Source organism: Myxocyprinus asiaticus, chromosome 8 (genome assembly GCF_019703515.2).
Source record: "Myxocyprinus asiaticus isolate MX2 ecotype Aquarium Trade chromosome 8, UBuf_Myxa_2, whole genome shotgun sequence".
Classification (NCBI taxonomy): Eukaryota; Metazoa; Chordata; class Actinopteri; order Cypriniformes; family Catostomidae; genus Myxocyprinus; species Myxocyprinus asiaticus.
The window spans coordinates 24386126-24458214 of NC_059351.1; positions in this window are offsets into that span (position 1 = coordinate 24386126).

The following is a 72089-nucleotide window of genomic DNA, read 5'->3' on the forward strand; positions in this document are numbered from 1 at the left end:
AGTAATTAATAATTATTTCTGTAGTTATTAATTAATATTTAGATTAATCCATTGAATCTAACTCATTAAAACCTCATATGGGGCTCCAGTAAATGTAGTGTGCTACGTTTAGGAGCAAGTTTGGTTATTAGCAATAATTAATAATTATCAAAGATGATTATTAATTTTTAAAATCAATAGAACATTAATTAAAATTAACACTAGCTTATTGATCATTCAAATTCAATCATCAAAGATAATTATCAATTATCAAAAATCAATAGAATATTAGTAAGGATTAACATTGACGGGGCACCACCCTGAAATCAGGGACTAATAACCAAATAGTAAAACAGTCTCAATATTAGATTGTTTTCTTAGGAAAATCGACATCCGAAGAATATCGATTTTCCGGAAAAAAACAAAACAATGAATGAAGGTTTGCATCCGAGCACTGACATCCCGTCAGCATGACACAGGCATATGCAAAACAAACCAAAACACTTCTCTTTGTAATATAAACAAAGTTTATTTATGCAGTAATATCAATTAATAATTAATACAATGCAGTCAATAAACCTCCGACTTACAACTACAAACTAAACGGTGATATGATTAGATATGGAAATAAAAATAATTCTATAACACGTAAGGTGTGTGTGTGACTGTGTGTGTGGTTAGTACGAGAGAGAGAACTGACGGCCCTAAAGCCGATTTTGCGATCGTGGGAGAGAAAACAGCTGTTAGTTCATCACTCAGAGACGCGGTGGACGGCTCGTAAACAGTCCCGTGTTATTTGACTCTTTAATGGATGAACTCAGTTGCTGTCTCACCCGCGATGGTGAAATTGCACAATAATCCAATTTGGTTTGACCACAATACAGCAAAACAAATTTGTGATAATTAATACCCTGAGTATTAATAATGAGCGGACATGGCGGTCCATAAACTGTACAAGCAAAAACCTTGAAACACAAGAATAACACACTATAATATTCTATCTCAGCCCAGACGTAAACCTCTTACTTGAATCGCATGAGGACACAGGTAGAATGTGTTTTCCTCCGTCCTTTAACTCTGACTCGTTTCCTTGAGGCTCGGGTGATGACGGGAGGTCGTTTCCTCGCTCTGTCGGTGGGCGGTACGGCTGTTGATTCTCGGCGGGCTGGCGGAGAACTCAGAAATGTCGACTTGACTGAAGATGGAAGAGAAATCTTTAATCTCTTCACTTCTGTAGGCAAACGGATGAAGATGCGGATTGCTCTGCGGTCTCCTTCGGATCCGTTAGAGTGTTCGGTTGAATTAACTCGTCCAGCGAGATGGAGATTGTATGGCTACAGTTTCAAGTTGGACGTTACTTCCTTGTGCCACGAGGTTGCACATGAGAGCAGCGTTGAACTGCGTCCACACACTGCAAGTAAAGTCACTGGAAGCAAATCCCGAAAGCATTTCAAAGGTATTTCAACTCCTGATGATGTCAAGTTTGAGGGACGTTCTGTTGTGTGCCTCATCCAATAGGAGTTGAGAGTTCATTCCTTTAGTGAGCAAGGCTTCATGGGATTTGTAGTCTTTTTTGGACTACCTTTGTTTGATTTTGGCGCGATTTTTATCAGTATAATTTACGATTTGGAATATGGGGGCTTGAGTTAGGTTTTTACAACTGTGTTAGGTCTGCCTTTGTCTTCTATCTGAATACATGAGGCCCAACACCAAGAAAGATTTCAGCCACAACTGCCAGAAGAATTGTTTGGGATACAAAGAAAAACCCACAGTAACCTCAGGAGAAATACAGGCTGCTCTGGAAAAAGACGGTGTGGTTGTTTCAAGGAGCACAATACGACGATACTTGATCAAAAATGAGCTGCATGGTTGAGTTGCAAATGCCACAAAAAAGCCCGGTTCCAATATGCCCGACAACCCCATGACACGCCTCAAAGCTTCTGGCACACTGTTATTTGGAGTGACAAGACCAAAATAGAGCTTTATGGTCACAACCATAAGTGCTATGTTTGGAGAGGGGTCAACAAGCCCTATAGTGAAAAGAATACCATCCCCACTGTGAAGCATGGTGGTGGGTCACTGATGTTTTGGGGGTGTGTGAGCTCTAAAGGCATGGGGAATCTTGTGAAAATTTATAGCAAGATGAATGCAGCATGTTATCAGAAAATACTGGCAGACAATTTCCTTTCTTCTGCACAAAAGCTGCGCATGGGATGCTCTTGGACTTTCCAGCATGACAACGACCCTCAGCACAAGGCCAAGTTGACCCTCCAGTGGTTACAGCAGAAAAAGTTGAAGGTTATGGAGTGGCCATCACAGTCTCCTGACCTTAATATCATCGAGCCACTCTGGGGAGATCTCAAACGTGCAGTTCATGCAAGACGACCAAAGACTTTGCATGACCTGGAGGCATTTTGCCAAGACGAATGGGCGGCTATACCACCTGCAAGAATTTGGGGCCTCATAGACAACTAATACAAAAGACTGCACAATGTAATTGATGCTAAAGGGGGCAATACACAGTATTAAGAACTAAGGGTATGCAGACTTTTTAACATGGGTCATTTTTTTATGATTGTGCCATTCTGCTATAACCTACAGTTGAATATGAATTCCATTAGAAATAAAAGAAATGTGTTTTGCCTGCTCACTCATGTTTTCTTTAAAAATGGTACATATATTACCAATTATCCAAGTGTATGCAAACTTTTGAGCACAACTGTATATTGATATTGATATACAGCAGCAGCCCTTTTGTGAAGCTAAAACATTGTTGGGCCTCATGTATTCAGATAGAAGACAAAGGCAGGTCTAACACAGCGGTAAAACCTAACTCAGGCCCACATACCAAGTCATAAATCTTACTGATAAAAACCACGCCAAAATCAAACAAAGGGAGTCCAAAACAGACTACAAATCCCATGAAGCCTTGCTCACTAAAGGATCGAACTCTCAACTCCTATTGGATGAGGCACACGACAGAACACCACTCAACCATGACATCATCAGGAGTAGAAATACCTCTGAGATGCTTCCGGGATTTGCTTCCAGCAACTTTGCTTGCCGTGCGTAGACGCAGCTCATCGCTGCTCTCAGGTGTAGCCTCGTGGCACAAAGAAGTAACGTCCGACTTGAAACTGTGGCCATACATTCTTCATGTCACTGGACGAGTTGAGATTACTCTGTGTTTCATCGAACACTCTAATGGATCTGAAGGAGACCGCTGAGCAATCCACATCTTCATCCGTTTGCCTGCAGAAGTGAAGAGATTAAATATTTCTCTTCCATCTTCAATCAAGTCGATATCGCTGATTTCTCCACCAGCCCGCCGAGAATCAGCAGCCATATCGCCCGCCGACAGAGTGAGGAAACGGCCTCCCGTCATCACCCGAGCCTCGAGGAACCGAGACGGAGTTAAAGGACGGATGAACACACATTCTACGTCCTCATACGATTCAAGTAAGAGGTTTACGTCTGGGCAGAGATAGAATATTATAGTGTGTTATTCTTGTGTATCAACGTTATTGCTTGTACAGTTTACGGACCACCGAGTCCGCTCATTGCGATTAATACTCAAGGTATTAATTATCACGAATGAGATTTGCTGTGTTGTAGTCCAACCACATTGGACTGTTGTGTATTTCCGCCATCGCGGGTGAGACCAGCACACTGAGTTTATCCATTAAAGAATCAAAGACCGCGGGACGGTTTATGAGCTGTCCACTGTGTCTCTGAGTGATAAACTAACAGCTGCTTTCTTTCCCACGATCACGAAACCGGCTTTTGGACCATCAATTTATTCTCTCTCTCTCTCGTACTAACCACACACACACACACATGCGACCACTCACAAACACGCGACCCCTCACAAACATTCTCGCACAAATTTTTGGCTAGTAGATAGCTTCATGATAAAGCTCAGCTTTGTCCCTAAGCTATCATACAAGCGGATACACACGGTAAACTGGTAGATTCCATTGACTGGTTTCTCTCCACCCACATTCGCGGCCATATTCTCTGGCCGGAAGTCTCGCCTGACATACTCTCCACGAGAGTCACGTCCGCCATTTTGTGCATGTCCCTCCTTACACACACACACACAAACACACACACACACACACACACACACACCCTCATGTGTTATAGGATTATTTTGGTTTCCATATCTAATCATATCACTGTTTAGTTTGTAGTTGTAAGTCGGAAGTTTATTGACTGCATTGTATTAATTATTAATTGATATTACTGCATAAATAAACTTTGTTATATTTCAAAGAGAAGTGTTTTGGTTTGTTTTGCATACACCTGTGTCACATGCTGATGGGATGTCAGTGCTCGGATTCAAGCCTTCATTCATTGTTTTTTTTCCCGAAAATCGATATTCTTCGGATGTCGATTTTTCTAAGAAATCAATCTAATATTGAGACTGATATACTATCTGGTTATTAGTCACTGATTCCAGGGTGGTGCCCCGGCAATATTAATCCTTATTAATATTCTATCGGTTTTTGATAATTGATAATTATCTTTGATGATTGTTGAATTTGAAGGATCAATAAGCTAGTGTTAATTTTAATTAATGTTTCATCGATGTTAATGATTAGTGATTATCTTTGATAATTGTTGATTTAAAGGATTAAAAAAGCTAACATTGATTCTCATCAATGTTCTATTGATTTTAATAATTAATAATTATCTTTGATAATTATTAATTATTGCTAATAAGCTAAACATAGCGCACTACATTTACTGGAGCCCATATGAGGTTTTAATGAGTTAGATTCAATTAATTTATTTAAATATTAATTAATAACTAAAGAAATAATTATTTATTTCTGATAATAACACTGATCTTAACAACCAGTAAAGCACTACAGCATGTTTATTTTAGAACCATGTGTGTGAGTAAATTACAGAATTTCTCTGTTTGGGTGAACTATCCCTTTAAGTTAGTAGTGCCACTACTTTCAGTTAGTAACGCCAGAGCACCATTCAAGATCTAAGAAGACTGCAGTTAATTTTTATAATTCAATTTATGTCTCTTTTTCTTCATCTTCTTTCTATGTTGTCCATAGGGAGGCCTACTCATGTAATGCACTTGAATGGACCAGTAATTATAAAACTAGGACATATAGCAATGGGAGATAATTAATATACGAGGTCCCGGAGAGTATATTTGAAATTTAGGATTTGACAGAGGCTTTCAATTATGTCAGCCCCACTGGGTACTTATATACAGGATGTATTACGTCTATATTAAGTGCCTGCATATGACAAACGTGGTGTTCAGGTAGATGTGCTATCACAAGGGATGCGAACCCTTGATGGTTTGTTAGCTTTAATTCATTACACATGCCAAAAAATAGCTGATTAAGTGTAAAATAAGCCTCCTCACTCACCGTATGGATGAAAAGATGTCAGTTTGTTGGAAAATTCCGTGGAACACTTGCAGATACAGAAAATGACCTTCGAGCCAAGGTTCCTTCCCTTTCTCCGGATGTTGTATGTGAGAGCAAGGCCAGTTGTTACACATTTTGGGGTTTGCTCTTTCATTCAGACAATATTTAGCCTAAGCTTTGTAATTCTTCCTTAAACATCTTTGAAATATTTGCAATCATTTCCCATGTCAATTAGATGTATTGCTTAATTGAGTCGGATACAATGATGTACACAAAAAGATTGAGGTTACATTCATAACACCAATGCTGTTGTAATAGAGGTATACTGAAAAAAAAAGTGTTTGTGGTGAAGTAAATATAGCAGAAAATATTAAGTACTTTCTAAATGTAATAAGTAAATTTAACTGTGAACTTGAACAAATTAAGTAAATTCTACTGTTGTACTTAATTCAAGCACGTTAAAATTAATGTTCTAGCTTATAAGTAAATATTGTTTATGATTGTTTGCTATCTTTACAATGTGTCATCATGTATCAATCTAAAAGTAGAAAAAACGTATTTGCTAATATGAGTAAATTTCACTGGTAAATAAAATATGTACATTTTACTTTACCGGAATTGAATACATAATGAGCTTACATAGTTTCACTGTTTGCAAGTTGATCTACACTGTTTTTTTAGTTGAACTTGATGTTACATTTGGTAACCATGTTTTGTGAAGTCTGAAGTTCATTTCCTACTCAAAATTTACTGTTCACGATCCAAAAAAAAAAAATAAAAAAAAAAATCTGTTGATTGTTATAATCACGTTTTGTGCATCAAGTGTTGAGGTCTGCATGAGCAGCTCTGTATCTTGTTTTAATTTCCTGTAATGCAAGGTGATGATGTCTAACAGACTACATATCATGCGTTAAGCTTCCCTGTGGAAGGCTTTTATATATCATGTAATACATGATTAAACATGTTTATAAGGAAAGTAAAACATTTTAAATGCTCTACTAAAATGTAGAGGTCGACCAATTTTGCAGATACCAATAACTAAGGTGGTGGAAATGCCGACAACCGATTAATAAATCTATATAATAATAAAAAAATATACCTTATTATTTCCTTACTATGAAGGGCACAGACATTGAAGCTGCAAAATGAATTTAATTCCAAAAGCAGCTTATTGTGCATCCAAAATCCTAATAATAACCAGAGAAATTTAGATTTGGTGAATAAAGTGGGACTTTTTACTTTAAACAAGCCCAAAATACACTGGGAACTCTTAGTCTGTTACAATGTGTGGGTATTCTATATGTGGGTATTCAACAAATGAAGCTTTTTATAGCCAATAGATTCACCAGATGAAGAGTTCTGTATGTATATATTTCACAAGATTTCAAAGTTTATTGATAAGAAATAATAATGATAATAATAATAATAATACAGATATTAAAAGAAATAGGGGAAAAATTAAAATAAAATATCGGCAACTATCGACATATATTTTTTTTCTGAAAACCAATAGTTCCAAAAAGCAACTATTGGTACAGATTAATCGGTAAAACCAACATATTGGTCAACCTCTACTAAAATCATATAATTGCACAAAATTAAAGTACAATGTACATCAGGTTTATAAGTAAAATGGCTGCATTAACTAAAATGTTTAGGTTAAATATACTCACTTTAATCAATATTATGTCATGAAGTTAAGTTGATTTTACTTTTTGGTATCAAAATGCATGCAAAAACTTGTAAAATAAAAATTAAGTAAATCTTACTCTTTTTTTTTTTTTCAGTGCAATTATTTTTGATAACTTAACAATAAATGGAAAAAACAAAAATATATATATTGTGTTCTTGCCACACCTCCTCCTTTAGTCCTTGTCATGTTGATTGTATTCACCTGTCCCTCATGTGTCTTCATCTATATATATTGTGCCTTCCTCCTTTTGTGTTTGTCAAATTGTTTTGTTTGTCAGTTTGTCTTTTCCTGTTCCCAGTCAGTCCTTGATATTTTTTATATTCTGGTTTATGTTTAGTTTGTTTTCTCTCCCTTGTGAGTTTTTTGTTTGACTTTTTAGTTTGTTTTCTCTTGTTTAATAAAATATTTATTTTCACTCATTCCTCCATTTGGGTCCTCCTTCCTGCTTATGTACCATGACAATATACATACAGTATATTGTTCTCTATATGGAAAGAAGTCATAACCCTTAGTTTCGAGCCATGTCATACAATATCTTACGATTTCACCATCTTAGACAAATTATTACGGGTATTACCATTGTCAGTTGAAATGAAAAGCTTGAGCCTTTGAAGAATCAAAGTTTGAATGCTTCTTCTTTTTGACCCTTAAATGGGGTATCATCTTTTTTCATGTTGACTTTTCCTAAATCCAGTTTAGAAACAACAGCAGTCCAGAGAGATCATGGCTATAGCTCTTTTTAAGAGCGGTTTCTTACATGGCTCAGACTGAGATGAAACTTGAATGGCTGACCTCTGGAAGCTTGAAAATGTCTTTGTTTTGAGCCTTTGAAGATACTAGCCGTATTAATTCAGGTGGCCTTCCAAAATTCTTGGCCAGAACATGCTGCACTGTGGACCAGGTCTTTTGTCCTTTTGTCAAAAGTCTGGCTATGTGAGACTGAATTTGCTTTTTTGGGTGAACTTCTTTAAAATCCCTTCGATAAATGCAAAGAATATAGTTCTTACAAGCTGTCTCTTAGCCCTAGGTAATTCGCTCTATAAAGCTTATGATTATGGATCTAAAAAAGAAACGTATTGTTCTATATTTGGCTTGTGGAATGGCTAAGTAAACGCATACTGAACGTTTCTCACAAATGAGCAGTAACTTTCCAGTAAACGGCAATAATTAAAGCTCTACTATACAAATGTGGGCCTGCATAGAAAGCTTTGTGAATTTAGTTATATTTCAGCATATGGCAGTTTTAATTTGTCCATGTATCTTACAACACTTAATTATTATGCATGCTCATCTAAGATAAGGCTAATGGTCTAAAAAGGCAGGATTTATCTTCTTTGGCTCTTCCACCACTCTGTACGAACACAGGCAAATGTAAACCTATTTATTCTTCTGACAGAGAATATTAAAGCTGCGATTTGAAGCTGCGGATAAGTAAATAAGTCACAGAAAAAAAGCAATCAACTGCTCAAAATAAAGGCACAGTTATGTAGTATTTTAATGTACTGATAAGTTCTCAACCTAGGTAAACTTTTAAAGTCAAACACTAACAAATATGCTCTAAAAGTCAATATGAAAACAAAACTGACCCTACGTATTTACTTCATATACACATTGCTAGTCTTATTGTGCATGATTCACCAGTGCATGTAATTCCAAAGAAAACAAACGTTTCTCACAGACTATTGGATAATGTTATCCAAAAGCCAAATATTTATTTGAAGGCATTATTTTAGCAAATTCACATGTAGGTCAGGCTCCATTTTCATATGAAACTGCCACTTTTTTACAATAACATTGTTGTATCATGTCACATAATGGAACTAAAATGGGCTGTAAATGGTATTTCATGTTAATAATAATAGTAAAAATAGAACCAAAAAAATGGTGTTTCAGGCAAATCCATAAAATAAAAAAATAGCGTTTAAGTTTTGTAACATCATTGCAGAAATACCTTCCCAAAGTATGCAATAATAGAGAGTGTTTTCAGAGGAAAATAGCATTCTAGTGTGGATTAGAGGTGTAAATGTAGAGAAATCATTTTCAAACAAAAAGCATAATGTTACGAACACTCCCCTCGATAACCACCAGAGAGCGCCATCACCCGAGTATTAACTGTTTCTCACGAACTACGATTCCCATCATCCTCAGCGGGACTGATTACTACACACCTGTACCTTATTTCATGGACTATTTAAGCACTGCAAACACTGAGTTCAGTGTGAAGTCTTGTTTTTTTTTTTTTTTTTTTTTTTGCTCCAGCTAACATTTCTGAGCGTTTTTCCTTATTAGTCTGCCTGCAGTTGAACTTCTGCCTGTTATCGTCATTCTGATTCACTGCTGCCTGCCTTTTGACTTTGATCTCTTCCTGGATATACTCTTTGTGATTGTTTTCTGCCTGCCTCGACCCTCTGCCTGTTTTTTGACCACGATTATTGGATTTGTCTACATTGCTGTATATTTTGAATACTGATCTCTGCCTGTTGTATATTCTCTATGACTTTACAAATAAAGCTGCAAATGGATCTAACTTCTGGTTCTCCTGAGTCTGTTACAGAAGACTTCGCCACCTACTGACCCAGCAGCTATTTTTCAGCTCTCCAACAAGCTCTCCGCTCAGGCTGGTGTATTGGCAGTTCATCAGCAACAATTACAACGGCTTACCTCATTAGCAGAGGAGATGGTGAAGACGCTGCAGAACCTTCACCTGCCCGCGGTAAACCCATCTCCGCCAACACCTCAACCAATTCCCGCTGAGAATCCAACAACACCGAATCCCATCACCGCCAATCCATGACTCGCCTTCCCAGTTAAGTCTGATGGTACACCTCCTAAATGTAAGGGATTTTTGATGCAATGCTTGATGTTCGTGGGCCAACAGCCTACACTTTATCCCACTGAGGAGAGTCGCATTTGCTTTGTATGTTCACTGCTGACTGGGAGGGCATTGGATTGGGCTACTGCCATGTGGTCTAACGAGGGTTCGAGATTCACCTCATTCACCAGCTTCAAACAATGCTTTCGCGAGGTGTTTGGACATCCCGAGGGAGGAAGAAGGCCGGGCGATCAGTTGCTCTGTCTCCAACAAGGAAGAAACACAGCCACCGAATACGCCCTGTCCTTCCGCACTCTCACTGCACAGACTGTATGGGTTGGTGACACGCTCAAGGTGCTGTTTTGAAGAAGATTTAACATTGAATTGCAATCAGAGTCGGCATGTCGTGATGAAGGGAGGACCTTGAACCAATTCATTGATCTTTCCATCCGTATTGACAATCTCATTCACTCGCAGAGACCAGTTAAACCTCCCCTGCAGAATTATCAGCCAGCATGCACCACTGAGTAATGCTGTCATTCTCGGACTACCCTGGCTTCAGCAACATAACCCACAAATCTCTTGGAGTGAGAGACAGATATCACAATGGGGCTCCACATGCTTTTCCAACTGCCTGAGGTCAGTAGTTCCTTTATCTGTTGGAGCTGCATCAGTCACAGAAGATCACAGAGGTACCCAAATTACCAAAGGAATACACAGATCTGGTGGAGGCCTTCAGTAAGACCAAAGCTTCACAACTTCCCCCTCATCATTCCAGCGACTGTGCTATTGAGCCATTACCGGGCATGACACCACCACAAGGCAGGATTTTTCCTTTATCTAAGCCTGAAGCCCAGGCCATGAAAAGTTACATTGAGAAGGAGCTAGCCAAGGGTTTCATATGACCATCCACTTCTCCTGCTACGGCTGGATTCTTCTTCGTGGGTAAGGAGGACTGTGGTCTTCGACCTTGCATCGATTATCGTGCTCTCAATGATATCAATGTGAAATTGTTACCCTTAAACATTAGTTCCGGCAGCACTGGAACAACTACAAACCACCAAGTATTTCACCAAACTGGATCTGCGCAGCGCTTACCAACCTCATTCGCATCAGAGAGGGGGATGAGTGGAAGACAGCATTCTCCACCAGCAGTGGACACTATGAATACTTGGTTATGCCCTACGGCCTTCCTAACAGTTCTTCAGTGTTCCAGACTTCATCAACAATGCCTTCAGAGATATGTTAAACCGATGGGTGACTGTATACATCAACATTCTAATTTATTCTAATACCCTTGAGGAACACATCGGACATGTCAGAGCCGTTCTCCAGTGTCTAATCTCACACCAGCTCTACGCCAAGGCCGAGAAATGTGAGTTTCACCAAACATCTGTATCGTTCCTGGGCTACATCATTAGTTCTGAGGGTGTCGCCATGAATGACAACAAGGTACGGGCAGTCTTAAACTGGCCTCAACCATCGTCTCTGGAGGAACTACAACATTTTCTGGGGTTCGCTAACTTCTACCGACGGTTCATCGGGAATTTCAGCACGATTGCTGCACCCCTTACAACCATGCAGAGAGGAGGGGGCACCAAACGATGTTGGTCTGCATCAGCATTACAAGCCATCAAGGATCTCAAAGCCTGCTTTACCTCCACACCCATTCTGCATCACCTTAATCCAGACTGTCCATTCGTAGTCGAGATGGACTCCTCGAACACCGGGATCGGAGCCATTCTTTCACAATGCCATGGGTCACCTCCGAAACTCTATCCCTGTGCTTTCTATTCCCGAAAACTCTCCACGGCAGAACAAAAGTACGATGTGGGGAACCGAGAATTACTTGCCATGAAAGCAGCCCTGGAGGAATGGCAACATTGGTTGGATGGGGCAAAGCATCCATTTCTCATGATGAAAGATCATCGGAACCTTGAATATCTGCGCTCAGCAAAGAGAATGAATCCACGGCAGGCCAGGTGGGCACTATTTTTTTTTTTTTTACATGTTTTGACTTCAAGATCACATATCGCCCTGGTATTAAGAATGTTAAAACTGATGCCCTCTCGCGTCAATTTGAAGCTCAGAATCAGAACCAGACATCAGAACCCATAATCCCCACACCTCTAATCATTGCACCAGTCCAATGGGACATCATGACAGAGATGAACCAGGCCCAGTCTCAAGATCCGGTTTCTCATGATTGCCCTGAAGGCAAAACCTATGTGCCACAGTCATTACGAGAGGTTTTACGGAGGGTTCATACTGCCACCAGCTCCGGGCACCCAGGCATCACGACTACACTCCATCTGCTCTGGAACCAATTTTGGTGGAGAACCATGCAGACAGACACCATTCCTTATGTCAACCAATGCCCCACTTATGCAGTAACCAAATCTTCCAGACTACTCCCGGCAGGCTTGCTTCAACCACTTCCCATTCCACAGCACCCATGGTCTCACATCGCCAATGACTTTATTAACTTACTTACTACCTAGTACCTTATTTCATGGACTATTTAAGCACTGCAAACACTGGGTTCAGTGCGAAGTATTGTTTTTGCCCCAGCTAACATTTCTGAGTGTTTTTCCTTATTAGTCTGCCTACGTTTGAACTTCTGCCTTTTATCATCATTCTGATTCACTGCTGCCTGCCTTTTGACTTTGATCTGTTCCTGGATATACTCTTTGTGATTGTTTTCTGCCTGCCTCAACCCTCTGCCTGTTTTTTTGACCATGATTATTGGATTTGCCTACATTGCTGTATATTTTGAATACTGACCTCTGCCTGTTGTATATTCTCTGTGACTTTATAAATAAAGCTGCAAATGGATCTAACTTCTAGTTCTCCTGAGTCTGTTACACATAATAGCTTCGATGTGGTCTTAGCCTGATTCCAGAGTGATTTAGGCTCCATAAAGAATGTTTTATTCTTTAATTCTATCAGGAAGACTCGCAGACTTGAGTGAAATTGATGAATATAAAAAAGAAATGTAAAGTTTCTCTTTGGCGTAGGCCCCGTCTGGCAGTCCGAAGAAGTTAGGAGGCAGGAGATTGAGATAGGAGGCAGGGGCGAGGAGCCTACCCCCGTGCAGGACAGGACTCAACTTGTGTTGGTGGGGTGGTGGAGGTTGCCGTGTTGGCACACTGAAACAGCAATGTGATAGATTGTGAGCAGACTTATAAAGCAATGGCCTACATGTGATTGGCTAGGAGTTACCTAGATAATGGTGTGATGATGTACAGTTGTTAGTCTTCCTGCTAGAACTACACTGTGCTTACATTTCTCAAGAAGAAGAAAAAAATATATATAGTAGTTAAAGAACTCAGAAAGCAATGCACTGATCTGAAGAACCTAAAATGAACATCACAAATATTTTTTTACTTCAAAGAACCATATAGCCAACTCAAGAACCCTATACAGATAAAAAATGGGGTCACACTTTATTTTACAGCGTTAATGTGTATTTACAAAGGTAATAACTGACTGAAATTCAACTACATGAATTTGCTGTGTAATTATTTAGAACTGCTTGTACTTATATATTGTTATATAGTAATTAACAGTCTTTTTCAACTTTGAACGAGACAAGTTTTCAAAGAATATATCTTGAGTTAAATTTAGCTTTCTTACCTAATTAGCAAATATGTTTTTTTTTTTTTTTTTTTTTTTTCTTAAATTTGTTAGGAAAAAAAATATTAGAAAATACATACACTGGTGGCCAAAAGTTTGGAATAATGTGCAGATTTTGCTCTTATGGAAAGAAATTGGTACTTTTATTCACCAAAGTGGCATTCAACTGATCACAATGTATAGTCAGGACATTAATAAAGTGAAAAATTACTATTACAATTTGAAAAAAAATTGTTAAACTACTTCAAAGAGTTCTTCATAAAAAAATAAAAAAATCCTCCATGTGCAGCAATGACAGCTTTGCAGATCCTTGGCATTCTAGCTGTCAGTTTGTCCAGATACTCAGGTGACATTTCACCCCACACTTCCTGTAGCACTTGCCATAGATGTGGCTGTCTTGTTGGGCACTTCTCATGCACCTTACAGTCTAGCAGATCCCACAAAAGCTCAATGAGGTTAAGACCAATAACACTCTTTTACAATTATATGTTGTCCAATGTCTGTGTTTCTTTGCCCACTCTAACCTTTTCTTTTTGTTTTTCTGTTTCAAAAGTGTCTTTTTCTTTACATTTCTTCCCATAAGGCCTGCACCCCTGAGTCTTCTCTTTACTGTTGTACATGAAACTAGTGTTGAGCGGGTAGAATTCAATGAAGCTGTCAGCTGAGGACATGTGAGGCATCTATTTCTCAAACTAGAGACTCTGATGTACTTATCCTCTTGGTTAGTTGTACATCTGGCCTTCCACATCTCTTTCTGTCCTTGTTAGACCCAGCTGTCCTTTGACTTTGAAGAATGTAGTGTACACTTGTGTATGAAATCTTCAGTTTTTGGCAATTTCAAGCATTGTATAGCATTCATTCCTCAAAACAATGACTGACTGAAGAGTTTCTTGAGAAAGCTGTTTCTTTTTTTGCCATTTTTGAAAAGCCAGTCTATTGCATACAGTGGCAACTCAAAAACAAATACAATGTTAAGCTTCATTTAACGAACCAAATAGCTTTCAACTGTGTTTGATTATAATGGCAAGTGATTTTCTAGTACCAAATTAGCAATTTAGCATGATTAGGTGTTGGAGTGATGGCTGCTGGAAATGGGGCCTGTCTAGATTTTATAAAAAATGACTTTTTTCAAATAGTGATGGTGCTGTTTTTTTACATCAGTAATGTCCCGACTATACTTTGTGATCAGTTGAATGCCACTTTGGTGAATTAAAGTTCCAATTTCCTTCCGAAACTCCAAAATCTGTACATTATACCAAACTTTTGGCCACCAGTGTATTATAGGAAAAGTCCAGGTATTTAATGCAATTTTCTTCTCTTGTTGTAAGGACGTTTAGATATTTTCGGGTCATTGACCTTTATAGCATTTTTGACAACAAATTTGATTAAATTACTAAAAAATGTTGTGGTATAAGCATCAAATAAAGTTTGTACAGGGTTGCTGCAGAATTTTTAAAATCAAATTTAAGACTTTTTAAGACCTTTTTCAAGACCTGAACAAATAAAATTAATACTGTATCCCCATCCAAAAACAAACCCACACAATCTCAAAATAAGTCATGTATCACAGACTCTTACTTAAACAAGCAGGGGCACACATTCAACATGGCCTTAACATTGCTTATCAGTAAAACAGGGTAGGATATATGCAAGTTTAAATACTCAGTACATGTTTTCCACATTTATACCACATTAAAATTGGTTTATGTACCATTATAGAAATAAATACAAATTAGAGGTCGACAAATATTGGATTCTGCTAATAGGATAATGTGTTGAAAGAAAAGCAATTAATCTGTTTTTTTTAAATTGGTAGCCTATATTAATTGTTCTTAGTATTTCCTTCCTGTGATGGGGAGGGCCAGACAGAGGCTACAAGAGTCCAAATGTAATTACATTTCAGATGCAATTTATGGTGCAACCAAAATACCAATAACTAGAAAAAAAAAAAAAAAAAAAAAATTTGATTCATAGCATGGAACTTTTCACTTTAAAGGCTGAAATACACCGGAGACTCTTATTTTGAAATGTTTGCGCTTCACTGCTTCCAGCTGCTCATTCAAACAGATATAAATAAATAAAACGTGGACTCCTACAATGATCTACACCGTATTACAATATAAACAATTAAAAGTAAACATTGTTATATTTCATCAACACTATATTATCATCATCAACAGGTGATAATTAGTGATCGCTTGTCATAAATTTCTGATATGGCCTAATGATTGTGAACTGCTCTGCAACAGCTGAAAACACTCACAAGCCCCCGCGTGCTTGGAGAAAATACAACAGCGCCGTGTTTTCACTTTGAAGGACGCAGCGCATTTATTTAATTAAATCGTATTGTTTTACATTTGATAATCACATTAGGTCATATCACGTTTCCTGTCTTTCTGCCTTCAAATTTAAGACCTCTATAAATGATAGTTAAGACTTTGCCTTGACAACACATGACAACAAAATGGCAACCTACATGCTGGTTACACCACCTGACTTTATGACTGATTTGGTGGACAAAAGTTTTTCCAAATGTAAATGATATTTTAAAACTAAAATGTTTAATTTTATTTATCTTTACTTTAATTGTATTTTTTTGTAAGAAGTTTTACTATATATATATATATATATATATATATATATATATATATATATATATATATATATATATATAAATTCTGCACTGCTCGTATCAACATTTCTTTTTAAGAAATTCTTTTTATTTATTTATTTTTTTTTTTTACCATCTTTAGATGGTTACACCACATGACATTTTTACTTTAAGCTCCAGAAAACATAAAAATCATTGAAAACATGTTCATCATAGTAGAGATGTATTCAACTTATTGTTTTGTATGAACTGCATTTTTAATGTATTTTTTCAATAACTTCATTGATCTGGAAATAACAAAATGTAATGTCATTGACCCTTTTATTGGATAACATGACAGACACTGGTTCAGAAAATAATTTTTGTAATGTAAGTTGCACAGTCTGACATAAATGACTGTTGATGTTGCACAGATTGCCTTGACAACAACATAAGATCTCAACATGGTCATAACGTACTATCTGACAAGCATGAATTGTAAAGGACTGAAAAAAAGGCACACCCAGCTTGAGAAAAACAAGAGTGCTGATCTGAAGCCACTACTGGCTGCCTGACCGTCAAGTCTACACTTGATCTAAATTCCCTCTTCATCTCTAGTTTCCTCCCATCTCCTCTGAAACATTCTCAAACCTGAGGACAGGGAACAAAAACTAAGGTTCTCTGTAGGAGCATTTCATCACTCTTAGGTCACAGCACCCTCATCTGATACACTTCTGTGCATTTCATAATACAGAAATGATTGACCTCTCTACTGCTAGATAAATAATGTCGCCTCCAGCAAGGTCTCTTCTGCAAATTTTATAAGTTTGTGACCTAAAAATAAGGAGTCTGCAAAACAATAATAACAAGCATTTGCTTACTTAAGGGGAAAAATGTTCTTTTTCAGGATGATCACAGATTCCCCTTCAAATTAAGAGACTTCCCTTTTGCCCTGGCATTTCCTTGTTTCCTTGTCACTGTCTATGTCCACATGGACTCCATTGTACCATATGTCTCAAAGGGATGAAATGCATTCCTGCACATGCCATGCATAATTTTTGATGTACAATTTTCTGCCATTGTATCTTTAAAGAAAATCACGCCCCATGCAGTGACATAACAATCCCATGTGGTCATTCTCTAATCTTTTAATGCCCCCATGCTGTTAATTCTGATATAACAACCTTCAGTGCAGACCTCACATTAACACACGGTTTCTGCAAAAAAGAATGCACACATGAATGTAATCAGGCAACAGCAAGGCTACTATAGTTGTAGAATACCCAACATCATCATTCAGAGAAAATAGATGGTTGACGGCAGAAATGGTTGTTCATTTAGTTAGTATGAATATCTGTGCATGTTTAACCACATCTTAAATAGTTAGTTCATTTGTGGTTGTTTAGTTAATTAGAATGCCTGTGCATGTTCAACCATCTTAAATATTTATATGTACTGTAGTTAATTAGTTAGCTAGTATGAATTTCTGCACATACTCAACTGCATTTTAAAAAGTTAATTATTTTGTTAGTATTAATGCCTGTGTATATTCAACATCTTAAATAGTTATCTACTGTAGTTAGTTGGTTGCTAAATTAGTTAGACAGTATGAATATCTGTACATATTCATCCACATCTTAAATAGTTTGCTAGTTATTTTGTACAAACGACTGTGCATATTCAACCACATCTTTTAGTCAGTCAGTCAGTTAGTATGAATGACTGAGCATATTCAACCACATCTTTTAGTCAGTCAGTCAGTATGAATGTCTGAAAATATTCAACCACATCTTTTAGTTAGTCAGTCAGTCAGTCAGTCAGCCAGTCAGTTAGTATGAATGACTGAGCATATTCAGCCACATATTTTAGTTAGTTAGTTAGTTTGATTGTATTAACAGATTATGTGTTGTTATAAAGCTATACCCTATCTATAGCCTTGAGGGGCCATGAACATCCTTTTTTTTTCTTCTTTTTCTTTATGGCAAGCAACCATTCTCAATATGCAAAACCTGGAAAAAAATATCTGTTTAATAAAAGACAAATGACAGGTATAATTATTGCTGTTGAGACAGAAGATCTACTTTAAACTTGTACTTAAATCTGAATTAACCCTCCACCTAAAATTGTGTGTATTAAAATTCCTTTTTACAATTGCCGTAATCCCCAAAATAACATAAGCACCAGAAATCATAAACTGCTCGTATTAAAAATATGTTGAGATATTTATTATTTTTGTATTGTAATCTTTTTGCAAGAATCAATTATTATTTTCTTCATAGAAAAACCATAGCTCATTACTCCTGACTCATTATAGTCCATATTTGTACTACATTTGCTATTAAAGAGCTGCTGGGACTCAAGCATTACTCTCAATAATGTTTTAGCGTATAATTTCTAACACACATGACTTAGGGTCCCGTAGGTATCACCAGAAACATACTCTCTCCATATGTGCTTTTATAGCTGCTGTTAATGTTATGAGGGCAGTTAAGCAAAATAGAGAAGCCTTGGCCAGCAACCCTACTGCTTCTCCTGGTGCTTTAGCTTAATAAATAAATAAATAAATAAACAACAAAGAGATGGAATTAGATTTGTGTTGCCCTCATGATGAACTGATGAAGCCAGGTTTGAAGAGAAACAGTACTTCATCTCATGCAATATAATGATCTCTCTGTCTCTGAATGAGGCCAGTGTCCGGGATTGTGTGAGAAACATGTTTAAATCCCTTGAAGAGAAATGTTAACCCCTGTGAGCTGGTCAAAGTTCAGTTTTGTGTCCAGAACAGGGTTGTGCACCACTCAGAACTGGACTGAGAAAACACATGGGGTATTTCCAGAAACATTACATGATGATTGAAATGCAACTTATAAAAATGTGGATTTAATTAAATATTTTTTTTTTTTTTTTTTTTCTTCAGAACAAAAATGTAATCAGTTTCCCAACAAGATGGTGTGTTTTGAAAGAATTTAATAGAAGTTACTGGCAGATTTTTCAGATTTAATTGGCACATCATAACTTTTCTCACCATGTTGAATTTATGTTGTCATTAAAAACACAATAGGACAATAATTTAGAGTTATAAGAAAATGTAGGTTCTAAACTTGATTTTATCTATCAATAATTGATTATAAATCAAATAGGAACATAGCTCAGAGGCAAAGCAATTTTTTTTTTTTTTTTTTTTTTTTTTTTTTTTACATTTCGACAAAAGATTACAAACACACTTTTTTGCACTGATGAATCATGCACAATATGAACAGGAACATATATTAAGAAAGTAAATAGGGTAAATGTTTGATTTCATGTTTAACTAGTTGCTAACGCTCCAATAAGGCAAATTTAGCTTGATCTTAAAAAGATTATCCCTTGACTGTGAACTAGTTTGGTGATTTTCCAGTAATTTCTGCATATATGCCCTCCAGTATAAAAATCAGTTCGTGACAACCTCTAAAAATCTAGAAAAAACATGCATACAACCTCATGTACAAAGCTTTGACATAAAATTAACGTTTGTTTACACAAGTGGCTCTCTACTAATGGTAGCATCTATTTTATGCACTTAAATTGGAACATGTAACACATTATTGCACATCTGATTTCTCAAATAGTGTTTCAGTCAGTGACCAATGAAAATGTTGTTTAGAGCATGAAAAAGTGTGTAACATCCAACTATCCATTAAAATAAATAAATACTTAAAATAAAACAGATTCATGGACAAAACAGACGTATTTATAAACAGTGTTCCGAATATAAATTATTTAAAATATTTATGTCAAATAATCTGAACCAGGTTCAACTACGCCAGAACAACATCATCCAGGAAACTTTGTAAACAATTAATTGTAGCACACATGCACTCTATTTTCGAACCATTAGGGGCAGACATCAACACTTCACATTTATTTGCCAAGACTGTGTGGCACTGATATGAACACACATCATTAGTATTCATGATATTCATATTCTATCTAGGGAAAGTATAATAAATGAATTAATTAATTGCTTAATGGATGGAGGCCAAAACCAGCTTAAATGGTTAGCAGAATGTACATACACAATCCACTAAACTGCACTTATGTTCCACATGCAAAGAATAATTATTTCACTTGTAGGTTAATAGATTTTTATTTTACTGTTTGCCTACAATCTCTCTCTCTCTCTCTCTCTCTCTCTCTCTCTCTCTCCTTGCAAAGATCCTTGACATCAGTGCAAGAGTTGGGAATTTTGATGGTGATAGTATCTCACATCTTTATGCAAGCATTTTGTAACTGTTCGAAACCAATCGAAGAGAGATTATGTAAAAAAAAAAAAAATATATATATATATATATATATATATATTTTTTTTTTTTTTTTCTTTTATTAATGTTTTTTTTTTTTTTTTTTTTTTTTTTTACATAATCTCTCTTTGATTGGTTTAGAACGGTTACAAAATCCTATATATGTATATATCTCACTGAATTCTGTCTCGATTAAAGGATTTTCACATTCTTTTAAATGTGGTCCAACAGCAAAAGCATCCATCTAAATGGCTGTGCTATACTCTAACCTAATTGTTTCTGTTTGTCAAGCATTTGAGAATTTGTCTTCTGCAATGTTCCACTCCTGCAGGACACAGGTGAGTGCTGTTTGAGCACTCCACAATCACAGATCACCACACCACGCTCTCAAAGACTCCCCAGGGAGCTGTTTGTGTTTTATTTTATGTGCTGCTGTCAAACCTCCACACTGACCCTGAATCAGTTTCACTGTTATCATTTCATAAAGCTGTTTGACCTTGATGCAAAAACACTCCATGTTTATACTGAAGAGCCAACGGCATGCTTTCACTTTTTTAAGTTTTACCCAGACCTTATATTTATACTATAGAACACAGTTGATTGACCAGCCTAATATAATAACTGCTGTAAACATTCTAGAGTTGGGTGCTAGTCCCTAACATTCTGTCTAACCTACTGTGCAATCTACAGTATTTCCTAATGTGTTCCACAGAAGAAAGAAAGTCATGAATGTTTGGAACAACGTAAGTAAATGATGACAGAATTGTCATTTTCTGATTAACTATCCCTCTAAGTATGTTTTTGAGCAATTATAAGGGCCATAACATAAGAGAAAAACATTGTTAGTTGAAGACAATCAGAGAGATCATGCAGTTTTAATGTGCTAGATTGTCTTTTTCCGAACATCACCAGTGCCCCCTAGTGTGTATTGACGGTCCACTATTGAAAATGCAAATCTTAAAGATACTAATATCACAACATCTTGGTTATGGGCACTTATGATTACACTCTATTCAGTAAGAAACTTATTAGCTTTATTTTTAATTTTCATAGATTAATACCAGAGAAAAATACATTTGGGTGAATCTCACAAAACATGTGTGGGTTATAATTCTCGCTAAAATAAAAATAAATAAATAAATAAATAAAGCATATTTTGCATTAAGTATATATATATATATATATATATATATATATATATATATATATATATATATATATATATATATATATATATTCACATTACACTAATGAAAGTTAGTGGTAAAATGGGCTTTATTTGTAATGAAAATACCACAATGCAAAACAATCTTAATGGTCCTAAAAAAAACTGGCTTCATTTTCTTAAAGGAAAAAAATTTTTAATTCTCTCATCATTTACTCACCCTCATGCCACCCCAGAAATGTATGACTTTCTTTCATCTGCTGAACACAAATGAAGATTTTTTTTAGAAGAATATCTCAGCTCTGTATTTCAATACAATGCAAGTGAATGGGTGCCAAAATTCTGAAGCTCCAAAATCCACATTAAGGGAGCATAAAAGTAACCCATGCGACTCCAGTGGTTAAATCCATGTGTTCAGACACAATATGATAGGTGTGGGTGAGAAACAGATCAATATTTAAGTCATTTTTTACTGTAAATTTTCCTCCCTTCTCAGTCAATCTCCACTTCAGTTTCACTTTCACATTCTTCTTCATCTGTTTTTGGTGATTCACAGTCTTAAAGCATATCGCCTCCTACTGGGCAGAGAGGAGAATTTATGATAAAAATGACTTAAATATTGACCTTTTTCTCACTCACACCTATCATATTGTGTCTGAACACATGGATTTAACCACTGGAGTCGCATGGGTTACTTTTATGCTCCCTTAATGTGGATTTTGGAGCTTCAAAATTTTGGCATCCATTCACTTGCCTACAGAACTGAATTATTTTAAAAATCTTAATGTGTGTTCTGCAGAAGAAAAAAAAAAAGTCACACATCTGGGATGCCAGGAGGGTGAGTAAATCATGACAGAAATTTCATTTTTGAGTGAACCATTCCTTTAAAGTAAAATATAATATCTTATGTCTTTCTTTTGATTTTGGGGTGAAATACATGTTCTTGACAGGTTTTATGTTATTATGCCTTGTATTAATACAGAAAACAGTTACTTGCATGACTATGACTTTGGTGCATTTTAAGAGCTAAACACCATGTCTACCCAGTCTGCTTAAAAGCAACAAATACATCACTATGTGTATTGCCTGTTATCCTGATAGAAGAGCAATTCAATAAAATAATGGTCATTCATCTCCTGGGACATTTATTTGTCCATTGCGCCATGTGCTCTTCCTAGGGCACTCCACTACATGCGATCTGCTATGGCTGACTGTTTTTTCACACAACCTTCCCTTGGGTATCCTCTTAATTATTATAATTATATATAATTATTTCTCTACCTTTTTTCTTGCCAAAAGCACCCTTTAAAGTCAAACAATTCCCATGCTACTCAAGGTAACAGAGAAAGTCAGAACAAGACAACAAGTTTGACAAGCATCCATTAAGTGATTTTAGTTCATTAATTCACTTTTCATGCAAGATCAATGTTTGTTCTAAGGCATCAATTAATGCAAAGTTTAACAAAGTCATAGAGCGTGACTATGTAATGATATTTCTTCTATGTGGCAATTTATTTTCCAAACAAGTTTGATGAGGGCGATGTTTGTCCTTTATAACAAGGGACGAGACATCTGTTTCTCCTCTTTTTGTAAATTTTTATATGCTTGGGTATTGTGAACACAACCCAGGTCATTAAGTGAGTTATCAAACATATTTTACATAATGTTTTCCTTGAGCTATTTGATAATTAGATGACAAATCTTGGCATTTAAAGAGTGCAAGCAAACACCCTCGTTACTAATTCGGCTCATTATTCTAATGAGATGATTTCATTAACTTTGGATAACTTTGTCATCAAAAAAGGGCAGGTTCAAGTTCTATGAGGTGTGTATTGAGTTAAGCTGTGTCATGATAAAACTAATCAGTGATTCTTGGGAACGAGGACAAAACCAAGGGGTCGGGGTTTAGCTGGTTAAAATAGGCCAGTAAGCCCCTGCTGGTAGATGCCATAACTACACCATTATGGGGGCAAAAGCATCTTTCTCCATGTATTTAGATTTTTATTATTAATAATATTTTAATTATTTTATTTTACAAGTAACATATGAATCACAAACATTACATTATAATCTAGTAGATGTTTTGCCAGTGACCAATTTTAGGGCTCTTAAAAGTGTGAAATGAGCAAATATGTCCATGCGCTAAAATGGCAGCATGCAGGTTGCACACTTCTGGGATTATTCAGATTGTTATTTTGCAGCCATTGTGATTACTGGAAATGCTAACAGATAGCTCTCTCCAGGTAATATAGACCTCTCGTGACAATACATTGTAGTTTGGGAGTGGGGTCGTAATGTTTCATTACAACACATTACACAATGCATGATAACAGTTCAAATTAATGTACAGAAAAATAAAATATAGGGATGCCGCAGTGTGAGTTTTTGACATTAGATTACCATCTGAGAAAAAAAAATATATATATTTTTTTACAATTATATGCACATTTTCTTATTATGCAACAGCACTGATGCAAAAAAATGCATATCATATAACAATTGTCTAAACGTCTAAGTGGACATATTTCTGGGGGATATGTGGACACGAAGGGAAGCCCTATAATAAGAAAACTGATAAACACACACACACATGTTGCTGTGGCTATCCTTATGAGGACTCACCATAGACATTATTATTTTTATAATTTTTTACATTTTCAAAAAAACTTCATTTAGTATGTTTTTTAAGAGATTTGAATTATTGGGACACTAGAAATGTTCTCATAAAGCACATTTATAGCATAATACCCATGTAATTACCAGTTTTTAACCTAATTTTTTTTTCCTCGTAAACCACCCAAACCCGCCTACACACACACACACACACAAAGGAGGTAATGAGAGATGCTCCAATCTAGGGCACAGCACCACTTATGCACATCCCAAGCTCAGTGATGTTAAGTGTAAACAGAGTGCTTCAAAAGTGCGTAAATGTAAGACTGTTGCGAGTGCACAAAATGTAGTTCACGGCATTAAACAGTTTTTTTCTTCTGCATCAGTTTATTAAAGCAATCTGTTGTCTGTCAGACACCCCAACATAAAGAACAGGCAACAGCCTCTAAGTACTGTCCACAACATCTTACAAATAAAACTTTGGACAATTCATAATAACGAGAACATTATATTATGTATTACATGTTTTCTAAATTCATACGAAAGTTTTGTGTGGGTCACAGACCTGCACAACCTGCAGAACGAAATTGCACATTGTCAGCCACCAACTGTCTTAGGTGTTTTATTCCTGCAGGAGGCGCTTGACCCTTCAAAACCGAATCCAAAACCGAGTATGGCTGCTGCGTTGCGAGCTCCGACACAACGCTGCAGTTTTTTGTTTGTTTTGTTTACAGTTCTATGTTTTTTTGTCTTGGATGTTGTCTGCCTTATTGTCTACGACAGACAAACACTTTTGGACATTGGTTCTGCAATAGCACACCGAAAACCGGACTTTAAATACCTCAATGCCAACCCGCTGTTTACAAACACGCCAGTGGAGCCCTTTGTCTGGGCAGCCCGGCCACGGAAACGCAGAAGGAAATGGGGAAATAGAGCCGCTGTTCTCACCAGAGTAAGACTTCATGCAAATCGACCCCCGCTACCCAGTATTCTACTGGCAAATGTTCAGTCTCTGGAAAACAAGCTCTGCGAGCTGAGAGCGCGGATCTCTTTCCAACGAGAGACGAGGGACTGCTGCATTATCTGCCTTACAGAAATTTGGATGTCTGCTGAGATTCCAGATTCAGTCATCGAACCCGCAGGGTTCTCCGTGCACCGAGCGGACAGAGCGAAAGACCTCTCAGGTAAAAGCAGAGGTGGTGGTGTATGTTTTATGATCAACAAATCCTGGTGTGATCAGAGGAACGTACATTCTATCAAGTCTTTCTGCTCTCCTGATCTGGAATTTCTCATGCTTCTGTGTCGACCATTCTGGCTACCGAGGGAATTCACAGCAGTCATTATCATTGCTGTGTACATCCCGCCAAAAGCCGACACAGACCGGGCACTCAAGGAACTGTATGGGAGTATAAGTGAGCAGGAACCCGCGCACCCTGAGGCCACGTTCATTGTGACCGGGGACTTTAACAAAGCCAATTTTAAATCAATTGCACCAAAATACCACCAACACATCAGTTTCAACACACGAGGGGACTGGGTTTTGGACCATTGCTACTCTCCCATCCAGGATGGCTACAGATCCCTCCCCCGGCCACCATTTGGCAAATCGTGCCACTCTTCCGTTCTGCTTACAGGCAGAAACTGAAACAGGAAACACCCACCCTCAGAATGGTCCAGTGCTGCTCGGACCAATCAGATTCCACGCTACAAGACTGTTTTGATCACACGGACTGGGAGATGTTCCGGTCCGCCTCAGATGATGACGTTAAGAATTACGCTGATAACGTAATGTGTTTCATCAGAAAGTGCGTAGAGGATGTTGTTCCGACCAAAAGCCATGGATAAATAGCGATGTTCACACTTCACTTAATGCGGTTTTAAATTCAGGGAACGCGGAGGGGCATAAGCAAGCCAGTTATGCACTCCACAAAACTATCAGAGCAGCCAAATGCCAGTACAGGTACAAGATTGAAGGACAGTTTAACACCACCAACTCTAGAAGCATGTGGCAGGGAATTAATATCATCACAGACTTTAAAGGGAATAAAAACTCAGCCGTGAACACCACTGCCTCTCTCCTGGATGAGCTAAATAAGTTTTTATGCTCGTTTCGAGGGAAATAAAACCGCCCTCGAGGAGATTGTTCTCACGGCTGAAACTACAGAGGTTAGTTTACTCTCCACTGGACCCATTGCAGTTTGCTTACCGCAACAACTGCTCCACTGATGATGCCATTGCATCTACAATACACACTGCTCTCTCCCACCTGGAAAAAAGGAACACTTACGTGAGAATGCTGTTTGTAGACTACAGCTCAGCATTCAACACCATAGTGCCCTCCAAGCTTTATGTGAAACTCCGGGCTCTGGGCTTAAACAGCTCACTGTGCAGCTGGATCCTGGACTTCCTGTCAAGCAGACGCCAGGTGGTTAGAATGGGCAGCAACATCTCCTCATCACTGACCCTCAACACTGGAGCCCCGCAGGGCTGTGTTCTCAGCCCACTCCTGCATTCCCTGTACACACATGACTGTGTGGCAACACACAGCTCCAATGCCATCATTAAGTTTGCTGATGATATGACGGTGGTAGGTCTGATCACTGACAATAATGAAACGGCCTACAGAGAGGAGGTGCACACACTGACACGCTGGTGTCAGGAGCACAACCTCTCCCTCAACGTCAGCAAGACAAATGAGCTTGTAGTGGACTTCAGGAGAAAAGACAGAGAACACAGTCCCATCACCATCAATGGAACACCGGTGGAGAGAGTCAGCAGCTTCAAGTTCCTCGGTGTCCACATCACTGAGTATATTGATACTGAGTATCTCTCACGATCAATATACATCAGCACTGTACTTTATTAATCTTATTATTTCACACTGGACTGTCATAAATTATATTCTCTCTTAACAACACACTGGCAACTGACTATTAACCGACAGCCTGAATGTCAATACAGTACAATATCAAATCAATCAAATCAAATCACTTTTACTGTCACACAACCATATACACAAGTGCAATAGTGTGTGAAATTCTTGGGTGCAGTTCCGAGCAACATAGCAGTCGTGACAGTGATGAGACATATACCAATTTACAACAAACTTCAGATTTACACAACACAATTTAAAATCTAATATACACATAATTACACACAACATAATATACAAATAATAACATACAATGTACATTATACAATACACACAATACAGAATACACATTATACAATAAAAAATAGTATATATAGTATATATAAAATGTACAGTAGGTTGTATTGTACTCTATAACCTGTGCCCCCCATCTCCCCTAATTCTACGCCAGTGTATGTGTGTGTGTGTGTGTGTGTGTGTGTGTGTGTATATATATATATATATATATATATATATATATATATACAACCCCAATTCTGAAAAAGTTGTGACAGTATGAAAAATGCTAATAAAAACAAAATTATATTCACACTTTGCTTTATTGAAGGCACTACAACTACACATTATATGATGTTTTTCCTTGTGAATTTCCTTGTTTTTTGAAAATGTACAGTAATTTCAAATCAGATAATTGCAACACATTCCAAAAAGTTGAGACAGGGGCAATTTAAGACTAATAACAATTTGACAAGTTGAAATAACAAGATGATGTCAAACAAGGGTTGTTAATCGTGTTATAGTATATAAGCCTAGTTCTTCAAGAGCAAGGATCATTTGAGACTTGTCAATTTGCCAACAGATGCTTCAGCAAATAATCCAGCACTTTGAGAACAATGTTCCCCAAAGACAAATTGGAAGGATTTTAGGCATTTCACCCTCTACAGTGCACAATATAGTAAGATTCAAGGAATCTGGTCAAATCTTGTTGCGTAAAGGGCAAGACGAAAACCATTTCTGAATGTGTGTGATCTCTGATCCCTCAGACGTCACTGTTTTAAAAAACAGCATTTATATGTAATGGATATAATGAACATGGGCTTGGGATAACTTTAGTAAACCTTTTTTAGTCAACACCACTCACCGCTGCATCCACAGATGCAAGTTAAGACTTTACAATGCAAAGCAGGAGCCCTACATTAACACTGTCCAGAAGCGCTGCCGACTTCTCTGGGCTCGATCTCATCTTAGATGGAAAGTAGAACAGTGGAACTGTGTTTTTTGGTCTGAAGAGTCCACATTTCCACATTTTTTTTAAAAAACAAAGCAAACAAAGTTATTAGAAGAAATGGTGATGTTTTACAGTGGTAAACACTCGACTGTCCCAAATTTTTTGGAGCGTGTTGCAATCATCTGATTTGAAATTACTGTACATTTTAAAAAAACAATGAAATTCACAAGGAAAGACATACATTTTAATCAGAAGTACTGAGTTTTGGGGCAATATTTCAATATCACAACTTTGATGAAATATAGACAAAATAAAATGAGAAAGACTTTTATAAAAGCATGTTTCTAAATTTTCCAGAGATGGAAACATCTCTGACCAATTTTTGACCAATTTTCAAAGTCGAAATTTTGCCAATAGAAAAACTAAATTGGCAATCACAATTCTAGCATAAAAGTGGCAACACTTTACAATAAAGTTGTATTCGTTACCGATGGTTAACACAATAGTTAACATGAGCTATCAATAAATATTACATTTACAGCATATATTTATTTTGGTTCAAGTTCATTTCAACATACTGTGTATGAATATATATATAATTTATTTAAAGTACACGTTTACATTATTTAATGCAATATAATCTAACATTAACAATAAACAATAGTTGGACTATTTTGATTTCAGAAACACCTGAGAGAGAGAGACTGCTCTGAAAATATAAATATGAAAATATTACTTACAGAGATAAAAAAAGTTAACTCATTTTCAAAACACCACTACTAATCACTTGTTTAAATATTACAAAGGTAATAAATTATTTAAAATAAATACTATGGTTGCACTAAATTTTTTTAGGGGCAAGAACATGTTAACTTGGTAAAAACACATGAAAATAATTTAATGTCATGCTTTTTTTTTAAATTGTGGAGTACAAAACTATTGAACTATTTGAATTAAAAAAAAATATTAAGATTTTTATATTTTTTAAGTAGCCCTTTAAAAATCCTTATCTGTCATAGACCCAAATTTACATTAACCAAGAATAAATGCAGTAAAAATCAATGTCCATTAGTTCATCATACATTCACAAATGTTAATGAATAATACCTTATTGTAAAGTATGGAAACCAGTTCTATGTTAAACCTTAGAGTCTTAGAAACCATACTCCATGTGGTGGCTTGCTACTCAAGATCCAAATGTTCCCACAGATTCACATAATCTGCCTCAAGTTAATATGGCCTCTGACCTCTATTTCCAGCAAATCTCAAACTAAACTTGAGATAAAATGCTGTAATTGTTTCATTTGTAGTCCCACCTGAGACCGTTTAGTCTTGGGGATAAATGCTATGGCTGATGCCGGTGTTCCAGTAGCTTGGTAACGTATTGGGGGGATTTGGAGTGAAAGGGGAAGTTCTGACTTGTGCCCAAAGGGCCAAAGCATTAGCGTTCTGTGCACTGGTAAGGCTACCCAGGGAAAGGCTCCCAAAGTCATAGAGCGAGGAATAAAGGTAATTGCTAATGGATGTGTGCACCTGCTACAGTGGGCCTTGGGTCGAGTCTACCATGAATAAAGAGAGAAAGAGGGAGAGAGCAAGGCAGAAAAGCAGACAGTGAAGGGAAAGAGAGGAGGGGAGAGAAATTATCAGAGCTCCTTACACATGGTAAAAACAGGACATGTCAATTATAAAATTTGATTTGTCAAATTATTTAGAAGATATAAGTCGATTATTTATATATTTATTTATTTATTTATTTTGCCATGGCCCAAATTCACTTAATGACCTTTATCTTCTGAGTGCAAAGTCCGAGCTTATCTTCGACACGAAGATATTTTGAGGATGCATGACAAATTTAGTCCAATACTTACCATAGGGGGTGCTACAAGTAAAAAACAATTATAATCCTGCAACTGATTGATCAAGAAAGTTGGAATTTGTCATGCCTCTTTTTTTTTGGTAATTTGCTAATTTATCCACAAAATATTGATTGGACAACTCAACCAAACTGGCCACCAAATCTACATTTCTGAGACAATTTACCTTTAGTATTTACCCTTGGCTCAGTGCATGTCAAGTCTTATGAATTAATGTAGTGTGTTGCTGTACAGACTCCACTTTCCATTGCATCCTAAGAACACCCCTTACCTATGGTAAAATCACTGCAACGCACAGACTTGAGTGGCTTATAGTTTTGTTAAAGAATTTACATTAGGGGTCTAATCACTGAAGGGTTATTTTATTTGTCAAATCATTTAGAAGATAACCCAATATTTTTTGGCCTCGGCCCAAATATACTTAACATCCAATATCTTCTGAGCGCAAAGTCTGAACGTATCGTAACTTGGGAGACTTTGACACTCTAAGACATTTTGAGGATTCATGCCAAATTTAGTCCAATTCTACCCAAAAGTGGTACTACAACCTAAAACCAATTACAAACCCACAACAGAGTGATCAAGAAATTTGAAATATGGCATGCATCTTTTTTGGTCATGTGCTAACATATTGTTAAAACATACTGATTGGACAACTCAACCAAAATATCCAAAATGATTGTGCACTGTTTATGTGTTTATATCAGCGTCTCCCGCTGAACACATTTAGATGCGCTCCTCCCACGAATGTCGAAGGAGGAGAATAAGGTGGCGGATGCTGTGGGACTTGTGGGCCCCTGGGCTTCAGCCCATGTAAGCCCATGCATTTATACACCCCTGTCTGTCTGTCTGTCTATCTATCTATCTATCTAATTTCCACACAGTAGATTTCTAAAATATAATTTAACCACATTTAATGATAATGTTTGGAGAAACTTTGAAAACATTCCAATTAGTGTTTTGTTTTTTTTTGTTGTTTTTTTTCCTATAACAGGAAACAGCTCACTGTGTTAGCTTTGTTCGTCTCTGAGCAACAATGTTTCCATCACAAAACATTTCCATCAAAAAACTTTTCCAAAGTGAGTCCAAGGAAGTGCACATCATGCATCTTTAATGATGTATATAGCAAAGATTCAGTGTTTTTTTTTTTTTTTTTGTGGGTATAGAAACATGCTTTTATAAAGACTTTCTCAAAGTCTCAGTCAAACACTAAACACAGCAAACAGTTTCTCCCATCTCTTGGCAAATTAGTCCAATGCTTGTTTATTGCTGGTGTACAGGACAGATGCATGTGTGAAAGATTTTGTGAATCACACCTTTAAATGTTCGATAAGTCATTCGATAAGGAAACTGCTGAACTTTTCAAGAAATCATATTTTCACAACTCGGCCACAATGACCGATTTCTTAAACTATTACCTCAAATCCTAAATATGTGGTTACAGCTTTGCAAAGTCTTAAGCATTATTGTTAAGAACTCTAAAGTGCTTTATAAATTCAACCCTGTCACTTTAAATTCTGAATTCATATGCTTATAATTTGAACAGATATTTGTGTAAATTTTGGTAGTATCACTCAGTTTCAGTGTGTTTTGTCAACCCTATTAGATTCAAATAGTTTTGGAGCTGAATGTTATGGTGTTGAAGATTAGTTAGCCGCCTTAGCTACTGCATATAATGGCATCACATCACGTTGTTTATAGTCCAATTATTTATTGTACCCCCCCCCCAAAAAAAACCAGAGTTCAACTATTGAGCTTGACAAGATCAATACAGTTAGTGTGAACATACTGAAATACTGATAAAGAATGTTAGTTTTCTGTTTTCCAAAACATGACCCACATAAACGTGAAAAAAAAAAAAAAAAAAAATCCAAGGGATGTGGGAACCCATGCACGGCATGCAACATGTCAGCAGGGTTTATAAACCCAACACAAAATGCAAAGTCACATCTAATCTGAAACATATTCACTTTTCATCAGTCCATCTCACTGACTGACACTGAGTGAGAAGTATTCAAACATTTTATTTCAGAGCAGATAAAGCCAGTAAGCACCACCTGTCTCTTATCACCCCTCAATCAGACACAGATAATCTCTGTACCACACGTCACTTTTCCTCTAACCATGCTTGTCAGTACCACAGACACCTGTCCTTGTCCGCCACCACTGGGAAACATCAGCATTTCACTTCTCATTCTGTGTTTCAGGTGTCCTGAATAGGAACCGATGATGTGCACTGTTCTAAACAGGTGGGGTTTGTTCTGGACTATGATTTCACAGGAGATTCACCTTGAATTGGTGCAGAACAGACTCCATAAATTAGATCAAGCCGTGTCTGGTCAGTTAAAAGTGATAGAACTGCAGGACATTGTGGGGAAAAAAAATAGATCTGACCATTAACAGTGTGTTGGGTTGTTCATGTAGTTGCTGTGTATGTATGCTATTTTCATTCTTATGCCTTCAAGAAGACATTTTTGGGTGCTTCGTCAACTTCAGGCACTTTTAATGCTGTCTTGTAATTTATTCTTTTTTTATTATTATTTATTTATTTTATCAATTTGTCTACTAATAATATCCAACAGTGTATGTACATTCATCACATGAGATTTGAGTTATTTTTGTCTTTGTTCTTTTTTTTTGTTTTCTGAAAGTCATAAAAATTCCCACCACAGTGTCATTTCCAGCACATCTCAGACTGTGTTCAGCAGAATTCTGTGCTGAAATGATGCTAATGGAAATGACATTTTTTACATTTCTGAAATGAAAAAGTTGACTCCTTTTGTCTTGCTAAGGCTAATTTCATAGGTAATTATTATTTATTTATTATTTCTTATTTTGTTTTGCATAATTTGGAAAAATTAATGCTTGATTGGAAATGACCGTCAATAAAATGATTCTGCTAACAAGTGATGCTTATTTTTTATTTCCTTCAAACAACACTTTTGTCAACTTGGTTAAAAGTATCAGTACACAAAATAAAAAAATAAATAAAAAAATGGTGTGGTGAAAATGATGCCACAACTGTGACCAATATATATATAATATATAAAATTATAAAAATTATTTTCAAAATAAATATTGAAATGGTTTATGTTTATTTAACTCTTTGTTAAGGTGATCATAGTTCTATAATGCAGCTTCATAGTTTAATATTGAAAGTCTGGGTCTGGGATGCAACTAAAACAGTAAAATCTGTACATAAAGAGGATTAAAAAAGTACCAAAAAATAAATAAATTAATTTAATATATATATATATATATATATATATATATATATATATATATATATATATATACAAATAAAATATACCACAGGGATATGAGATTGCCTGAAGTTGAAAAAACACCAATTCCTGTATATGAGCCTTAGTCAGAGTAGACGCTATAGTATATATACTGTATATGGGGACAATGTATGTAGGTTCATGATAATACTGAATCAAAATACTCAAAAATATACTGTATGTCAAAGCTTTACTCTTAATTATTTAAGATTTCTAAATGTTTTAAGATTTTGCTCTTTATAAATCTTACTATATTAAAAGAAAGACATAGTTTTATGTTAACTATGTTCCTAAGCAAAACGAGATGGGATTCCCATGCCTACTTGCCAGGAGAGGGCGCTGTGGGACAATTCAACTATGCACCTTTATAGCAGAGACTGTCAGCTATGAAATATGTCTTGATCTATTCTTCATTATGTCTGGAGACTGAAAACACTTCCTCCCCCTGTAATTTGGTGGGAAAAGAACATTACACAGGCTTCTGTTCTGTTTTTTTTTTTTTTTTGGGGGGGGGGGGGGTGTCAGCTATTTACTGAGAGTTAAGCCTCAGAGAGCTGCGCTGCAATACAGCTCCAAGACATGCATTAAGACAAGTTAAGTGATACAGTACAGATACCTTAACGCAAATTGACTTAAGTAAAAATTGCTCATGAGAAAAATACTTAAGTAAAAGTATTAAAGTATCAGATATTAAATGTACTTAAGAATGGAAAGTACAAGTGATGTCACAGCAGTTATTAGCCATGGCAACCAAGTTGAGTTAACTTAGGGTGCTTTCACACTGGCAGTTTAGTTCGAAACACAGCACGGTTCGCATGAAAAATTGGTAATGTGAAAGCTGTCATGCGGACTGGGGAGTGCACTGTGGTACCGAACCTGAGACTACCTGTAGGAGGTGGTCTGAGTTCAGTTGCAATGGAACTGTAGTGAGATTCACGTGAATGTGAAAGCAACTCGGACTCGGGTGCGCACTCGTTCAGGAAGTAAAGTAACCTGCGCATGTGTTTTAGCCAATGACGACATCTATCTATATATAAATTCTATTATAGGTTATAAATATAGGGTATAATAGGAGATGACAGTGGCGATAACTTCACCTTGGACATGAGCGTGAGTAAGCATGCAGTGTAAGCAAAGATGCAAATAAATTCCTTGCAATCAGCTGTCTCCTCAAAAAACACAGTTTGTGAGCAGCAGCAAGCCGCCTTCCCCTGGACATCTGATGAGTTACACCATGAAGCGCACATATACGCAGTTGTCGTTCACTCTGCTGTGCATAATGGCACCAAAATAACAAAAAAACAAAAAGTATGATCAGTCGCGTTGTGTTCTCCATGCGTGTTTGTGATGACGTAAGATGAATGCAAATGGACCAGGGTTCGATAGAATCAAGTGAGTGTGAAACCAGACTAAAGCTGCGGGGGGCACCGGGAACAATCGCAATCGGAATTGGGCCGCAGCAAACGTGCCCAGTGTGAAAGCCCCCTTAATGTAAGAACTGCTCTGACCGATGTCCAACTGCAATGGCCCTCTATTGCACAATACAACAAAATAGCAAGGAATTAATCAAAAACACAGCTGAAATAGTCCACAACACCAATTGGACCCAAACCACATAAGAGAACAGAATATCATACACTGTACTCTCGTGGTGGACTCTTTTGACTTAAGGCAGAATGCAACAACCTAGCAACTGCATAGTAATGCTATACACTGACAACACATTAAAAACGGTATAGCAATGCCATAGCAGCCACAATAAAATACACTAAAAACCACAAGAACACTGTACAAACTGCATAGCAATGCCCTGACAACCATCACAAAATCACCACTCACATTTTCTTCAGAGAATGCACAAAGAATCTTTAATTTTAATAAATTATAGCCGAATGTTATTGACTGATAAACACACTGCTAAATGTTAGTATATCAACAGTTCTCCTTGAAAGGTGGGGGACTTCACAACGTTCACAATGTTTTAAGTCAAAAACACAGATTAAAGCTTATATGAACTTTTCACATGTCCCTTATACACACCGAATAGGCCTTCGCAATGTCCGAGGTGCTTCTCTTGTGATTTTTCCTTCAGGTTTGTGATTCAATTTGACATTCAAAAGAAGTGAACTGATCAAAAGATTTAAAAACATATGATTCGTTCGCGACTCGGACATCACGCAGACGCGCGTATCTTATCAAATAGGTGTAAGCCTATAATCAGGCCTGCAAACTGATTTGCATCATATTTCTACTTCACTCAATTATATTTGTCTTTTGAATGTGAAAATTAACACGTTTTCTCCCACTATATTTCTCCAAACCGTTTTGTTAGTTTTGCAATTGCAAACCGCAGTAAAATGTTGCACTATGCACATACAATATATATTATGTATGAATTTGCAAAGTGAATGGGCATCTTCACTACATTTCTGAGTAGCGAGGTGGTAGCATCGCTTGTTTATAAATCAAGTAGTTTTTCAGTAGCGAAGCTATACTTTTGATTGGGTAGTGGCGTAGCTTTGACAAAAGCTACATCGCTACATCATGCGTGCACTTGTTTACTATCGCTAATTTTGAATCAGAACTAAATATGTAAGACTCACAAATGAATCACTCATGTGAGTCGATTCTTTACAATGAATTGGTCAAACGTGGAAGCAAAGCAGTCTGAATCGGTTCGTGATTCAATCTGAATAACTCAGAAAGTTCACGCACACTACTGAATCATTTGGAATAAATAAATATGCTCACGGAATATTTTAAAATACAAAAAATAAAGATAACGCTGGTTGCAGTGGATCTAAAGTCAAAGGAAACCAAATCTGCAAATGTGTCTGTGGTGGTGGGGGCATGATTGAGGTAGGGCTTGTGGAGGGAGAGCGAGATCAGGAGATGAGAACGGTAAGGATCATCACCTGGCAATGATTGTCTCTAACAGCTGTTTGTCATTGCAGTGAGACTGGAGACAGGTTTTAACAGCGAGCCAGACACCAGTGAGGGGAGAGCTACCCACACACACACAGAGAGAGTGTTTGCTGACCCTCCGCTGAAAAGCGAGTTTTGTTGAGTGAAGTGCTAAAAAGCCAATTGTTATAAAATAAATTAACTTGTGAGTTGAATTTTGTCCACTCATGCTTTCTCCTTGTACCCCATCATGAACTTTGCTACACTGGTGCCGAATTACACTGCCATGGAGGCCTCATCTCTGGAGGAAATGTTTAAGACCCTCGCCAGCATCCACAAGTTGCAGCATCGGGCCCTCCTCGAGCTGCACATGGAGCAGGAGCAGTGGTTCATCGTGCTCCTCCAGGCCCAAGTGGAGGACCGGCAGGTGCTCCAGAGCTTGCTACACCAGGAGGGGGCTGCAGCTGCGACCCTGCGTCCGCCCCATCCCATGTTCCCCTGGTCAAGTTGGGACTCCAGGCTTTCTTAAAACACTTTGAGCAGACAGCGGGGGCATGCAGTTGGCCAACAGCTAGTGGGTGGCCTGATTTTTACTGCTGTTGTCCGGGGAGGCCCAACTCACAGTGCAGCAGTTGGCAGCAGAGAACCTCCTGGTGTTTGCCGATCTCAAGAAAGCCATCTTGCAATGTGTCGGCCAGACATCAGAACAACAGCGCCAATGCTTCCGCTCGTTGACCCTGGGCGAGCATGGCCGGCCATTTGCCTTTGCCCAACAGCTCTGGGATGTTTGCCAGCGGTGGTTGCTGTCTGAGCAATGCAACGTCGGGGCTGTGATCAACCTGGTTGTACTGGAGCAGTTTATTGCTCAGCTTCCAAAAGGGATGGCGAAGTGGGTCCAGTACCACTGCCTGGCGTCAATCCAAACAGCCAACCTGCTGGCAGAGGACCATATGGCTGCATATTCGGGAGCCCCGAGATCCTTTTTTTCTTCTTTCTCTCCTGTCTCCCCTCCCTCTCTCTCTTCCCCTTCCTCTCATCCTATTCCTCCTCCCCGGAAACAGGGAGTAACCCATCCCAAACCGGCTGCTCGGCTCCAGGGACTGCACTACCCACAGTTTCCCCTGCCCCTCTCCGCTCTCACTCCCAGGTTAGTGGACCCGCTGCCATGGGCATGGGCATGGAGCCTGGGCCAGTCTGTTGGAGCTGTTGGGAGCCAGGGCATTTCCAGGACCAATGCTCGGTGATGGTTCGGGTCCCCGACACGCTGCAGGCCACCCCCGATCGAGCAGAGATGTACCGCATACCCGTGAGTATTAGGGGGGGTACATACCAGGCCTTGGTGGATTCAGGTTGCAGCCAAACCTCCATCCATCAATGTCTGGTTCAAGATGAGGCTTTGGGTGCTAGTCACAAGGTGAAGGTGTGTGCATGGGGATATCCATGATTATCCTGTAGTGACTGTGACAATTCTATTAAACACAAATAATAGCACTTTTAAAACATATAAATACCACATTACAAAGTATTTGGGTGCAAAAATAAATAAAAAAAAACACATCAGTTTCACATAGAAACAGTTAACTTTATGAAGAAAATGTAAGTCATGCTTCTGAGTGCTTGCCAAGACGTTGCTTAGGTATTAGGTACTAGGCCTAGTATAATCAAACACCTAATCAAGCAAGTAAATCACTTTATGTGGCTTATAAAACAAGTTGACTCAAGCAAACCATTTTTGTTCCTTATTGTAAATGAATGTTTTGGGTTATGTTGGATTATGGAAATTGCAGTTTTGAAATGATATTGCAAGTTCCTATTTGGTTTCATTTCATATATCAGTTTCTCATGTGCATTGAAGTGTGTCTTTTATATTTGATCAAATTCATTATCTTGAAATTCTAGTTCTGTCTTTAAAGAAAACATGCATGATAAAAGCAAAACAGCTTCTCTTGTTGTCAGATGTTTTGACCAAAATTAAAAAGAAACAAGAGACATTTAATTGCTGCTTAAGTTTTATTAAATCAGTGAACATATGATATAACATACTGCACAATAAAACTGCAGAACATAAAATCTGACTTTTTCACTATGATCATAAAAAAAGAAAAGTCAGAATCCTTGTGTGAAAATGGTATTATAAGAGTTTTTCGGGTTCAATAAAAGTTGAGCTCCATCGACAGCATCTGTAACATGTAAGTACATAGTAAACGCAATTTTTGTTTGCTTTTACAAACTAAGAGACAGTTCGAAATTATTTACTGTGTGTGGACTAACAGGAAGCTATTGAGCTTAACTTGAATTGAACTCTTTTTTTTTAACTTAATTTTTACTCAATTGATATAAAATTCCTTGACTTTGTTCACATACTGTATGGAATCAGAAAACACACACACACACACACACACACACAACTGAAAATTTTCTTTCCTTTTTTTTTTTTTTTGTTGGTTTATTTGACTTTGTTACACTTGTTGTGTTCCCGGTCATTGGAAATGAATGGATTAGACTACAAAATACAGAAATATTAAGTGTTCAGGATCACCCCAATACTTTAGATGAGTACATAATGTGTGTGGATATGTGTTTGCATGCACAAAGTCCTCAGACATGTGCGCACACACACACACACACAACGTGTGTTGAGTGTCATTTTGTGCATTGTCTTTCCATGTACACTATTTGAGGAATATTTCAAGATCTACTCATCATATTATGTTGTGTTTGGGCTCGTTTGAATCAGGATAGTCTGCTGTAAGTTATTTGTATGTTTCAGGAATTAATAAAGAAAAAATTTGATAAAAAGCCACTACTGTTTCTTATTTTAATATGTGTCAGTGGGGAATTTCCTACACTAATACTCACTGCAGTTTGGTCTCTATATGATTAAAATTGTGTCATTGCATTCTACTAATTGAGACCTTTCCAATGGTATATAACACATAGCAATCTCATCGTTTTTATGGTTCCCTATCTGTCACTCACTCGTCATTGTGTCGATGTAGTGACACTAGGGGTCAAACTTGGGAGCCCGAGACACCTCTGGTCTTTGATAAAAGGCCAATGAAAATTGCCGAGTGGTATTTGCATGCCACTCCCCTGGACATACGGGTATAAAAGGAGCTGGTATGCAACCACTCGTTCAGATTTTCTCTTCGGAGCTGAACGGTCATGCTCACTGAGCTGAATTTCTACTGTTCATTCACCTCTGCTGAATCTGATGGCGCATTTCAGCGGCTTCTCCCTCCTTGGTACTGGTGCACTGCAGAGAACGCCCCTGGGAGCTTCGGCAGAAAAACTAGAGAGAATATTTTCTGAAACAGCATTTTTCCCCTCTAAAAGAGTGGCACACACGGAACGTCTTTTAAAAGATGTGTCTTTTTAAAGATGCCTTTCCGATTGTGTGTTATTCCTGGTTGCGGTCGTTATCTCTCAACTTCGGATGGTCATGATCTCTGTCTTTTGTGTCTGGGTGCGACCCACACGGAGGCAGCGTTCGTGGATGGTTCATGTACTCACTGCGAGATCATGACCATGGCACTGTTGCGGTCGCGGCTTGCTTTCGTAAGAAATGGGATCGCCTCCACCGGGTATCCCCCCGGAGACCTCCCATTCCCCATCACACTCGTCTGCCCCAGTCGGGCTTCCGGATGAGTCTGCCGGCTCGTCTCATGGCGAGTCTGGCCTCTTGTTCGGAGCCCGCGAAGATGATGAGCTCTCGAGCGCAGCATCGGAGAGCAGGCTTGTCCAGTCAGATGCAGAAGTCTCAGCTGGGCTCCCCCACTCGGAGATGATTGCCCAGTCACAGGTTGATGCAGAAATTATGGACATGCTTTCCTGGGCGCCGCTCAAAGCAGCCACGCCCAGCTCCAGTGCCTTTCTTCCTGGAAGTGCACGAGGAGCTGACGAAATCGTGGGAGGCACCTTTTACTGCCCGGCCCTGATTCTGCAGTTCCCCCACCCTCACTACCCTCGATGGCGGGGTGGCCAGGGGCTATACGGCAATTCCCCCGGTTGATAAGGTGCTCGTGGTGCACCTATGCCCGCAGAGTGCTGCCACATGGTGTGGACGCCCTAAGCTCCCGTCCAAGCCCTATAGGTTCATGTCGTCCCTGACAGCTAAAGCCTAAAGCGCTGCTGGACAAGCTGCCTCTGCCCTGCACGCCATGGCTCTCCTGCAGGTCCACCAAGCCAAGAGGATAGTTCTGCCCCAGATGTGATGCAGGAACTGCGCTCAGCGACGGCATGGTGCCATCTCTCAGGCAGACGATGGCTACATTAGTGGTCCAAGAGCGCCACATTTGGCTCAACCTGGTCGAGATGGGTGAGGCCGACAAGACACGGTTCCTTGCTGCCCCATTTCCCAGGCTGGCCTATTCGGTGACACTGTCGAGGACTTTGCCCAGCAGTTCTCGGCAGCAAAACAGCAGACGGAGGCTATCCGGCACATCCTGCCCTGGCACGGCTCAAGATCACGCACCCCATCTACTCGTCGCCAAGGGTGTCCCCCTGCGGTGACTGCGGTGACTGCCGCAGCCCGCCCCTTCCACCCAGCCCCGGCGTGGAGCCCACCGCAGGTAGCAGACGCCACCCGTCTCACAGTTGGCCTCTAAGAACCCACGGAGGTCGTCAAAGCGCTCCTGAGACGGGCGACCCAGGGACGACGAAACCCTGGAGCTGGTAAGAAGACCACTCCATCCCCCGGTGGAGGGCCAGGTGCAAAAGCTTTTGTTGCCTTTTTGTTTGATTTCGCTGCATGCCCAAGTGGCTGCGGTACCCAACAGTTCAGCAAAAGAGCGGTTTCCTTCCTCCCTGGGTCACATACCCGTGTGCACGGTTGTCATCACGACTACCGTCCACGGGTTTTTCCTTGCAGGATTGGCGGTCCAGCGGTGGTCTTCCCGCCCCTGAGCGCTCAGCTGTGGCACACAGCCACCCTCAATGTGGCAGTCTCCATGGGTTACGAGAACAGGCCTCTTCCTCCCCCGTCCCAGGCTGTTCTGGGGGTGGTCACAAGGAGCCAGGTAAGTGCTTCGATGTCCCTAGACTCAGCACGGCTACGACATGGTGTAGCACCTCAAGCTCTGCCCTTTCGCAATTCAGTTTGCCAGGCACCCGCCCAGGTTCAGCGGTATCCACTTCACTTTGGTCAAGGATGAAAACGCTGCTACCTTGCACGCAGAGATCGCTACCCTCCTACAGAAGAGCACGATAGAACCTGTCCCTCCGGCCGAGATGAAGAAGGGGTTTTACAGCCCTTACTTCATCGTAACAAAAAAAGGAGGTGGGTTGCGGCCAATCTTGGACCTGCGAGTACTGAACCGGGCCTTACACAGACTCCCGTTCAAGATGCTGATGTAAAAACGCATTCTGGTGAGCGTCCGGCATCAAGATTGGTTTGCGGCAGTAGACCTGAAGGATGCGTACTTCCACGTCTCAATCCTTCCTCGACACAGACCCTTCCTGCGGTTTGCATTCGAGGGTCAGGCGTATCAGTACAAAGTCCTCCCTTTCGGCCTGTTCCTGTCTCCTCGCATCTTCACGAAGGTCGCAAAGGCAGCCCTTGCCCCGTTAAGAGAGGTGGGCATTCGCATTCTCAACTATCTCAATGACTGGCTAATCCTAGCTCACTCTCGGGACATGTTGTGCGCACACAGGGACTTGGTGCTCTCACACCTCAGCCGACTAGTGCTTCGGGTCAACTTGGGTCAACTTGGAAAAGAGCAAGCTCCTCCCGGTTCAGAGCATCTCTTTACTCGGTTTGGAGCCGGACTCAGTCTTTTTGACAGCACGCCTTACGAACGAGCGCGCCCAGTCAGTGCTGGCCTTTTTGAAGGCTTTCAAACAGAAAACAGCGGTTCCACTTAAACTTTTTCATTGGTAGCCATCCCACTCGGGTTGAAGCATATGAGACCGCTTCAGCACCCATTCTACCAGGGGTGTAGTGGCCTCCTGGGCCCTGGCCAGGGGTGCCTCTCTAACAGACATTTGCAGAGCAGCAGGCTGGGCAACACCCAACACCTTTGCAAGGTTCTACAATCTCCGCATGGAACTGGTTTGGACCCAGGTAGTGGCACACAATACAAGCGGATAAGCCCGGGATAGCCGGCCATGTGTATCGCTTGCACATAGCGCCTTCCACCTCCTTTTTAGCTGAAGACGTGTGCCATTAATTCCCAGTAGTGTTCACAAACTTTGTTCCCTGGTTGACTTCCTCCGAGCCCTGTGGCAGTCGAGTGTTCGGAGAGACTCGCTGCCAGCCCAGTACACGTGCTAACTAAGAGTCCTGTTCTGGGGTAGGTGCTCCGCATGTGGCCGTTCCCTGTAAGGCTAACCCCATGCGATGAATATTTTCCGCTAATTCGTTTCCCTGTTGGCAGACTGCATCTTCCTTGGGCAGAGCCCCTCTGCCCCAGTCTCCATGTTTGTAGTAACTCCTCCCCCATTGGGTAGGATCTACCTTGAAGACTCTCCACATGGTCAGAAAGACTATGTGATGTATTTTTCCACTTAAATATCCCCCCCTCTCTTTGGGCGAGGTGTGGTCTCCGCGGTATCTTCCCCTTGGGAGGGACACCCCCCGACTAGACCTGGCGGCCCAGTTGGATAATCCCCCTTCTTTTTTAGGGAGTGGAAAAAAGAAGGGGAGAAGACAGGGTTAGCCTGTCTCTATCTTTTGTGTAGTCGACTTGTCCCCAAAGGGCCTTTCGACACACATAACTATATTGGGGGAGGTTACGTGTTGATCTGGTGTGCTGGCTACTTGGCACACAGTGGTCTGCCCGCCACACACTGCCAATTCACGTAACACAGTTCAGCCAGTTGTGGCATTTCGTATAGGGAACCCTAGTGTCACTACATCGACACAACGTCGAGTGAGTGACAGATAGGGAATGTCATGGTTACTTGTGTAACCTTCGTTCCCTGATGGAGGCAACGAGACGTTGTGTCCCTCCTGCCATAACGCTGAACTACCCGCTGAAATGGCCGGACCTTGTCTCGGCTCTTCAGCATAAAACCTGAACGAGTGGTTGCATACCAGCTCCTTTTATACCCGTATGTCCGGGGGAGTGGCATGCAAATACCACTCGCCAATTTTCATTGGCCTTTTCTCAAAGACCAGAGGTGTCTCGGGCTCCCAAGAGTGACCCCTAGTGTCACTACATCGACAAAACGTCTCATTCCCTCCATCAGGGAACGGAGGTTACACAAGTAACCATGACGTTTTACCAACTCTGAAAATAATTGTTGTGATGACAAATTTCCAAATGATGAGAAAAAACAGTTCTTATTTGTCAGCAAATTAAAAAGCATTATTTAAGAATTGGTAGGATCAGCTATATGCATTGTAAAGTCCAGATTCTAAGCTTTAAAATAACAAATTTTTTTCAGATCAAGCTTGTTGTTATGAATTTATTATGTAGTTATTGTTTTATTTTTGTATTTTTTTGTCTGCAGGGAGTGCCCCCCACTGGCCACGGTTTTAAGTTCAGTTAAATTAATCCTTAAATCAATAAAATTATATGTTTTTTACAAATATGTTCAAAAAAGTCATAATTACTAAAAAAGAAGTTGTTAAAAAGATCTAATGCAATATCTTGTGAGAATATGCAATATGAGAGATTTATGAATAATTTTAATGGGCCGGTCATTTTTGACTGGGAATACAAAATGTGTTAGCACAAAACGAACACAGCACAATGGTTAAAGGAGTAGTTCAATGCGTAAACATTGTTCCAATAAAATAAAATAAAATAACCGCATAGGGGTTTGGCGCAGCATGAGGAAGAATAAAAAACATCAATTTTCATTTTCAGTTTAACTGTTCCTTTAAAGCAGCTAGATTCCTTCATCCTTTTTACGGTTTACCTCTTTAAACATTACAAAGGTATTTTATTTTATTTTTTCCCAGAAAGCATCTGTCATTCTGTTTGAACTAGATCATCTTCTCAATCTTGGTTCATGGTTGACCAGATCATCACTCATTTATATCACCTGGACAAGCTGTCCCCTTTGTTCGTCCACCATGTGTCCAGCTAGATCAGCACAGATTTCCACATCCTGTCCCCTATGGGTGCTAAATTGACATTACATGTGGGCGAACAAAAGCTTCTACAGTACTGTTTGGGAGACAAAACATCCAAGTTTTCCACAAACTCCACACAAAAATAATCACGTTCATTTTTAATTTGTCAAAAAACACAGTCAGACAATCGACAGGATATTACTCCTGGGATAAGATAGATCGTAAAGCTTTGTTCAGCTGAGAGATGAGATTTCGAAAGGTGACAACCTTAAGTTATTTGCTTTCCGCCCCAAGGGACGTATCAAATTATCGGCCCTCCAGATAGAATGACAGTTAGTTTGCTCACCTACCTTGAGGATAAAAAAATCATACAATAGATGTTTTAATATCGCAAGACATATACCGTTCTGTGCCCGTTTGATCAAAACATATCATGTGAATCATGTGGTGGTGCTGGACTGATTATCGAGTGCACCATCAGTCGGGTCAGAAACAAGGCTTTAAGTCATAGCAAGTGTGATAGAGTACAGTTTGAGGTGGTCGTGCGCAAAGAACCTTTGAATTCATGGGAGTTGAACTTATCTAGCTTTTGCATTTTGCCTTTTTTTGTGATTAAAGACACTCTAAATTAGACAATCGAGCAATTAATGAATAAATAATTAGCAGAGTTGTATAGTAACAAAGTACAAATACCTTGTTACTGTACTTAAATACAGTTTTTCAATATTTGTATTTTACTAGAGTATAAATATTTCTTTGAACTTTTACTTGTAAATTGATACTTTTATTCTGATAAATTTCTCCAGACCCTTTAGTTACTTTTACGACTGAACACCACAAAAATAATAAGCTGTACGTGCAAAAATGCATACAGGTCGGAGATAGTAATGTCTGATTCTTGAAAGATTCATTTGAGTCAAATCTTTTAAATTTAATTCCTTTGAATCGGTCAAAAAGATTAAAAAAGCATTATGAATGATTCATTTTTGCGAATCATGAATCTGAATCAAAATCACAAGCAAAATGCGCCAGATAACATATGTTCCATCGTCTGTCTCCACTGGGGAAGAGAAGAAACTGCTTGTGTAAGTTTAGGCTTAAACATAATAAAAGCTGTGAAATACTTATGAAGTTATGTGTTATCAGTCTCCTGCCTTTCCAGGAAACCTGTTTATATATAAAACTCAAACGCATTTACCTTTTTCATTTAACCAAGTTGCAGTGTGTATGAATAATTGCCAGCACTCATGAAAATGTCATTATTTATTTTGTAAAATAGGGTGGTTGCTAAAGTGTTCTCTTTGCTTTTTAGCACATTGTTGCTACAGTATGCGGTTGCTAGGGTGTCCTGAGTAGTTGCTGGGGCATGCTATGCAGTTGTCAAGAGGATCTGCTTTGTGTTTTAGCGCATTGCTACAGTATATGGTTGCCAGGTTGTTACTATGTTGTTGCTAAGTTGTTTTCTGTGCTTGTAGCACATTGCTCTGCAGTTGCTAGGGTGTCTAGGCGGTTGTCAGGTTGTTTATATGCTGTTGTTAAGTTGTTTTAACTGTGTTTTTAGCACATTGCTATGCAGTTGCCAGGGTGTTCTGGGTGGTTGCTTATTGGCCCAAATGAAAAGGGACCTCTCTCTTTTTGACTCAGCGCCCTCCTTCATTGTTACAGTTTGTAATGAGTGTTTTAAAAAAAATAAAATAAAATAAAAATAAAAATCATATTATGTCAAATCCACATATGTTTAACACATAGCCAATATAAATACTATTTCAGTATTGTTGTGGTTTAAACTGTGTTTAAGTCCTCTTGGGAAGTTCATACTTAAAAGTTCAGAAGTTGTAATTTCGATGTAATGAGCGTTCAAGTGATTTTAGTTGGACAGAATGGGCCGTTTCGCATTTTTCATCTTTTTCACTTTCTGAAAAAGCAGGAAGCTTTTTCAGCACCAATGCAACACCATGTACATGTATTCACATACATACTGCATATGAGGTGTGTCTTAGTTGATCGTTCTTTTGTGGTCACAAACTATATACTAATGGGAAATGTTATTTTGTTGCACAAGCCTGTCACCTATTATAAACTAGCTAAATTACTCTTATTTTCTGGCAAGCTTTATTCTTCATAAATAGGACAAAACATGCATTCAATTTAAACTGTACAGTCATCAATTTGCTTGATTCTTGCCATGTTTCTTAAATTGACATGCCCCCATCTCAGAAAATCGGTATTCCAAGACAATTTCACTAGATTTACGACTTTGTGGTGGTGTTCATGTACACTAATCTCATAAATATGATCATTCAGACATGACTTGAACTCTTCATTAGAGGCATAGTTTACTCAAAAATGAAAATTCTCTCATCATTTTCTCACCCTCATCCCATCCCAGACATGTATGACTTTCTTTGTTCTGCAGAACACACACGCAATATTTTTAGAAGAATATCTCTGTTCTCTGGGTCCTTCAATGTAAGTGAATGGTGGCCAGACATTTGAAGCTCCGAAAAGCAAATTTAGGGTGCATAAAAGTAATCCATAAGACTCCAGTGGTTTAAGCAATGTATTCTGAAGCAATCCAGTTTGATTTGGGTGAGACCAGACCAAAATGTAACTCCTTTTTCAGTGTACATCTTGACAGCGGTCTCCTTGGCTATCATGATTTCAAGCTCGATTACACTTCCTATAGCGCCATCTAGCGCTCTGAGCATGCCTCAAGCACTAGGAATTGTAATTGAGCTAGAAATCATGATTGTTCCGAGAGACTGCAATGGCAAGGTGTACAGTGAAAAAGGAGTTAAATTTTGGTCTGTTCTCACTCTAAACCAACTGGATCACTTCAGAAGACATTGATTTAAACCACAATATGATGTATGATTGATTACTTTAATGTTGCCTTTATCTCCTTTTTGGAGCTTCAAAGTTCTGGTCACCATTCACTTGCATTGTATGGACCTACAGAGCTGAGATATTATTCTAAAAACCTTTGTTTGTGTTCAGCAGAAGAAAAAAGTCATACACATCTGGAATGGTATGAGAGTGAGTAAATGATGAGTACCACCAATCAAATAAGTTGCCATTGGTTTAATTAGCTGTTCCGTAATTTATATGATTTACTTGTACTTTTGATACTTAAGTAAAAGTATTAAAGTAACCGATTTTAAATGTACTTAAGTATTTTTCTCATGAGCTACTTTTACTTTAGTCAATTTTCATGAAGGTATCTTTAATTTTACTTAAGTATGACAAATAGATTTTTTATACAACACTGATAATTAGGTGCTCGCTAAGGCTAGCATCACTAATACTATTGCACATGCTCAGGGTTAGCTATTTGAACAAACCACTAACCCTATGTATTAAATGTTGTGGACATGAATGTGACTGCAAATCACCTGACAGACAATAAATCAGGTGAGAATATACCATAAATTTACATTAAAGGAGGGACCCGAAACATAGGTATCAGAATATCATAGAAACTTGGGCCAATAAGCAACCACCCAGCAACTACCCACAATACCCTAGCAACCATATAGCAACACCCTGGCATTCATTCACTACATTGACAGATTCACAGCATTGGCGACAGGTTTTACACAGACAAGCAGCACCCACATTTTCTTCAGAAACTGTAAAAAAAAAAAAAAAAAAAAAAAAAAAACAAGTATTATCTAATAATATGTTCTATAAAAGGGATCTTCAACTTTGGGAAGTTTCATGTCTCGGTGGTTGATTTTTTTGGTATAAAAAACAACTGGTATCACAACAACTGACTTGGAAACTTTTATTTATTTAGTCAATTTTACTGTTTTGCATTGTCCCAGACCCAGAAATTTCAATATTAAAATGTAGCTGCAAGCAGCGATGATGGGCCCAAGCACCATGGGTCCATTTCCACCTGGTGGCTTTCTAAAAACAATGCAAGGTGGACACATGCATTTTGCCTTTGACAATATTCTAAAAAATTTTGAAGCAATTTGGGTAAATATAAGAGGACTATTTTAAAGTCTGTTGTAAGATCCACACTTCCTGCTGCCAGGTGGTGGCGCTATGACCATGACCAAAATATTCACATCCATGTGATTAGCCACCAAGACTAAACATACATCTCAATTTTTATCTAAATCACACATTACACACAGAAGATATGAAACACTTCCTGTTTCCTATTTTTTGCCATTAATTTAATGCCTCGCCATGGCAACACCATTCGATACATCAAAAATCTGTTCATAATTTAGCATCTTCAATGTCTTGGTATAATGTTGTCTAAATGTGGTGACAGTCTCATGAATCCCCTAGGAGGAGTATTTAAAAGTTCAGAGACTGTAATATTTTTTTTTTTTTAAATGGCCGACTTCCTGTTTGGCGAAACTAATAACTATAACTAAGAAAGTTGTCTGCCTTGATAAGAATTATGTATGTACCAATTTTGGTGACTGTAGGTGAAAAATTGGGGTGCTACAGAGGCTGTCTTACATGCCCATTTTAAAGGGGATGCTACAGAGCACCCCCCAAACCCAACCCCCCCCCACACCCACACGCCCATGTGTGAACTTTTGCCCAGCCCTGATGGTGAACGACTCTGATGTGTGTGCAAAATGTAATGAAATTTTAAGCATGCCAAGTGCCTCAAAAACACTCAAATATAGGAAGAAAGGAATAATAACAATTAATGTGTTGCAATGGCAACATTATTTAAGATATCAACTATTCCTTTGCAATTTTACATTAGTGCGACTCACGGCCACGCCCCGTCCCAGTGCCCTTCTTCCTGGAAGTGCACGAGGAGCTCACGAAGTCATGGAAGGCGCCTTTCTCTGCCCATACATGCTTCACGGACTCGTCCACCCTAACTACCCTCGACGGCGGAGTGGCTAAGGGATATGTCGAGCTTCTCCAGGTAGAGCATGCTGTGGCGGTGCTTTTATGTCCACAGGGCGCAGCCACCTGGAAGAACCGACCAAGGCTCCCTTCCAAGGTCTTTAAGATTTCTTCATCATTAGTGGTGAAGGCTTATAATGCCGTGGGTCAGGGTGCCTCCACCCTGCACGCTATGGCTATCCTGCATGTCCACCAGGCCAAGGCACTTAAAGATCTGCACGAGGGTAGGACCGACCCAGGGCTTATGCAGGAACTGCGCACGGCGACCGACCTCACTCTATGGGTGACAAAAGTCACGGCGCGCCCTGGGCCGGACGATGTCCACATTGGTGGTCCAAGAGTGGCACCTGTGGCTCAAACTTGCGGAGATGCGTGATGCCGAGAAGGTCCGCTTTCTCGATGCGCCCATCTCCCAAGGGGGGCTCTTTGGCGACACTGTTGAGTACTTTGCCCATCAGTTCTTCACGGTGAAGAAGCAGATGGAGGCCATCAAACACATCCTGCCATGGCACGACTCATCCGCCAACAGGCCTCCGAAGTTCTGCGCCCTGTCTGGCTCTCACCAGGGCCACCCTCCTGTGGTGTCAGCCCTTGCTCCCCCGCCATCGGAGCCCACACGCTGGCTCCTGAGGAGAAGATCCTCCCGCAGGAAGGTGGCACTGCCTGCCCGTCAGCTGGCCGCCAAGAACCCCAGACTGGCTTCAAAGCAGCCCTGAGACAGGCGACCCATGGATGAGGCGACTGACTTTGACTGGCCTGACCCAGGTGAGCAGCACACCTCCCCCAGACGATATTCCCGGTGGGGCATCTGCTCTGCCTCACCGCGAACCACCCACCCAGGGCCTGATAAAACCAATCGTCCCCCTAGTTCCATTAGCACAGAGACTGGGAGCCTGGTAAGCGCTATCCAGCCCATCGTGATGGCTCATCAGAATGATCTGTCTTGGCTACATGATCCAGTTCGCCAGACAGCCGCCCAGGTTCAGTGTGTCCTCTCCACCGTGGTGCGAGGCGAGGATGCCTCGGTCCTTAGGGCGGAGGTCACCACCCTTCTGGCGAAGGGAGCGATAGAGCCGTCCCCTTAGCCAAGTCGCACAAGGGCTTTTAAAGCCCCTTATTTATCGTGCCCAAGAGCGGGGGTTACACCCAATTCTGGATCTGCGTGCCTTGAACAAGGCCTTACACAGGCTTCCGTTCAAGATGTTGATGCAAAAGCGCATCCTGGCATTAGTACGACATCAGGATTGGTTCGCGGCCATCAACCTGAAGGACGCGTACTTTCACGTATCGATTTTCCTTGACACAGACCCTTTCTTCGGTTTGCCTTTGAGGGACAAGCATACCAGTATTAGGTCCTCCCTTTTGGTCTGTCCCTGTCTCCTCGTGTCTTTACCAAAGTCGCAGAGGCTGCCCTGGCCCCGCTAAGGGATAAGGGCATTCGCATCCTCAATTATCTCGATGACTGGCTGATCCTAGCTCACTCACGAGATCTACTGTGTGCGCACAGGGACCTTGTGCTTTAGCACCTCGACCGACTGGTGCTTCAGGTCAACTGGAAAAAGAGCAAGCTCTCCCCTGCACAGAGCATTTCTTTTCCATCCTGGCCTGCCTGAAAACCTTTAGGTGAAGATAGCGGTGCCATTGAAACAATTTCAGAAGCTCCTGGGGCATATGGCATCCTCAGCAGCGGTACTCCCCCTCGGGTTGATGCAAATGAGACTGCTCCAGCACTGGCTACAGACTTGAGTCCCGAGGTGGGCATGGTGCCACGGCACCCAGCGTGTGAATATCACACCACGGTGCCACCATACTTTCAGCCCTTGGTCAGATCTGGCATTTCTACTGGCAGGGGTTCCCTTAGAGCAGGTCTTGAGGTGCGTCGTGGTCAAGACAGATGCCTCAAATTCGGGCTGGGGAGCCGTGTGCAACGGGCAGCAGTATCGCTGGCCCTGCGGAGACTTCGGCCATTGATTCAGGTCAAGCACATGTTGGTCCGGACCGAAAACAAAGCGACCGTGGCATATATAAACCGCCAGGGCAGTGTATGCTCACATCGCATGTCACAAATTGCCCGCCGCCTCCTCCTTTGGAGTCAGCAGATGTTGAAGTGTCTGCAAGCCACTCACCTCCCGGGCGTCCTCAACCATGCAGTGGATGTGCTTTCACGACAGGTAATGCTCCGCGGAGAGTGGAGACTCCACCCTCCCACTAATTTGGGAGAGATTCAGGGAGGCGCAGGTGGACCTGTTCACCTCCCGAGAGTCCTCTCATTGCCCCCTTTGGTACTCCCTGCCCGAGGTGCAAAGCTGGCCTCGGGGGCTGCACAAGTATGCATTTCCCCCAGTGAGCCTCGTTGCACAGACATTGTGCAAAGTCAGGGAGGATGGGCAGCAAGTCCTGATGGTTGTGCTGTACTGACGTAACCACACTTGGTTCTCAGACCTGATGCTCCTGGCAGTAGCCCCTCCCTGGCGCATTCCCCTGAGGCAGGACCTTCTCACTCAGGGGCAGGGCATGCTCCGGCACTTGCGGCCATACCTCTGGAACCTCCACGTCTGGCTCCTGGATGGGACACGGAAGACCTAGCAGGCCTTCCGCCAGCGGTGATAGACATGATCATTCAGGTCAGAGCCCCCTCCACGAGGCGGCTGTACGCTCTGAAGTGGCGTCTCTTCGCAAATTGGTGTTCTTCCCGTGGGGAAGATCCACAGAGATGCGCAGTTGGGTCTGTGTTGTCCTTCCTACATCTATCTGGACCGCACGCAGAGCTTTAGATGCTTGGAGCAGCTCTTTGTTTGTTTTGGAGGGCAGCAGAAAGGGAAAGCTGTCTCCAAACAGAGGATGGCCCATTGGATTGTGGATGCCATTTCTGTGGCTTACCAATCACGAGATCTGCCATGCCCCTTGGGAGTCCGGGCACACTCCACTAGAAGTGTCCTCCTGGGCACTGGCGAGGGGTGCCTCTCTAACAGACATATGCAGAGCAGCGGGTTGGGCTACACCCAATACCTTTGTGAGGTTCTACAACCTGCACATAGAACTGGTTTTTACCTGAGTGTTATGGGGTAGACAGGTAGACCGGGCAACCAGTCAGGTGTATCGCTTGCATTTGCGCCTTTCCCCTTTCAAGGCGATAATGTGCACTATCTTGTCCACAACAGTTTCCCGCAACTGGTGAAACACTGGATGCCTCTTTAATTTCTTAAGCACTGTTCAGTTATGAACTTGGTGAAGGAGTAATGCCGCCAGGCCCAGTACTCGTGGTATTCCCCTTTTCAGGTGAGCCCGTGTACTTGGGCTCAGTGCTCCATACGTGGTGATTCCCCCCTCGGTAATTCTGTATGATGTGTTTCCACTGTTCAGTTTCCCACTCTGCCTTGGCCACTGTTGCTGTGTACCCTCTCTGTGGATAGGGTCCTCCCCAGTGGCATCATTCCATATGTGAACTTCCCCGTCGGTAAGTCCATTTGAGGTATTCTTCACATTAACCTCCCTCCGGTAGGATGTGGTCTCCGTAGTGCTCTCCCTCCTGGAGAGGGAAGAGCACTTCCCCAGCATTATTCTAGCAGGTGCTCGGGAAATTGCTTAATACAAAAATCAGGAAAGGCCACCGCCTTTAGCCTCCTTGGGTAAGTGATTCCTCCCACCCTTAACGGGACCAGGGAGACACCCTACCTTACTCGCTAGAAGGTCACGACGTGGTTGAGTGCTCGCTGTGAGCCTAGTGTCACTACATCGACGCCATTGAGCATGTGTGTGATTAAGGGGTGAAATGTATGTTTCAGGTGTATTTTGCTGAACAGCAGAGAGTGTAACAAATAAAACATACTGGAAATATGTTTATGACTTGATTGTATTACCATTTTATCAATGTATGAAGATGATACAGTCTACAGCTCTTGAATCAACAGTACATTGAGTCGATCACAGCAGTTTGCAAGTCACCAGTACACTGAAACATGTCATCACAGTCTGTGAAAAAAGGTCTGTTGTGCAGATGTGTTATTTTGGGAATTATTCACCAATGTTTTTTTTTTTTTTTTTTTTTTTTTTTATGCAATTCAGGTACACATAAGGGGGATATTTCAAAGTCTGTTAAAATTGCCTTACTTCCTGCTGCCAGTTGGTGGCACTATGCCCTTGACCCATAATAGCAGCATAAATGTGATCAGACCCAATTACAAAACATACAGCTGAATTTTCGTCAAAATCATGCAATGCACACAGAAGTTATAAGGAACTTTCTGTTTCACATTTTTGCCTGTAATTTATTGTCTCACCATGGCAACACCGTTCAAAATATCAAAAATCCGTGTGCAATTCAGCATCTTCAATGTCTTGGTATAATGTTGCCTAAGATTGGTGCCTGTCACATGAATGCCCATGGAGGAGTATTCAAAATTCAGGGCCTGAGATTTTCAAAAAATACACATTCAATCTAAAATAACCAACTTCCTGTGGGGTTGAGCTAATGACTGTAATTTTGAAAGTTGTCCAGCTTGATGAGTACAATATATGTAGCAAGTTTGGTGACCATAGAAGAAACTGACTGCAACACTTTTGTCAAAAGGTGGCACTACAGAGCTCCGCAGCCATGTCTATGTGTTAGCCTTTGCCCAGGCCTAATGTCCAACAACTCTGATGTTTGTGCAAAATATCATGAAAATTCAAACATGTCAAGTACCTTCATGGTTACTTGTGTAACCTCCGTTCCCTGATGGAGGGAACAAGACGTTGTGTCAATGTAGTGACACTAGGGGTCACTCTTGGGAGCCCGAGGCACCTCTGGTCTTTGATAAAAGGCCAATGAAAATTGGCGAGTGGTATATGCATGCCACTCCCCCGGACATACGGGTATAAAAGGAGCTGGCGTGCAACCACTCATTCAGGTTTTATGTTCAGCGTTGTGGAAGGAGGGACACAATGTCTCGTTCCCTCCATCAGGGAACGGAGGTTACACAAGTAACCATGACATTCCCTATCTGTCACTCACTCGACGTTGTGTCGATGTAGTGGCACTAGGGGTCCCTGTACAAAACTCCGCAACTGGCTGAACTGTGTTACGTGAACTGGCAGTGTGTGATGGGCAGACCACTGTGTGCCTCATAGCCAGCGCACCAGGCTGACACGTAACCTCCCCCAACATAGTTATGAGTGTCGAACGGCCCTTTGGGGACAAGTCGACTACCCAAAAGTTAGCCCAGTCATGGCCCTTTTCCCCTTTTTTTCCCACTCCCTAAAAAAAAGGGGGAATATCTGACTGGGCCGACCAGGTCTAGTCGGGGGGTGTCCCTCCCAAGGGGAGGACACCGCGGAGAGCACACCTCGGCCAGAGAAAGGGGGGGATATTTAAGTGGAAAATACGTCACATTGTCTTGCCGAGCTAAGTCAGGATTATGTCATGTGGGGAAGTCTCATGGTAGGTCCTACCTCGACTGCCACAGGGCTCGGAGGAAGTCAACCAGGGAACATAGTATGTGAACACTACTAGGAATTAGTAGTGCATGTCTTCAGCTCAGAAGAGGTGAAAGGCGCTATGTGCAAGCGATACACCTGGCTGGCTATCCCAGGCTTATCCGATGTATTGCGTGCCACTACCTGGGACGAAACCAGTTCCACCTGGAGGTTGTAGAACCTCGCAAAGGTGTTGGGTGTTGCCCAGCCCACTGCTCTGCAAATGTCTGTTAGAGAGGCACCCCTGGCCAGGGCCCAGGAGGCCGTTACACCCCTGGTAGAATGGGCTCGTAGCCCTACCGGGGGCGGCACGTCCTGGGCGTGATATTCCATTGCTATGGCATCAATGAGCCAGTGGGCGATCCTCTGCTTGGAGAAAACGCTTCGTTTCCGCTGTGCACCAAAGCAGACAAAGAGCTGCTCAGAGATCCTAAAGCTCTGTGTGTGATCCAAATAGATGTGTAAAGCCCACACCGGACACAGCAACGACAGGGCTGGGTCTGCCTCCTCCTGGGCCAGCGCTCGCAGATTCACCACCTCGTCCATAAAAGGGGTCGTGGGAACCTTATGCACATAACCTGGTCGGGGTCTCAGGATCACGTGAGAGTACCCCGGACCGAAATCCAGGCACGTTTTGCTGACAGAGAATGCTTGCAGGTCTCCTACCCTCTTGATGGAGGTGAGCGCAGTCAGGAGGGCAGTCTTCAAGGAGAGTTCTTAAAGCTCAGCTGACTGCAAAGGCTCAAAGGAGGCTCTCTGTAGACCCTGAAGAACTACAGAGAGCTCCCATGAGGGAAAAAGGCACGGTCTGGAGGAATTCAACCTCCTGGCGCCTCTCAGGAACTTGATGATCAGGTCGTACTTCCCTAAGGACTTACCGTCCACTGTGTCGTGGTGTGCTGCTATAGCAGCAACGTACACCTTCAAGATGGAAGGGGACAGCCGCCTTTCCCACCTCTCCTGCAGGAAGGAAAGCACCGATCCGACTGCGCATCTCTGGGGGTCTTCCCGTCAGGAAGAACACCACTTAGTGAACAGAGGCCACTTAAAGGCATACAGGCGCCTTGTAGAGGGGGCCCTAGCCTGAGTGATCGTGTGAGGTGGTAGACCGCTTAGGTCTTCCGCGTACCGTCCAGGGGCCAGACATGGAGATTCCTGAGGTCTGGTCATGGGTGCCAGATGGTGCCCCATCCCTGAGAAAGAAGGTCCTTCTTCAGGGAAATTCGCCGGGGGGGGGGCTGTCGCTAGGAGCATGAGAACCAGGTCCGAGAACCATGTCTGGGAGGGCCAGTAGGGTGCTACCAGGACGACCTGCTCCTCGTCCTCCCTGACCTTGCACAGATTCTGTGCAAGTAGGCTCACTGGGGGAAACGCATATTTGCGCAGGCCAGGAGGCCAGCTGTGTGCCAGCGCGTCTATGCTGAGAGGTGCCTCAGTCAGGGCGTACCAGAGCAGGCAGTGGGAGGATTCTTGGGAAGCGAACATGTCTACCTGTGCCTGCCTGAATCGACTCCAAATCAGCTGGACCACCTGAGGGTTGAGTTTCCACTCTCCCCTGAGGGTAACCTGCCATGACAGCATGTCCACTGCAGTGTTGAGGTCGCCCGGGATGTGAGTGGCTCGCAGCGACTTGAGGTGCTGCTGACTCTGGCGGGCGAGTTGTTACATACAATGAGAGCACAGACCGCCTTGGCGGTTGACATATGCTACCGTTGCCATGTTGTCTGTCCGAACTAACACGTGCTTGCCCTGGATCAACGGCCGGAACCTCCGCAGGGCGAGCAGAATTGCCAGAAACTCAAGGCAGTTGATGTGCCAATGCAGCTACGGCCCGTCCATAAGCCGGTGGCTGCGTGCCCATTGCAAACAGCACCCCAGCCCGTTTTGGAGGCATCTGTCATGACTCTGACGAGCCTGGAGACCTGCTCTAGGGGAATAACTACCTGTAGAAACGTGAGGTCGGTCCAAGGGCTGAAGAGGCGGTGACAGACCGCGTGATGACCACGCGATGTGTCCCGCGGAGCCATGCCCATCTCGGGACAAGGTAGCAGCATTTTCACTTACCTGGCTCCTTGTGACCACCCCCGGAACAGCCTGGGATGGGGGAGGAAGAGGATCTGTGCCACAGCTGGGTGCGCAGGGGCGGGGAGACCGCTGCTGGAGCGCCAATCCTGCAAGGGTAAAAAGGTGGACGGTGGTCATGATGACGGCCGTGTGCACCGGGTATGTTACCCAAGGAATGAGGAAACTGCTCTTTTGCTGAACTGTTGGGTACCGCAGCCACTTGGGCATGCAGCGAAATCAAATGAAAAGGCAACAAAAGATTCTCCACCTGGCCCTCCACCGGGGGATGGAGTGGTCTTCCTTCCAGCTCCAATGCAGTGGGTTTCATCGACCCTGGGTCACCCATCTCAGGGGCACTTTGAAGCCTTTCGTGGGTTCTTGGCAGCCGGCCGTGAGACAGGTGGCGTCTGCTTCCTGCGGTGGTCTTCATGCCGGAGCTGGGACGAAGGGGAGGGCTGCGGCGGAGCCGGTGCATTCACCGCAGGGGGATGCCCTTGGCGACGAGCAGGCGGGGTGCAGGATCTTGAGCCACGCTGGGACAGGTTATGCCGGATAGTCTCCGTCTACTGCTTCACTGTTGAGAACTGCTGGGCAAAGTCCTCGACGGTGTCGCCGAATATGCCAGCCTAGGAGATAGGGGCAGCAAGGAATTGTGTCTTGTTAGCTTCACCCATCTCGACCAGATTGAGCCAAAGGTGACGCTCCTGGACCACTAATGTGGACATCGCCCGCCCGAGAGACCGCGCCATGACCTACGTCACCCAGAGAGCGAGGTCGGTCGCCAAGCGCAGCTCCAGCATCAGATCTGGGGCAGAACTACCCTCGTGCAGTTTTTTTTAGCACCTTGGCTTGGTGGACCTGCAGGAGAGCCATGGCGTGCAGGGCAGAGGTGGCTTGTCCAGCTGCACTGTAGGCTTTGGCCGTCAGGGACGACGTGAACCTACAGGGCTTGGACGGGAGCTTTGGGTGTCTGCGCCAGGTGGCGGTGCTCTGCGGGCATAGGTGCACCACGAGCGCCTTATCCACCAGGGGAATCGCCATTTAGCCCCTGAACGCCCCTTCATCGAGGGTAGTGATGGTGGGGGAACTGAGAAATTTGGACCGGGCAGTAAAAGGTGCCTCCCACGATTTTGTCAGCTCCTCATGCACTTCCTGGAAGAAAGGCACTGGAACAGGGCGTGGCTGCTTTGAACGGTGCCGCGAGCCCAGGAACTAATCATCGAGCTGCGAGGGTTTGGGGGAGAGCGGAGGGCTCCACTCTAGCCCGACGCTCGCGGCCACCCGGGAAAGCATGCCCGTCAGAGCCCAGCTGAGGCTTCTGCGTCCGACTGGACAAGCCCACTCTCCGATGCTACGCTCGAGAGCTCATCAGCTTCGCGGGCTCCGAACAAGAGGTCGAACTCGCCATGAGATGAGCCGGCGGACTCATCCGGAAGCCCGATCGGGGCAGACGAGCGTGCTGGGGAATGGGAGGTCCACTTTTCTTACGAAAGCAAGCCGCGACCGCAACGTTGCCATGGTCATGTTCTCGCAGTGAGTACATGAACCATCCACTAATGCTGTCTCCACGTGGGTTGCACCCAGACATGAAAGACAGCAATCGTGACTGTCTGAAGTTGAGAGGTAACGACCGCAACCAGGAATAACACAAATGGAAAGGCATCTTTAAAAAGATGCGTCTTTAAAAAGACGTTCCGTGTGTGCCGCTCTTTTAGAGAAATATACTCTTTTAGGAAAATATACTCTCTTTTTTCTGCCGAAGTGCCCAGGGGCGTTCTCTGCAGTGCACCAGTGCAGAGGAGGGAGAAGCCGCTGAAATGCGCCGTCAGATCCAGCAGAGGTGAATTAACAGTCAGCTCAGTAAACATTGACCGTTTGGCTCCGAAGAGAAAATCTGAATGAGTGGTTGCACCCCAGCTCCTTTTATACCCGTATGTCCAGGGAAGTGGCATGCAAATACCACTCGCCAATTTTCATTGGCCTTTTATCAAAGACCAGAGGTGTCTCGGGCTCCCAAGAGTGACCCCTAGTGTCACTACATCGACACCAACGTCGAGTGAGTGACAGATAGGGAACCCAAAAACATGTGAATACACATAAAAAGGAATAATAACATTAAATAAGTTGACATGGCAACAGTATTTAAGATATCAAGAATACCTTCATGAAATATTTTTTTATGCAATTCAGGTAAAAATAAGAGGGATATTTCAAAGTCTGTTAAAAGTGCCACACTTCCTTCCGCCATTTGGTGGTGCTACGACTCTGACCCACAATAGCCACATCAATGTGATCAGCCCACAAGGACAAACATTTGGCTTAATTGGGATGTAAATCACAATATGCACGTAGAAGATATGAGACACTTCCTTTTTCAGTTTTTTGACATTACTTAATCGCGCTATCATGGCAACACCGTTTGATATATCAAAAATCAGTTCGCAATTTAGCATCGCCAATTTGTTGGCATGATATCACCTACATTTGGTACCAGTAACATGAAATGCCTAGGAGGAGTATTTCAAATTCCAGAGCATACATTTTTCAAACAATCCAAAATGGCCGACTTCCTGTTGGGCGGAGCTTATTACTGTCAGCATGAAAGTTGACCGGCTTGATGAGATCTATATGTGTACAAAGTTTGGTGATAGTAGCTCAAAAGGTATATGCTACAGAGACCCCGAACATACCCATCTTCTAGGTGGCACTACAGAGCCCCCCCTGCACCTTTGCCAAACCCTAATGGCCAAAGACTCTGATGTGTGTGCAAACTTTCAAGAGTGCATGTTATGTACCCCAAAAGTACCGAAAACCTTGAAAAGAATAATAACAAGGGGTCCCCTGTCACAAGGGGACGTAGGGCCCTCTCAGAATGTAGCCAGGGCAAACTGACAAATGTGTGAGATGTGTCCTGAGCAGGAGTCAGAGTGCTTGGAATGTCAACAAGAAATTAGAGAGTCATCAAAAGAACTTGATGAGCATGTTGATATAATTCCTGATCTTTCCATTCAAAATGAAAGAAGCAATCGGAATGTCGGAAAATATATTTTCTATCAAGTAAGACAGTAGTGCTTAGAGAAAGTTAGAGGTAAAAAGCCAGAGCCTTTCCATGTATTTGTTGCTTGAGGTGCAGGAACAGGAAAGTCACATTTAATCAGAGCTGTTCATTATGAAGCAACCAGATTATTATCCCAAATTGCAACTGCACCAGACAAAGTTTCTGTTCTATTGACAGCACCTACTGGAATTGCTGCTTTCAGCTTGGGTGCCAAGACCATCCATAGTACATTTTCAATCGGGACAGATGTAAAATTGCTTTACGCACCTTTAGGAGAAGAAAAATAAATATAATGTGTGTGGTATTTAATGACTTGCATATACTGATTATAGATGAAATGTATATGGTAAACCACAGCCTACTAGCCTATGTCCATGGTAAGCTTAGACAAATAAAGCAGACAGGTGACTGCTCTCCATTTGGTAAAGTTAGTATAATTGCTCCATTGGATTTGTGGAACAGCACATTTGCACTGTCAGAATTAACAATCATTGTTAGACAAAAAGACTCAGCTTTTGCGGAAATATTGAATAGATTTCGTACACGTAGCAAGAGTTCCCCACTATCACTTAATGACTTAAATGTGCTCAAAAGTAGGGAAACTGGGCAAACCTCTTCCGCTTTACACATTTTCCCAATAGATACGCAAGTGGAAGAGCATAACATCAAACAGATATTTTCATATTGCCCAGACCACATTTGTGTAGAGTCTCAGGTTTTTGACAAAAATCAACAAACTGAACAAATGCAGCTTAAAAAGGGACACTTTTCCAAAGTATTTAATTCCTGTTTATCGAAACGTTTCAATTAGGTAAAGGTGCGCGAGTCATGTTAATTAAGAATATTGTCGTCGCTGATGGGCTTGTAAATTGTGTCTGTGGTACTGTAACAGACATGGCCCGTAATACAAACAACACAATTGTGAATGTAGTATTTGTTCAGTTTGATGATGATAACATTGGGAATACTACTAGAAAGCGTACACCACCACATAGAAACATCATGAATTCCACTCCAATTACTTTAGAGGAAGAGCGAGTTAACAGCAAGGGTGGGTTGCGTAAGCAGTTCCCATTAAAGTTGGCATGTGCTTGCACTGTACACAAAGTGCAAGGATTAACTGTCAATGAAGCAGTCATATCACTAAAAAAGATTTTCGCAGCTGGAGAGGCATATGTTGCTTTAAGTCGAGTCAAGACTTTAAGTGGGTTGATCATTCAAGATTTTGCTGATAAAGCAATTTATTGCAAAAACAACATCCAAGAATGTATCAACACAATGCCACAGTTTGAACTTTATAATATTTCACCACATAACACCAACAAATCTTTTTCAGTTTTCCTAATGAATGTTCAGGGTTTACACTGCCATTTGCTAGATATAACGGTTTCAATCCAATCCTATAATTTTAGCTGTATAGCTGTAATAGAGACATGGCTGCCTACAAGCATATCAAGTGAATCCACTTGCATTGAAGGCTACCACTTTCACAGTGCTCCACGTTGTTTTGCTTACAGTACAGACAACCCTCTATTAAACTCAATTCAACACCAAAAACATGGTGGATTTGGCATATACTATAGAACTAATAATGATTACAATATTTTGGACATTCCCAGTGTTAACATAGAGTGCATAATATGTCAGCTCAACAAACTTGATATAATCATAGTTGTTATTTAAAGGCCACCACAATATCGCTTATCTATGTTTCAGTATTACCAAACTCTGCGATACATTAAACAATATGTCAGATAATATATTTTTAATTGGTGATTGGAACCATGATGAATTGAAAATACATGCAATGTCTGCACTGACGGCAAACCTAGGCTATGTTCGGTGTCAAAGAACATACCACTGAAAATAGAACATTGACTGATCATGTGTACAAGAAAATGTCATATACTACTATTGCACAAGTTATAAATGATTTCAATGCAAACGTGCGCTAGATAGACATCTTTGACGGCTTGTTCGTGTTTTTAGACGCCATGTCAAGTTAAAAAGAACCTAAACTGTTAATCGTCTCAAGTCAAGACACATACGTTTTGCTCTTTTGTGGCGCTTCATGTAATTTTAGTGCAACAACAAACGCATTCAAGCATGTGAACGGCACGTAACATGATTTCAAACATTGCGCTGAAATTTCAAAGAAATATTTTGAATATTAGCTAATATATAGGACTATGCATTTACACAAACACCGTCAACACAAGTCGCGCCAGCTTCTAGCAGAATTAAAACTAATAAAAGTATTCAGAGCTGAATACTGTGGCTGTTTACTTGCGAAAAAAACTTGGAATAATTTCATGGCTCCCAAAAGCTATCTTGCTAAATACAAAGAAAGGAGTATGTTATAATGTTTCTTTTAACAGCACAAATCAGCACAAACGAATGACACCGGTTCGGAACGATTTGGAGTGTTGTCACTTCTCCTGAATACAAGCTGTTATTTTTATGATACAGACGTTATTTTGCTAGTCATCTTAAACGGATCTTTAAATTTATCTGTCGTTCTTTTGATAAACATAGTTAACTAAAAAATGTAGTTGCACATACTTAGAACAATTGTTAGTTGATGTTGCCACAACGTTGTAATGACGGACTGGCACTGGTCCAAAGTTACATTGTAAATATGTAATCAAATACATTGCCATAATGAAAATTTGGTCATCAAATTACAATGCATTTAGGTAATGCAAGAAAACGTATTTAAGGTTAAATTAGATAATAATTAGGACTGTTGCAATATTTACATTTTCTGATATTTAAATCCGGTGTATGGCCATATACGAACAAATACAATTAGAGTTAATATATTTTTACTATGTACTATGAGGGGTGGCAACAACAAAGCAATTGACCAAGCGTAGATCTTGTGGATTAAGGTACCAAGCTTCATTGCAACAAGTACTAGTTCATTAATTGGCGTCACAATCAAATTATGAATATCCGATACAACTGCATTTCTACAGGAACCACATAGTAACAATTTTGCTACTGATTTGCCAACATAAAAAAATAAAATCTCCAGAGTAGCCTACCAATACATTGTCTATTAAACACAACAAATTCTAAATGTTCCTTAGCTTGACATAAACCTGGCAATCTGGAATACACTTCACATTATGCAGGACAGTTTTTTTTTAAGTGTACACATGGATGGAGAGTGCATGCAAATCCAATGTTATTTTGTTAATAAAATCCTGTAGGCCTTTCAACTTTGTAATAGCTGGAATAAGCCATTTGAAAGGGAACATTAACACAAAGTTAGTTCTAAATACAAATACACTCAAGGGAAACTGTACTTTGGGTGGCAGTGCTGCAAAACTCATGAATATTAATTATTTTATGCACAATAAGAGATTATTTTAAATCACCTATTTTGATAAACAGTCATTCTTAATGACCTATTCAATCACTCAGAAATAGATATTTCACATTATACGGTAATTTAATCTCTACGTTAGCCACTATCAGTCTTGGGATTTTGTTAGTCAGTAGATGAACACATATATCAGTAATTTAATCAAGAACATGACTGATTGGTCTAGTGGTTACTTTTTGCATCTAGTTTTTAGAGGTTCTGGTTTCTAATTCACCCAAATATAAAGTGTTATTGTAATAAACCAAGATTGCATCTGCATGTCAGTGGTTGGGTGTTTAAAAATAAAATGCAATAAAAGATGCAGGGAGACAAGAGTAGTGGAAACACAGACACAGACTCCGAAGATCAGACAGTGACGAACACAAACTCTCCGCTCCAGCAGCGGGAATCTGCATGAGAGCATCGGTGACCAAGATGACCCATCTCACAACCCAGCCATGAAACACTCGGTTTATATAGAAAGGAAACACACTGTGTGCCGGCGCTGCACATTAACAATCAGCTCACCTGGTTACCCCACACCTGAGAGCGATTAAGAGAGAGAGAGAGAGAGAGAGAGAGAGAGAGAGAGAAAGACAAAACACACGCTCTACAGACACACAAACAATTTGGCCGAGAAGGCAATCACAATGGGGGACATGTTTTGCTTTTCTATTTCATGGAAAAGAGCATGAGCTGCAGAAAAAACTGCTGACACTAAACGACACTGATGACAGCCAGAAAAAACATTTATCATAAATTCAAAATAACACATTCCAGCGCCGGATTGGCAATCAAAACATACAGAGATCAGATGAAACAGAAACTCCAACTCAAGAACTGGAGATGTTTAACACATGAAATGAGAAATATAGTGAACTGAAGAACGTAGTTACACATACTTCATATACATAACGTATGAAAGAGGGATCCCTTCATGACAGGACACAAAATCTTCTCTGTGTTATTTTGGGAATCATTCATGGAGCTTGGCTGCCCTCTATTGGACATTTCTTGTAATTGCCACTTAGAACTGGGTTAGACAATATGGCTTTGGTTTTCTAGTATTTTTACATTTAAGTTGATATTTTTTATTAAATTTTATTTATATAAAAAATAAGAAATATGTTTATTAGCAATAAACTTGAAAATCCAAGCATGCCAAAAAAAAAAAACAATTCTAGACATCTGAATGTGTTTGGGAATCATTCAACAATGGAGCTTGGCTGACCTCTGTTGGACATTTCTTGTAATTGCCACTCAGAACTGGTTAGACATATAGAATCAGAATCAGCTTTATTACCAAGTATGCTTAGACATACAAGGAATTTGTCTTGGTGACAGGAGCTTCCAGTGCACAGCAATACAAAACAGCAACAAGACATAGATAATAAGAAAAAAAACATTAAAATATTGAATAGAAAATAAAGTATATATAGAATACACGATAAGACTAATATATACACACATATATACATACATACACACACACATATATATATATATATATATATATATATATATATATATATATATATATATATATATATACATACATACATATACATATATATATATAGCTTTGGTTTTCTAGTATTTTTACATTTCAGTTGATATTTTTATTATATTTGATTTATATAAAAAATAAGAAATATGCTTATTAACAACAAACTTGAAAATTCAAGCATGCCAAATACCTCAAAACATGTGAATATACACAAAAATGAATGATGACAGTTAATGCGTTGCCATGGCAACAGTATATAAGATATCAAGAATCCCTTCAGAATTTTAAATCTGCACTGTCTTGACATTATTCTAAAAAATTTTTTAAGCAAGTCAGGTAAAAAAAAAAAAAATATGAGGGATATTTCAAAGTCTGTTAAAAGTGACACACTTCCTTCCTTCAGTTGGTGGCGCTATGACCATGACCCACAATAACCACATCAATGTGATCAGCCTGCAAGAACAAACATTTGGCTCAATTTTGATGTAAATCACACCATGCATGCAGAAGATATGAGAGCCTTCTTTATTCCAATTTTTTTACGTTATTTTATCGCGTCGCCATGGCAACACCATTCGATATATCAAAAATCCGTTCTCAATTTAGCATCGTCAATGTCTTTACCATTTGGTACCTGTAACATGGAATCCCTAGGAGGAGTATTTCAAATTCCAGAGCATGCATTTTTCAAACAATCCAAAATGGCCAACTTCCTGTTGTGCATAGCTTATGAATGTCAATTCGAACGTTTTCCGGCTTGATGAAATCTATATGTGTACAAAGTTTGGTGGTGGTAGCTCAAAAGGGATGTGCTACAGAGACCCCGAACATGGCCATCTTCTAGGTGGTGCTACAGAGCGCCCCCTGCATGCCCACCCCTGCAACTTTTCCAAGCCCTAATGGCCAACGACTCTGACATGTGTACAAACTTTTAAGAGTTTTCACGCATGTTGTGTACCCCAAAAGTACTGAAAATTTTAAAATAATAATAATAATAATAATAAATATAGCTGCAAGCAGCAATGATGGGCCCAAGCACCATGGGTCCATTTCCACTCGGTGGCTTTCTGAAAACAATGCATGATAGACACAGTAACAACTCAACATTAATGTAAACTTTCCCTGCCACCATTCCAGTTTGACTACTACTTCATGTTATTTAATCCATTGTCATGACAACACTATTAAAGCTATCAAGCATCCCTTCAAAATGTTCCATCAGCAGTGTCTAAACAATTTTGAAGCAATTTGTGTAAATGTAAGATGACTGATGAAAGTCTGTTGTAAGTGCCACACTTCCTGCTGCCAGTTGGTGGCGCTATGACCGTGACCCACAATAGCCACATCCATGTGTTTATCCCCCAAGAAAAAACTCAATTTTGATCTAAATCACACAATGCATGCAGAAGATATGAGACACTTCCTGTTTTCATATTTTTGCCATTAATTTAGTGAACCGCCATGGCAACACCGTTCGATATTTAAAAATCTGTTCGCAATTTAGCATCTTCATTGTCTTGGCATAATGTTGTCTAAATGTGGTGACAGTCTCATAAATCACTTAGGAGGAGTATTTAAATGTTCAGAGAATCTATCTATCTATATATCTATAAATGTTTAATTGTCATTTTACATTATTTGCCAACTGATTAATTTTACATTTTTGTTATAATTTAATATATAACAATATATAAATTAATATATTGTTATATTTTATATAATGTAATGAAGTAATTTACCATTTTTATTTATCCTTAAAATGGCTTTAAAATAAATTAACAAATGTAATTCAAAGCATTAGGTGTTAAGATTTTAATATGAGCACAGAAGTCATTTAGGCTTGTAATTTTGTTGCAATTCTGAGGCAATAGGTTTCAATTTCTTTTATTGTTGCATTTTTTCTCTGTTCACTGTCAAAAATAAATGAAGTACATGAACTTTGAGTCTGCATTCGTTATTCATACGCACAACTGTTTAAATAGACTCTAAATTAATTTTGGGCAAATGAGGACATAAATTAGGTTAGAAAACTGCATGTCCGCCCATAGAATAATTATCAAAAGCAAAAATTACCAACTGGTTACCAACAAACAACTATATGTCACGGTTCCGCCATTTGTGCCAGCTCATACTGTTGTTTGCTTTTCTCTCTCCCTCATGTCTCACAGGTGGAGCCGGCAAGCGATCAGCATTTCCATGAGACCGGTGATCTGTCTCGGGGAGACGCTGATCATTGCAGTGATTTACTCACCCATTACCATCTGCTTCACTCTGCAAAAGAAGAAGAATAATAAAAATCCTTAGAAGAACAATAGGGGCCTCACACTTTCAGTGCTTGGGCCCTGATATTTGTGAAAAAAACTTTCCAAAAACAATAGGCATCTCGGCCTGCACCACCGGTGCTCAGGCCATAATAATAATACAGATCTTTAGAAGAACAATAGATCCTCGCACTTTCACTGCTTGGGCCCTAATAATAATCCTTAGAAGATCAATAGGGTCTCCGCACTTTCAGTCCTTGGGCCCTAATAATTGTGAAAAAACATTCCAAAAACAATAGGGCTTTAGCACCTCCGGTGCTCGGGCCCTAATGATAATAATAATAATAATAATTCTTAGAAGACAAATAGGGCTTCTGCAATTTCAGTGCTTGGGCCCTAATAATCCTTAGAAGAACAATAGGGTCTCCACACTTTCAGTGCTTGGGCCCTAATAATAATAATCCTTAGAAGAACAATAGGGTCTCCGCACTTTCAGTGCTTGGACCCTAACTATGGGAATCCATTGTAAAAATCATTATTATTACATGAAATTATGCAAACAAACAAACAAACAAAATTGTGAGAATATGAAAAATGTTTTAAAGAGACTTTAATTTTTAAAAGTCCACTGAGCTAAAAGTGACCAAAGAAACACCTGCACATACTATAATAAACAACAAAAAGGCACACAAATATATATCTGTAAGTTTAAAGAACAATAGAACATTTATACACCATAGCTTTCTGTAGTTAGCAGCAGCATAGCCTACTGTGTTTACAGAAATGATAAATTAGGCACCTTTTGGACCACATTAACTTTAAATAGATTGTTTATAAAAGAAGACTCATGTGGATAGGATACATAGGTTGTAGGATCACTTACTTACATGGAAAGCAGGAAAGCCTTGTGCTCAGATGCATACCAGGAAAAGTTCCTACTGTATTTTGTTTTATGTTTTTTATGTTTTTTATGCACAAGAGATGTCAATCAAATATCACATTTCAAACATTCCAGTTAAATAGGAAGTGGACAAGTGTTTGTGGGCATATGCAGTCATATGCAGAAGCAAAATTCTGTGCCCTACCATAAAATGTCACACATTTTTCTGCGTAAGCATCAGACATTTGTTGCACAAAATATTGATGCTTATAATAAACCATGCAAAGATAAATTGTGGAAGTGAATATTTTGGAAATGTTCATTTCAGTGCAATTATTTCAATGCAAGATATTCTTCTGCATGTACAGGTAAAACAATGAGTGGAAAACAAAATATTTAAAATTAAATCAAAATAAACTCAACTGGAGTATCAGTTCTGAATATATATATATACACTACCGGTCAAAAGTTTCGAAACACTCGACTGAAATGTTTCTCATGATCTTAAAAATATTTTGATTTGAAGGCATATGCTTAAATGTTTGAAATTAGTTTTGTAGACAAAAATACAATTGTGCCACCATATTAATTTATTTCATTATAAAACTAAAATGTAATTATTATTTATTTATTTATTTATTTATTTAATTGATGACTTGGACCAAATAGATGGGGACTCATTCAATACTGTTTAAAAAGCATCCCAGGGTGATACCTCAAGAAGTTGGTTGAGAAAATGTCAAGAGTACATGTCTGCAAATTCTAGGCAAAGGGTGACTACTTTGAAGATGCTAAAATATAACAGAGTTTTGATTTATTTTGGATTTTGTTTAGTCACAACACAATTCCCATAGTTCCATTTATGTTATTCCATAGTTGTGCTGACTTTACTATTATTCTAAAATGTGAAAAATAATAATAATAAAGAATGAATAAGTGTTTCAAAACATTTGACCGGTAGTGTGTGTGTGTATATATATATATATATATATATATATATATATTCCCTTACCAAAGGCAGTTATGTAATAGTTAGGCTTTTAAAAATATCCGAAAGAACTTTAGTCCTTTAAATTTAAGGTCATGCACTTTAAAGTAAATCAAGAGTAGTTTCTGATATAAAGTTGTTATTATTGCATATGATTAAAATAATCAATGAAGCATTTGGCATTATGGTACTGGTACATTGATGATGTTTAAAAATAGCAAGACCTTCCCAGAATCTGCCCATATGGAATTCCACAGAAAGCTTCCACAGTATTCAAATAACCCGTCATTTAAATAGCGTTCTACACATTCCTCACCTCTTGCATGATAATTGATTCAATGATTTGGCTAATTTCACAATGCTTTCAGCTACTTAATAAAGTGTAGTGCTCTAAGCTCCATTTTATCCATTTTACCACATTTAAACCCATTCCACAAATTCCACGAACACAATCAGCACACAGAGGAGTGGTGGTGGCGTAGTGGACTAAAGCACATATCTGGTAAAAAAAAGGTTGCTGGTTCAATCTCCACAGACACCACCATTGTGTCCTTGAGCAAGGCACTTAGTTACAGGGGATTGTCCTTGTAATAAGTGCTGTAAGTCGCTTTGGATAAAAGCGTCTGCCAAATGCATAAATGTAAATGCACACAAAGTGTGTAAAAAACAACACTTGTTGAAAAAACAAACAAGATGAACATGATGTCTAATACTGTAGCACTAAACTGTTGTCTCATGCCAGAGAACTCCTCCCTGATCACTTTGATAATCACTGTGATTTTTCTGTTCCGTTAGCAGCTGGCAAGACATGCTGGAATGCGTTCTATGGCATTTGTAGAAAGCTTAAGTAATGTTTGCATTGCATGCCTCTGTGTGACATCCTGCCATCTGTTCTCACTCAAGAGTAAACAACACTGTCCGGCTCAAAAGCAAAATATTCTATATGTGGACCATTTCTTAAATATGAAATGCACTGCTCTTATTTTTATGACCCTTCATTGTTTTTTGAAGGTTTTGTGTTACTTATCTGCTTTATTTCTTTTCCCGCAACATGCAGTTTCTACCACTGGATTTGCATGCTGCACCAATGCCAGAGTCGTTTATATAATACTGTGTATGTCTTATGTAAGTGTACTATAAAACTTTGCATTCTAAAGGGTTTGTGACTTATAACTGGCAGTGTTTGCTAAGGCAAGCAACATTACTTTTAATCATATTTGGGTCAGGGTTTTGTTTTTCTTCTAAACAATGGTGTCAGATTTTTATAGTGCCTAATCCCACCACAGAAGAAGAGGAAAAAGGTTATTCTGACTTAAAATCTCACAATTGTGACTTTATTTCTTATAATTTTGGTATGTTTCTCTCAACTGAGACTTTATTTCTTATAACTGAGAGTTTATATCTTGCAATTAAGACTATATCTTGCAATTTAAAATTTATGACTCAAAATTGTGCCTTTAAATCACACAATTTCGAGTTTATTTCTTGCAATTGTGACTAGATCTCGCAATTGCAAGATATAAACACACAATTGCAAGTTTATATTTCTGAATTGTGACTTTATATCTCGCAATTTCGAGTATATAACTGGAAATTGCACCTTAATATCTTGCAATTTTTAATTTTTATTGCGAGTTTATTTCTCACAATTTCGACTTTATAACTCACAATTTTGAGTTTGTATCTCGCAGTTGTGACTATTGTCACGCATTCACCTGACTCTCCCGCCACACACACACACAACCTTCCCTCTCTCCCGAATACTAATCACCTGCACCTGCCTTCCATCACCACGTCAATCAGCTCCACTACATAAGCCCCACTCACTCCTCACTCGATGTCTGGTCTCCCGTGGAATACAGACTCACTTACCTGTGACTTATCTGTTCTCCTGAAATTTTCCAAGGTTCCTCTCCAACGTCATTCCAGCGATCTCTCCAAGTTTCCTCTCCAGCGTCTACTTCAACTTGTGTGTGTGTCACCTCAAGGATAATCACTCCCTACATCAACATAAACTATCATCAGGTTTCTGTTCATCACACCAGCTCAGTTCTACATGTTTGTTACACACCTGTTTCCCTGTTTGTGTTTGTTCAATAAATACCTGCCTTCGGGTTCAACCACCATCATTGAGTCTGGGTTTCCGTAACAGAAAACCAGACTGTGGCAGTGGAGGCGTGGTCAAGCATCTCTCCGGAGAGAGAGAATGCGGTAAAGGCGCTTACACCTGAGCTAAATTATGTCTAACACCTGTCTCTAATTTCAGTGAGCACGGGGAGAGCGGCTTAAAAGAGCCACACCACCAGAAGTCGGAGAGAAAGAGAAACAAGTGTGCAGCATTGTCAAACTGTTTCCTTTACATGTTGAAGCTATTGAGTGTTTGTGAAGAAGTTTGTTTATTTTTGAGTGTGAATTATTGAACTGAGTGAAAACCCTGAAAGAGTGTATCTGCTACACAGAAGAGAATAAAACGCCTACCTGAACCAGGAAACCTTGCTTCTTGACTCCTCCTTCCATTGAGAAGTGTTACACTGGTGCCGAAACCCGGGATTAGTTCGAAGATGGACGGAAGTCACCCCGTAGAGTCCTCCCAGTTGGCTGAGATCCTCCAAGCCCTCACTGGCTTACATCGGAACCACCAGCAAACCCTGCTTGAGCTCCGGCAAGATCAGGATCAGCGGTTTGTGGAACTCCTATACGCTCAAGTAGAGGACCGGCAGGCAATCCGGAGCCTCCTCAGCCAGGAGGCGCCCCCAGCCGTGACCCCGGACATCCACACGCCATTGCCCCCACCTGCGTTACAGAAGATGGGGATGGCGGACGACCCCGAGGTGTTCCTCCACTTGTTTGAATGCACCGCCGAGATCTGGGGCTGGCCGCTCGGCCAGTGGGCGGCCTGACTTAATCCGCTGTTGTCTGGGGAAGCCCAGCTCGCGGCTCGACAACTGCCGGCAACAAGCCTCCTGGCTTACGGAGATTTGAAAAAAGCCATCCTACAATGGGTTGGGCGGAGTCCGGAGGAGAATCGTCAACTCTTCCGGAACCTTGAAGCTGGAGAGCTCCGACTGCCCGTTTGCCTTTGCCCAACGGATCTGTGATGCCTGCCGAAGATGGTTGCTAGCGGGGGACCGCGGCATCGACGGGATCATCGACCAGGTGGAACTGGAGCAACTAATACATCGACTGCCAAAGGGGACGGTGGAGTGGGTCCAGTGCCACCAGCCGGTGTCGCTGGAGGAAGCCGTCTGGCTTGTGGAGGACCACATGGCGGCGA